The sequence below is a fragment of the Chelon labrosus genome, assembly GCF_963514085.1.
Source record: "Chelon labrosus genome assembly, chromosome: 11".
NCBI classification, from domain to species: domain Eukaryota; kingdom Metazoa; phylum Chordata; class Actinopteri; order Mugiliformes; family Mugilidae; genus Chelon; species Chelon labrosus.
Window position 1 is genome coordinate 19,824,152 of NC_140344.1, and position 72,089 is coordinate 19,896,240.

Genomic DNA, 72,089 nt, shown 5'->3' on the forward strand with positions numbered 1-72,089 from the left:
GACTCTACGTACACTGCAACTGACAAATAGAATCATTACCACTCTTTCGTTGAATTTCATTTTCCACTTCAGTGCACGTCTGTATCATGCATAGCCACTGAGATTGCCGTTGAATTGCATTGTTGTAATTGCCACAGAAAATTGTGTGCGCTGCTGTTTAACTTAGAATAGATAGAATAGGTCATAAACCTAAATTTTGCTTGTTACGTAGTTGGATCAAACTTAACTCCAACTATCCTCAGGATTCGAAAATTCTCCTCCTACTTGAACAACCTTCATTTGTCTGTCTTGCCTATCTTCTGAATGCAAGCCATATGATTGTCTCCTACTAGCAAAAAGGAAACAATGCACAGAAATGAGAAAATACAACACTTAAACAGTTCAAAAATGTAACTACGTGCCGCGGCGACACAGGCCGCAAGAGCTGTGATTTGGTCCACTTGGTAGTAGCATCCTTCCACTTTAGTATTTCCGGCTGCTTCTCCATCGCCGCAATTTTCAAACTGATTGTTTTGGATCAATAAAGATGGACCACATCGAACAAAGGTTAACTGAGAAGGTTAAGAGATACAAACGTTTGTATGACTCGTCTTTGGCGAAATTTCCGTGAAACTTTCAGTCGCCATCGTAGGTTACGGCGTCTATGTCCCGCAGTACTATAAAAGAGCCTTGAAGTTGATCAGTCTCACACCTGTTGCTTTGTCGATCCGTCCATCCTCCCCGACCTCCTCCACACATGTAACTATGGCTTGTACACATTTTGTTATTGCAGGGTTAAACTTGAAACGGACGATATAGTGATATGATTTACTGCATCAAAACCTCAAGAACTAGAGTATCATGGAGTTTTAGGCTAAAACTGGCACCGTCAACACAACACACAAATCAAGAACCTTACTTTCTCAGGCAAACAAGTAAGGCTGTTAATGGAAAAGTATGTTTACAATCACTTTTACGTTACATTTGATACGAGGGAACACAAGAGTACAAATCCAGCAAAGCCTTTCATAGCAAAATAGGATCTCACATGCTTTCAATCACAACTTGCAGAATACATTCACTTAACTTCTCATTTGCAGGGCTTATAAGTAACCTTTCAGATCGAACTGTTTGGATTATGACATACACGGCACAAATGGCAGACTTTGATTTAGAAAAAAAAATAATAATTCCAGTATGCTGAGAAAGAAGGTCCATATGTTTCCATTTTCTTTAGGAAAAATTAACAACTCTCAATTTTGTGTTGTTAGATAGACATACTGCTGAGGTTGGTTTAAAATGCCCCAAATGATTCATTTATTATTAACTTATAATAAAGAAAATGATTCAAACTTATTTGAATATGACTTTCCCCTCAGCCATTTTCTTGAGCAAGTTCTTTCTGTCTAAGTCAGTTCGTTTTACAATAAAGTCTGCAACTGAGGAGACGAAGGAACAGCTAGACGTTGGACTTTCAAGAGCGGCAAACCATTTTTTAAACATAAAAATAAAGCTGATCCCTTGCCGCCCCTGTAGAGCACTCTGTCACACATGCGGCGGGGTAGGACTGTCGCACCCCTGGTTACGGCCATGTCACTTTTGTTGTTTGTTTTGTACGCCTCACTTCTGAAGGCTGAATCCTGCCAACTGCAAAACTTCTCACATGAGTTCTCCACGTCACCTACTGTGGCAAACAAAGCAGCGAGGGAAACTACCCGTGGGGGGAATCAGGAAGATCTGTCTGCAACTCAGCATGCAACTCTATGTAACATGTTTTATAACGTACACTTTCATTTTCTTAACTCAGAAAATCACTTTGCAACATACAGCCTGTGTATTCTGTCTCCCTTCAAAGACTGTCCCTTCATAATACATAATTATATGTTATGCACATGGCTCATTGTGATTATGTGCAAACTTAATCTGAAAAATCTGAGAAATCGCACTTGTGGTAATTATCTTCAGGCTGTTATGAACATGTGGAGTCCATAATGAGATAATGATCGGCTCTAATTATATTTTTTTTCTATAGCTACATGTTGTAATTAAACTGGAACGGGATGACCTATCTGCATTTACAACTTTTGTTTCATTTGTAAATACTTTTTTCCTCTATACTGCTAGATCCCGCAGGTCAGTCACTACAGTTGCTCTCAACGCTGGCCGTGATGTTTTTCTAGACCTAACCAGGTATTTGTGTTACCTAATCCCACTTAAGAGCAGTGACTGAAATTGAGAGGAAAAGAGATTTATATCATTAGATAGATTTTGTCGCTTTTTTTTAACAGCTCAGTGACAAAATTGTTGTAATTTTATCTGGAACCTGATTCTTTATGTAATACCTGTTTGAGATGGGTGCTGTTAGGACACTGCATAACTAGAGAGAAAAGCAAAGCACAAAATCAAACAGAAAAAGGAAACAAAATTGCAGGTCAATGTGACTCAATTCCACTTACGACACGATGGTGCAGACAATCATGGATATCAGAACATGAATCCAGTTCCTGTAGAACGCTGCACAGTCACTTTGATGATTCTACTTTCCTAAAGAGAAAAATGAACCAGAAATAAATCGAACATAACAGACTTCGTTAACTCCCAAAAAGAAACACGGTGCTGATCTCATGTTTTGTGCGTTTTAGACATTCTTACACTTGAGAAAAAAAAAAAAAAAAAAAGCTGGCAAAACTAATCGATACGGGCAACAGAGGAAGATCGAGACAAATAACAGGTTAATGCTCTCTGTGTCTGGCGCTGTTTCAGTGCACAGTGCGCTCACTCTAGGTTGTACACATTAATGAGGCCGTGTTTGTTGGAGAAAATGTTCCACATTGATTGATGCTGCTGGGGACTTAGTGGCACTAGAAAGAACAAATAAAACAGATAGCATATCTTTCACTAGAAACACCAATTCCTGCGCTTATTTTCAAAGATGTATCTGGAGTAAATCACATTGTGATTCCAACCATATTGTGAATACATGTAAATGATAACTGTCTTAATTTTAGGAGACGTAGGTTAAGGAAATTAATTAAAAAAATAATTAACAAAAGATTACAACAGATTAAGGGGAACCCTATAATTTGACGGTTCATTTATTAAACATAATTTTAATGTTACATGAGAAACTTTAATAACAACATCCCACAGCTGGGCAGCAGAACACTGTAACCTGAACCTGTAAATGATGAGAGAACCAAAAATTAACTGGCAGCTGTTCTGTCCTAATACAACACAAGTTTACTTGACTATTAGTTGTATTTTTTTTATTATTATTTCTTAATTAGTCACCATCTGGTCGGTGCGAAGTTGCTGATATTGATAAATATTTGACTTTTAAACCACCTTATGAAATAAAATCTTCTGCCTTACACACAAACAGCGGCAGGCGAATGAAATCTAGCTTAGTATCATCTGGAAAGCCAGACATACACCGATCAGCCACAACATTAGAACTACTGACAGGAGATGTACATAACGTTGACCATCTTGGGACAATGTAATGAAACTTTGGACGTGGCTTTCACGTGGATGTTGTTTAGACATGTACCACACACCTAGACCAGACCAGGCACCATCACCCCACAGCAGTGACACTAAATAATGGCAGCAGCCATCCCCAGCAGGATGCAGCCTGACACAGGCACACACACAAAAACAGATTAAGAACAACTCAAAAAAACATGAAAAACAACACAAGGTGTTGACCTGGCCTCTAAATTCACTAGATCCCAAACTGATCAAGTATCTGTGGGGTGCACCGGAACAAGCCTGATCCACAGAGGCCCCTCCTCTCAACCCGCAGGACCGAAAGGCCTCCACTAACAACGTTGCCAGACACCATAGAACACCCTCAGAAGGCCCATGTCCTTTCTCTGATGAGAAAAAAACTCAGTTTAAATATGACCACTGCAGCACTGAGGGATTATCTGTGGGAAACCGTGTTTCAGCAGTGACTGCTAAGGCACTGGGAATAACATTGTATGAACGTGTACGGAAAACCACTGCACATAAAATGAAAAGATGCCTGATCAGTATTACCAGCACATTCCTTGACCATCTCAACCATGCTGACTTCCCTTGAGTAGTGTGCGCATGAAGGTCCAACCTGACATTGCCTGCTAAGTGGTATTGTAATTGTGGGAAAGTCTCTGAGGGGGTATTACATAGCACTCTGAAGTGCTTGGAGGATACTGGATCAGTAATAGCCAAAGCTCGTTCAGACAGACCAAAAGTGACCACACCGTAAGAAGATCAAGCTCTGCTCATTGACATATAGAAAAGCTTCTTTATCACAGAAGCGGAATCTGTTAAAGAACACTCCAATCAGCAACAGTACTGTCAAGACAAGGCTGCAGCTGATGAGTAGCATCTCTAAACCACTTGACAGGAGGGAAAACAAGAATAAACACTTGGGCTATGACGTACTATAGTGTATGACTGGGGAGAATGTAATGGATTTTGAGATTCATGGCAGCAACAGAAGGGAGAACGGGAAAAAGAATCATGTACGAAACCTACAGAGAAGTATGTCTATGAAAGATGTGAAGTATAGCATTTAAGGCCCCTTCATGGGCTAAACATACATAAACTAACCGTTTCCTTATCCTTTTTCGTCTGTGAAAGACATGTGCAGCAACTGCAGGAGGAGATTTAGCCAAAATCTCCACTTTGTCTCATCTGCTAAGTGCAACTGACTGAATCGATGTTAATGCAAGATTTTAAATATATATATGTATATATACATATAATGCTGTGCAGAAACAAGTGGCTTCATGAAACAAAACCATTTGTTAGGTTGTTTTTTTTTCTGCCAGAGGGCTGAGAGAGATGTGGAGAGAGAACATGAGCTCTCAGGTGACAGCCAAGAGAACCAGTGAAGCGACCAAACCCAATCGAGATGGCCCAGAGAAATGCCAAACACGACTTACAGAAATGTGGCACAAAGAGCTGCTCTCTAATAGATGGCTTCCTACAAAAAAAAAAAAAAATAAAACTTTTTTTGTGTGTGTCTTTGCTCAAAGAGGATGGTTTGCTCACTGCAGGATAAAACCTGGTCACAAGACAAAACCATGAGCAACAAAGTAAGATGACAAAACAGTTACCTTTGACGTTTGCAATGGGTTTATTTACATATGTACACAACCCGCTTTAGAAAATGACTTCTGAAGCTTTGACAGTATGACATTTGATTGAGGCTTAATTCGAAACCTGGCACAGAAGACAGCGGCGGGGAGAGAAAGCCGTGAAAAGAAGGGACGGCAGATGCCAGCGCCGGCGTGTTAAACTGGAGCATTAATTGATGTATAAACTCAAATTTTCACAAAATCGTATCCATGATGTTTACCGAGATTCACCCCCAAATTATGTGCATAATTCTGCAGAGTATGCTTAGAGCAACATCAGTGCAGGAAGCGGAATATTTTTGGGTCGGGTTGACTGAAATAACACAGACACCGGTAACGTACTGTCTGTGGAATGCTTCTCACGTCTGCCCTAAATTCAGGTCTGTAAAAAAGATAGGATAGGACACTGAGGAGGAACAACAGAAAAGAAGCTCTGTAATTATTCTGCAACAAATGTACTACAGTGGTAAAGATGTGCTGTTGTTTTTCCTCTTGCGGTACTGTAAACCTAAAGACCTGTGCAGGCCAAAATATTCAAGCTGGAGTATTGTCTCCAAATTCACCACAGGCTATAGGGCTCATGTTTATTCCTAATATCAATATAGCTGCACATCATAATAGCATCTCAGTCAGTTATGTTAAGGGCAGACTTAAGGGCAAAATTATCCTCTTCATTTAAACAGCCCTTGAAACTGCAGCGCAGCCTACACTATAGGATCAATGTCACAAAGGACCAATTGATCTTTCTCCTAATTATTACCTTAAGATGTTCTGTGTGCAGCATCATACCAGTGTCCAATCAAATCCAATTAACACTGGTGGCCCCCTCCAGAAAACTGCATTATAGAGGGATTACACAGCTATCTGTGCTGGTCTGATTAATGGCCGCAGTAATTAATGCTGAAGGGGTCTGTCCGAGTGCCTCAGCGTAGAGGAGCATACAGCAGCGAGCCAGCTGCAGAGAGCCGAGCGCACGCTCACACGTACGTGCACAAGCACATGCACCGAACACCTGGATCCTCTCATGCACGCATATGTTGCACACAATAAGGGCTTTATTTGGGGGGGTTTTGCGCCTCTGACAGGTTTGGATATAGGCAGGAGACTAAAGCGTTATGTGCAGAAATCACAGTCTCGTGCAGATTGATAGATGTGCAAAAGAATTGGTAGCGAAAGTTATTTTTATAGTCATTTTGGTGCTTAATCATTTAACATGCACAGTCCGGGAGGAAGGAGCAGAGCAGAGGTGGCACACTGAGTAAAAGATTTTCACAGATGTGGAATGACAGGTCGCAGAACACTCCTCTGTTCAAACCAGCAGCATGGTAGATGACTTTCGGTTTCATAGGATGCCTAAAATATGCAGAAACACATATCTAACAGTGACTTTAGAGCCAAATTAGCACAGTAGGCCTAATATTAAAGGTAGGTGTTTTTAAAAAAGAAAGGTATTATACCTTTCAAGCAAAAATCCAGACTGAAAACCGAAATGTGAAAAGAAAAAAAAAGAAGAAATGCAATCACATGCAATAATACAACTCGAGCTGGTATCATTAATGTATACGCTTAATCACAATGTGTCACCAGCTTTGTTGCCTTTTAAAGTCACAAGTGCGCAATTCAGGAAAACGGAAAATCTGCGACTGGAGGCTTGTCAAGCAGACATATTGTAATGTATAATTGAAGTCTACCAATACAAATAATTCATAAAGCAATCTACTGGCAGCATCCGATTCCAGAGATAACAATCTTCAGCATCTTCAGCAGAGAATTATCACAGATGGTTGAAGGCTTTAAGTCTAATCTCCGGGATACGACATGCAAATTTGACGGCTCTTCCTTTCGCTTCACTCGGTGTGCATCTATCAGTCTATTTCAACATCAAATGTTCTTTATCATGCCATGTTATCTCGTATTTCAAAGGCTGCGGTTGATACGGCATGACTCCAGTCTGATAAGAGCACAAACACCTGCTTGCTCTGCAGCTGTGCGCTGCTTGGAGAGCCCTTTATATTGGCTTTGGATTGCTCTAGTGAAATATAATGTTTAATCTCTCTCCGCTCTGTCCTCGCCACGGGTTTTCTCCTCATGCCGGTGCAGAGAATGTGTCTCTTAAATTCTAGTGCAACGGAATTTTTTAGTTTTTCATATGTCCCTTTGTCCTTTCCTTTTTATTCCAGACTAATTTTTGGTTTCTTATGCACTTTTTCGAGTCTTTCGTAGTTGTTTGTGTGCGTGGGTGACCACGCTGGCGCAAAACTCGCCCCTGAAATGATTCAAAATGATGCCGTGTTGGACTCTTTCGTTCAGTTTAACCACCACAACGGAGGAAATTCACAATTCATGAGGAGCAAATACTCAGTTCCGACTATTCTCTGAAGGCCATTTGAAGGGGGAGGAGAAATTACTCTCATGAATGATGCATGCAAAACTGTTCCCAAAATAGGTGACAATCAATGCCTTAGATGTCAGTGGAACTGATGGAATTTGTAACACACGGGATGCTTTTGCAGACTTTTATAATTTCACACACTAAGGAATGCACCCATTCATTTTGTTGTGGTTAGAGTATTGAATATCTTTTTTTCATGATCTCCAAAAAGCTACAACAATGTGTGTGGTGCAAAAAAAAAATTATCCAAAAAAAAAAAAAGTCTCCGCACAGCTCTCTGATGTGTGGACTGAAAATTAATGAAACTATTCTTCATTCTTTTTATTACTCCTGGACACTTTAGTAGATTTAGGTTGACTTTACCGACCCATGACTTGGCATCTAATACTTCTCGCTTCATTTATAATAATTTAAAACTCAGCCACACTTCACGGTGAAACGACAAGATTTGAGCATTTTGATTTTAGCTGACATTTGTGGGATATTTATGGGAGTGTGGTTGGCTGAAGTTTAAATCTACACATATTAAACATACTGTATGAATTAGGCATCCATCCATCCATCACATTTATGAAATGGCATGTCACGCAACACAACAGAATATCTTCTTACCAAGGCCGGCTTCATGCAATTGAAATCGGATGGATTAGAGACACATTAGGCCTTCATACAATCAAAGCGCTGATAGTTTTGTTGTTTGTCTGGCTGGAAATTGGCAGTAATACGGATGTTTAAAGACATGCAGTTGAGACTATTGATGTGCTGGGCCTTTGAGACCAGCCAATTTATTTATTTATTTATTCCACTCGATTACCAGCTCCAGTTGCCAATTTGCCATCATTATTAAGGGTGTCTAGTCTTTACAGGCACAATGGAATACAAATGAACAGGCAGTCATAGTCGTCGTGGACAACCCGGCTCTGTGCAACTCTTGAGCTACTTGAACTTTCTCAAATGTCAACAACTCCTATATTAAGATCCTCACGCATGTGCACGCGTTGCACAACACTTTCCCGAGCACGCCCCCGCCCACGTTCCTGCACACGCGAAAATAGGCGCACGCTTAAACAAACACTCGGTGTGCAGAAATGCTTCTTTCCCAGTCCATGCGTTAATGATGAGATAGCACAAGGCAAAAGGGAGTCCGCTCAGTTTGACACATGTTTTATTATTCTTGCATTATGCAACCATTGCTAAATGTCATGTAAATGCTTCAATGAATTTCAATTTACCATCAAGCCACTAAGCCCCAATTTGTACTTTGAGCTGATAAAGTGAAATTGAGGGATGAGGAAAAAGTGGCAGGGTGGAGAGAAGAGACTGCACGGGACACTTCCCTGAGAGGAGTATTATCCACCATGAATACAGAATGTCACTAGCGGTAAGGGGAAAAGTCATTTGTCAGCTGTATCAGGACTCTGAGAGTAATTAATGTAGAAACAGCAGTATTGTGGTTATCCTTGACGAACAAGTACAAGATAAGAAGAGTCCAGGACTGCGTGTGGGAAACAAAATCTGAATCTGTTGGACTCGGCAGTCTGATGGGTCATCAGAATTTAATATGCTTATGAAACTCATACATAATAGTTTGTAAATGAATCCAAGTTCACGGTTGGTCTCATTTTAACCTAATTATCTGTCTTCACTTATCCAGAGAGAGACAAACGTCGTGAGGGAGCAGACAACAAAGCAAATAACTGCTTCAACGTGGTACACTAAGGGCATTAGGTTTATTGCAGTATTGACTGAATCAAGTTAAGCTTTATAAGTATATTCAGATAAGAGTATGTGAGACCAGTTAAAGAGGCCCTCTGGATTTTTCTCGTAAACAAAGAAATTTACACTTATACTAAGTTCCTACCCTACCTGCAGATTTTGTTTAACAAAATGGGGATTCGCTTATTGAGATACAGCCCCACTGTGGACATATCCACAGGGGAACCGGAGCAAGGATTAGGGCGAAACAAGATCTGTCGACCTCGTGGTCCAGAATGCGTACCATATAACATCTGATTCCGGCTAGGAACCTTTTTTTTTTGTTGCGTAAAGAGTGGAGAAGCAAGATATTTAGCTCCAAAACAGACACTAACAAAGAGTCTACAGCCACACAGCCTACAGCAACCCTCTAAGGTGAAGCAACACTTGGCGCTAAGGACCAATACGTCACCTTCCTAAAATAATTGCCGACATCATTTTTTGACCCTATTATCATCTCCTCATGATGCTGGCCACCTCTGGTATGAGTAATGGGTTAAATATAATTTATTCAGTGTTTGGTTCTGCTTTTTTTTGTGTGTGTGTTTTCTGAAAAACCTGAAAAGAATGACATAGGACGTTATTTTAGGTCACCATGGTGATATTTGACTGCTTAAAATGTACCTTCAATGTAGTTGGTAAAATATAAAGTACCAGAAATTGTTCAATTCAGTTCAATTAATTTCAGCAGCTAAAATTAGACACAATCACAATCAGTAGACACAAAAAGGCACAAAAACAGCATTCCAAATATTAAAAATAATAAAAGTGCATCAAGCAAAATTAAATTAAAATCTTACAATTAAAATGTGTAAGTTTGTATCCGTGCCTACAAGTGGGTCAGTGTTCAGTGTGCATTTAAGAGCTGGGCCGCCCTGGGGATGAAGGTCATCTTCCTTCTCTGTGTCCTGCAGCCTGGACAGCGACATCTGCGTCCCAAGGGGAGACACTCAAACTCAAGAATCAGAATACATCCGAAGGAATCCGTGAGCTCATTTCACAGTCTGCTGATGGGTTATTAACAAAGGAACAAAGAGACGAATGAACAGGTAACCACGCACAAGCTGATTAATTGTGATAAGCATTTCTTTAATAACTTGAAAATACGCACTAACCAACAAAGAACAGTGAGTCTGACGCTAGGATTATTTACTCCTCTGTGCTAATCAAATCAAGCAGCCTAAGTGACTAATGAATATATTACTGCATATTGACTGAACATCAATTAAAAGGCAAAAAGGCAAGGTTAAGTTTGTAAGCCCAAGCCCCGAGGTGAAAAAAACTGAGCAAAGCAAACCCTTAGAAAAATCTGTTGAATCCGATAGTTTCCACAGGGCTTTCTGTTTAACCGTTTTAGTCAGAAAAGGTAACCTACCCATATTCTTGACTCCCGGAGAGGAACGAGGAATAGGTGTGTCACGTGCAACCTTGCAACCCAACTCAATCAATTTGACAGACGGAGAATGGAACGGATCAGTGCTACTTTTAAAAGTTTGTCTCGTTAAGTTAGACGCCACGTTCCCATTACGATCTCAAGGGCGTATCATTTTGTCAGTCTCATATTTGGAAGTCACTGTCAGGTAAATAAATAAATAAAGTCTTGGATTTGACTCATTTGACTTGTGCTTCATTAGAGCCAGCGAGCTTTGCCATAAAAGCAGTGCCAGCTGGCCGGGGCCTGCTACCTGACTGTTCATTTTACTGTCATTTCATCCTAGACACTAAACGAGCACAATGAGGTGAATTTCAGTTGCAGCAATTACAGAGGAACAATTAGTCCAATTAGGGGATGAAATATTTGGCATCACTCGATGTAAGTGGATAATGATATGACGCTCTATTGCAGACAAATTGTACACACAACAGAAAAAAAAAAGAATGTCCTCCATCAGGGCGCTTGGGTATTTAAGAAATGCAGTTTAAGTTCTTATCCACTGCAGCTGAAGAGGTTGAAGTACAAGGTCAGAGTTTTGAGCTAAGAGATGGGTGTTCACAAGTGGGTAATATAATAGTAAATCTGTACCAACTATACAGATTAAGAATTGACTATGTTGTGACAATTCAATCTTCTGCTGAGAAACCTTTGGACCTGCCATTCATGTAGATGTTACTTAGGGTGTATTCACACCTGCCTTGTTTAGTTCGATTAAAACGAACTCAAGTTCGTTTCCTTGCTTGGTTCGGACCTTTTTGACTGGTGTGAATACAATCACTCGAACTCTGGTGCGGACCAAACAAGCGGACCGAGACCCAGCTGAGGAGGTGGTCTCGGAGCGGTTCCTACCGAACCCTGGTGCGGTTCCTTTATGGTGTGAAAGCAGCCCGACCTCGATCCGACCCAAGTTGCAAAAATCTACCTTTTTGGATTTGACGAGCTCCCGTAGTTTTCGCGCATCTATCAAGAAGCGTCTGTGTGTGTGTCTGTCTGTCTGTGGCACGCATATGTCGCGAACCGTTGGCCCGATTGATTTGAAACTGGGCAGGTGTCTCGCTACGGGCACGAAGATGTGCACTGCTAAGTTTGACGTTGTTTGGATAAGAAATGTAAAATATATCGGTAAAATAGATTTTCTCCGCTCTAATATTTCCAGTTGCCTGATGACAGTTCTAAATTATTGCGCTGGCTCAAACGTTAGATGGTAACCATGGCAACGGAGACTCAACGGTATTTTACAGTTTACAGACAAAACATGAGTGATTTGATCATCTATCTATAAATCAAGAATTTCTTTTAACTTATTTGGTGAGTTTGTGTCTGTCTGTCTGTCTGTGGCACGCTGATTTGAAACTGGGCAGGTGTCTTTGTGGGGAGGAGACATGGGTCACGACAATGGTCACAACTGAAGAATCTTCTTCAGCTCCCACTATAGGAATACATACTTCCGACGGGCACTGCACTAGTTATGGGAAATGTAGGATAGCCCAGTGACACACACAACAGAGAGAGACACGTGAAGCAAACAAACGCAGGTAGGTTAGGTAGAGATGAGCCGTGGCTTAACCGAGCTCTGAGGAGACACGCTGCCTCCTAGATATCTGGGCAGATGTCCAGATATCTCAAATGCTGGAGAAAACACATAAAAATGCAGAAGTATATAAGATTTTTAGTAAACAAATGAGAGAGAGGGGATTCCAGCGCTCAGTTTATAAACCATATTGCTAGCATAATAACAAGTAGACCTACAGTACGCAAAGTCTCCATTGTAGCCTATTTACGTGGGACATTTGGCTTCCTTCTTTACCCCGCCTATACGTTTACCAGCCAATGGCTGAACGACCTTAGCACATGTGTTTTTGTTTATAAATTCTGGTCCGGTTGCAATTAATCACAGTGTGAAAGCGAACCGCACTAAAAAAAAAAAAAAGGAAAAAAAAAATTGGTCCGGACCAAAGCAAGTGAACTAACGGACCTTCCTGGTGTGAATACGCCTTTAACATGTACGACCCACGTAGATCAGACCAGGAACCCCAACCCTGTAGCAATGACACTCCTTGATGGCAGCAGCCATCCTCAGCAGGATGCAGCCTGACACAGGAACACACACAAAAACGGTTTAGGAACAACTTAAAAAAAAAACATGAAAAACATCACAAGATGTTGACCTGGCCTCCAAATTCACTAGATCCCAAACTGATCAAGTATCTGTGGGATGCACTGGAACAAGCCTGATCCACAGAGGCCCCTCCCTTCAACCCATAGGACCCAAAGGCCCCCACTAACAACATTCTGTTGCCAGACACCACAGGACACCCTCAGAAGGCCCATGTCCATTCTCTGATGAATCACAACTGTTCTGAAGGCACAAGGGAGACCTACACAGCATTAGGAAGGTGGTCATAATGTTATGCCTGATCAGTGTATATCAGCAACGCAGTCATACACATCATCTGAACACTTTGGAGTTGATTTTGTTTAGAACTAAATGGCTCTAATTGCTTGTAGGACTTTCCAATTGCATCTCTGTATCAGATGAAACAGGCTAGATAATAAAATCCAAGTGGCACGTTACCAGACTCATATTATGACAAGGATCGAGTCTTGCTATGCCAGGCTAATGCAATACTGGCGTGAAGACAGATTTTTAAATTATCTATAGCTTTTGGAAGAAAATATGTTGCAGTCGACCAGTCTATGCAAAACAAAAGCTTGGATTCATTTGTCTCCCCCTGAGTGGCTATATTTATATTTCAGTGACAGAATTTTGATTTCATGTTCATCTTTTTTTTGGATTTGCGGCTAACCTCGGGATTCAAAACACACAGCCACACGCAGTCGTGTTGAAAAGCCTCGCCTCAAAGAATTTCATGGGTCACAGTAATAGAGTATCCGTCTCAGTTAAGTGTTAGAAAGTTGTTGCTCATTCAGTTAACGGATGGTAAGGGAGCCTTATCCTTTTACAGCATTTTGTTAAACAGAGACACTTACATCACCTAAGGGAAGCATATACTTAGGAAAGGAGTAATTAATTTGCAAAATCCTTTACTGAATGATTTGCAAAACCACATGCTGGACAATGGCACCTGAAAGAGGCCTTGCGCTGCGTTTAAAGTAGTACACCTCCAAAATAACCAAGACAGAGCCCACTTTGAAAAGAGGCCCTTGTGAATTTGTATTCTTAATGCGTGATGATTACTCACAAGGCTGTAGTAATTTTAGAATTTCCAGTCCAGAGTGCTCCCACCACCAAAGGGCGCACTTATGCATAGTATCCTCCTTGAGGCTTTGATGTTTCTCCAGTTGAGAGGGCCATTTACACCATCACCTCAAAATCGGCATGGTGGGTGAGTATTTGTTGATCTGTCTGCAAGAGCACATCCCACAGGAGTCTACCTCTGCTATTAGATGCTGATTTAGAGTCTGTTTGGCATTATACACCGATCAGGCATAACATTATGACCACCTTCTTTATATTGTGTAGGTCCCCCTTGTGCCTCCAAAACAGTTGTGACTCATCAGAGAATGGGCATTGGCCTTCTGAGGGTGTCCTGTGGTGTGTGGCAACAGAATGTTGTTAGTGGGGGCCTTTGGGTCCTATGGATTGAGGGGAGGGGGCTCTGTGGCTCATCCCACAGACACTTGGTCAGTTTGGGATCTAGTGAATTTAGAGGCCAGGTCAACACCTTGTGCTGTTTTTCATGTTTTTTTGAGTTGTTCCTGTGTGTGTGCCTGTGTCAGGCTGCATCCTGCTTTAGATGGCTGCTGCCATCAAGGAGTGTCATTGCTTTGGGGTGGGGGTGCCTGGTCTGGTCTAGGGCGATGGTACACGTGTAAGTAACATCCACATGAATGCCAGGTCCAAACATTTCCCAGCAGAACACTGAATTGTCACAAGATGGTCAATGTTATTCACTTCTCCTGTAAGTGGTCATAATGTTATGGCTGATTGGTGTATATCTGGCACTACAGAAAAAGATATAGGCTCATAGGGCTGACCCAGTGAGTACATGACAAGGCTCACTGTAGAGAATGTGTGAGGGCTTTGATTTTTCTTCATAAAATTATATTTGCATAGTGCACAAGCACTTAAACTCAATAGCAACTTAAAACTACCAGACGTAAAGAGTAACATAAAGGAAATTATATCAACGTTAAAAACTAAAGCACAAAAAAACATGTAAAAAAACAGAGGAAGAGTGGGAGTTAATGCTGGTATTTTTAGAGACATTGTGCACATGAACATCCATCATGGAATCTCACTCTGGGACTGGCGGCGGCGATGGTGGTGGTGTGTGGCAGGAGACATAGTGGAAGAGACAATGGAAACAGGAGCAAAAAAAAAAAAACCTTATGTCACAGGAAGCTCTTCCCAAAATGAATTTCATCTCATATACATGCGTAAATCTCGTCAACCCCCATCTCTCTCTTGGCGGGAAAAGCCGTTCAGAAAGACAGCTGAGATAAATCAGCGTGTGGGGCCCTGATGTAGCCTGTGTGGGCTGGGACAGAGATGAAGCCACTGCAAGCAGCTTCTGGCTTTAATGATGTGCAGTGAGCCAGTGGAGGCGTGTAAATCTGCAGCTGGCATCTCATTCTCCGCAGCCTCAATTCCTCCACAACCTCTGAGATATCTCTGTCACCAAAGTCACCCCTGTGCACCTGTGTGAGGTTCAAGCGTAACAATTTCTACAGTAGGCTAAAGAGATACAGTAACATTCGACAGAATGACAAGATTTGCTGCCCCGAGTTGTGAACTTACATAAATTTGGGATGTACATAAACAACACATTTTCAAGAAAAGCTAAACTAACCCTCAGGAGGCAGATACTGTAGTTGCATCTTTAAAGAAAAAAAAAACCACATGGGCGTGGTAAATCACTAAATCATAATTAGAACCACATGAAAACATAAACAGTAGAATGCCAGTGGCGTACATCAAACTTAAATTAAGCATTTCTGTAAAAAAATAAAAAACGAAATAAAAAATAAGCCTTGAAATAAGATGTGAGGCGAGCACACTCACTTTAATTAAAACAAATGATGAAAATGATTATGTAGATGACACGGTAATGTAATCAGCATTGTCATCGCGGAGGTTCGAATCAAAATCGCCATTAATCAAGCTAAGAGGTCAAAGCTTTCCAATAAAAGCTGTGTTTTGAGATGTTTATCGACGCTTTCGCCAAAATTCCGCCGCCGCAACGGTTACACGGTCAAATGCCAATATTCAATTGCTGAAATCCACTATGAGTGATTTGCCAGCAGACTGAAAAGTAATTAAAAGCTGAGTGTTATTGATCTGTCAACACTAGAGCACTGCACAGGATGTAACACAAAAGATTACGACGGTCAAAAATATGGAAGGGGCCTAAAGGTATTGCAAACTTTTAGACTGTCAGAATGTGATCTAACGCTGCGGCTAAAACAATGCAAGTTGTACTGTCCCAGAATCAAACCCATATACATCCATATATTAAGCCATCCACTGCATTTTGTTTTTAAATTTGACACTATCATTTTTGCAGTCACCGCTGGCTGCCACTGTCAAAGGACGTAGTCCAGTTATAGCTTTCAATTTAAACAACACTGTCCTCGCATTAATGTCAGCAGATTAAAGGTGAATTACAGTTTTTTACAACTTGGACCTTATTTTTGGCATAAAATACAGTCGTTTACTCACCCATATAACTTTGGTGTCATTTGGAGTCATTCGGACGATATTTAGGTCCACGTATATCCATATAGTGGGAGTGACTGGGGCACCGAAACGCAGCCACTATATGGATACACACGGATCTAAATATCGTCCAAACGACTCCAAATGACACCAAAGTTATATGGGTGAGTAAACAATCGTATTTTATGCCACATATAAGGTCCAGGTTGTAAAAAAAAATGGTAATTCCCCTTTAAGTGATTTGTCTGATTGCACGCGCAACCATTGAGCTTCCAAATGCTGTTTTGGCATTTAGGCATTAAGACCCCTGTTTTTGCATGTGCATCTATGAGTGTGCACTTATATAGCTATGTATATAATGACCAGTTAGAGTTGTTGCATCAGAGTTTGAAGGTTAAGACCTCATTTTAGGTTTAAGGTCAGAATTTATATCAGTGAATGTACTCATAAAGGTAGTCATACAAACATGACTCCCTTAAATGTGTAAATTTAAATGTGAACATCAGCCTTACGGTGGAAAAACATATGCAGCGGCCATTTAAACATGCATTGCAACTCAAATAGCAATTCCATCATTTCATGTCCAAACTTTTTACCGCCACACATGCCACTCTTGAGCGTCTTAAACTGCAGTACAGCCGATTCTTTGCTTATCAACAAGACGAAACGTGCCGTTTTAGTTGCTGCAATACCTGATGTAATAGGTTTAACACTGAGGCAAACAGCCACAAACGCAGCGTGCATTATCTCCTGCAAACAGAAGCGTTTTATGTAACATCGGGCAATTCAGCACTCTGCAGCGCTCCTTCTACATAATTCAGATGTTGTTAAAGACCTTGTAATAATGAGATCTGAATGGTATTGTAATACCGAGAGATCATTTTTAATATTCAGAAAAGTTTTTATGCAGTGAATATCTCTAGTATTTGTCAATATGTGCTCTCCTTACTTAAGTACTCTAAATACAGTATAAAACATCCAAAAGTGGATAATAGCGGTTTAAAAAGTTGATTTAAAAAGGGCACAGTCCTATATATTAAACTGGGTAAACGTGTTGCTGTGTGATTCATGCACTTATTTCCTCCACAATCTGCTGTTAATGGGACAAATTAGTCGGACTGGTTGTTATATATCGTTTATATAAGAGTTGGTTGTCAGTTTTTTCGGGACAATTCACTAAAAAAAAAATTGTAACTTGTTTTTTGCACCTTTCCTGTGGCCTTCTAACACCCAGGTTAATAAGAATGCAAAAGCGTCACGCATTTTGCTCTCCGACATGATTTAGTGTTTGGGAAATTTCACATTGCATGCTAGAAAATATGAGTTTTTAGCTTCAAACAAATGATTAAAATCATATTATTATATTAATCTGAAACGCGTAAATTGTACTGTGACTGTGCTCACCAAATACATCCAAGTCAACCCTGAAACTGAATGTTAATGAGGTTTCAAAGAACTGTCTTACGCTAGTTGTCAAAATACAGAATCTTCCGCTGTTATTGAAAACTGTGGCCTTGGTATAAGATTCGTGACCTTGTGCTTTCAAAATAGCTTCTTCTGGGAATCCGGGTACGATTTGATCTTTCTCTCTCATCTTCTCCCCAGCTTAAGTTCTCTAAGGACCACGTGAATGTAGTTTGCAGTGCACATGAGGATGACCGGGACAGTGCTCCTACTTCTATTTCCTAGAAGAAATCAAAGCTTCAATAGGCTACAGTGCTGTAAGGAAGAAACAACTGTTTATTCACTAAAGTTTTGGGGCTTCTTTTTAAAAGAGTGCGGGCTGCACTTTTCAATACCTGTTCTCTGGAGGGTACGTACCAAAATGAGATCAACTCTCTACAGACTCCACCTCCAGACACGGGGGTAAGAGCTACATTCAGCTCCACTGGCTAAGCCTGCCTGTAATTGAATTGGCCTCAACACTGTACTGGAGGAAAAGGTTGTAATGTGTTTATTTATTTCTGGGTGTAACTTAAGAAGAGAATGTACCAGGCACTGCATTTTTCAGGCAACAAAATGCTGCCACTGCTTTTGGGAAATGACTACGGGCCCTGCACACGTGGGCCATGCATTCACACCATTTAACCAATCAGATGAAGACCTTCACCATCAAATTAACAGATGTTATTTTGGTTAGCACTGTGGTGGTGGAAGGAAGGAATAGGAAAATGTAGCCATATTTGAATATTTGTTAATTAATTGTCATCGCATTCATGAATAATACAACATTTACATGGCAGATATTTTGTCTTGTCTGGGACAGTTTTATTAAGCGTAAGATAGTACACAGTCAAGGTAAAAACAAATACCTGACAGGGAATTGATGGATGGTTGGAGTCTTATGCGGTTTATGCTTCTGCGTCAATTTGACGCTGTCGCAAAAACGACAGCCCACGCCAGAAATGTAACTACGCATTGCAGCGACACCGACCACAAGAGCTGTGACTGGTCCGCTTGGTAGTAGAGTGTTTCCGGCTGTTTCTCCATCTACGCAATATTCAAATTCATTGTTTTGGATCAATAAATATGGAACACATTGAGGAAAGGTTAACTGAGGAGGTTCGGAGACAAATATTTGTATGACTCTGGCGAAATTTCGGCCATTGTTGCAAGTGAAGGAGGACGTAGAAACAAAAATTAACCCAACTGCATTTGGGCGGCGTTTTTACAGCGCAAGCCAGACTGAAGTATAAATGGCTCACACCAGCGTAAGCTTACGTGCATACCGCACTTTAAAGATCATTGCTTGCAACAAAACATACGTCATCAACAAAAAGATTTGTTGTGCTCTGTTCATGTTTTTACTCTCTGTGTAAAGAGAATTTAAATATACAGGTGTTTTCCCGTGTATTTGTTAAATTAATAATTTCCAAAACTTGAACTTTTATGCACACTGCGCATTTTGAAAGAACCACAAAGAAAGGGATCGGAACATGCTGCACTGACTCAACTCCTGATTCATCTTCAGATTTCAATTATTGAGGCCCATGTAGAGTTGTTAGTTGTACAGTGCTCCTTTTTCCGACTGACAGAACTGTTGCTGTCTTTCTTCAAAAGTACAACATCCACGAGACAAATCCGATTTTTTTTTTTTGTTTCACTTTCTAGTAAGAGATACAAATAAAAGCAATCTGAGAACTGATGAAACTAGAACCGATTTATAGATGGTAATAATCAAAATAAAGGAGGAATTCAACATTGTGCTTTAAAATGTGGTCCTTTTAACCTTCAACAATTAATATTTGCCCTCACAGCCTAATATAGAAAAGCTGTGAATTACAGCTTCAGGAAATACTGGAAATGCGTTTCTCATCGTGTCACAAACTCTCTGAAATACATTAATTATCTCAAAGGTTAAGCTGTATTCCACAGTGGGAATCAGCTGTGGTGATAAATGGATAAATCTTTATAATGCTGCACAACACTCGTAGACGTTTATGGGTGAATTTCTTATCCCCCAGCAAAATATAAATCAAAACCCCCTCAGTGCTCCATAAAGGGGGATAAAGTGCATTCACTTAAATTCAAAGGCTTACTGCCATAAAGATTCTGTCTGCTGTGTTTGTAAATTTCACTATATCACTTCTATATAAAATGCCTCACTTAGCTGTTTGACCTTAAATGCATACTACGGTAATTGTTCAAATTTAATTTGCCATCCAATTCGGTGCGCACACAATTTCTCTGCAGTGTAGCAAATTAAATGTAATACTTCTTACCATTGCAAGGCTGGTTATAACATATTATGGTCTGAAAAAATACTTTGGAAATTATTCTTTTCTCTGAGAATCTATTGTTTATTTGTGCTATATTTTGAAACTGAACATAGTCACCCTGTCCCACCCCTTGTGGAAGGTCTTTTTCAAGATTTGGTCCTCTACCAGGGGCATGGGAGCTTCCAGTTCTCTTAGCTGTTTTTAGAACTGCACACCTCTGGACAGGTTACTCACATGTTGTTTCTGGAACCTACTGGATTTAGTACCCAAGTTTAGGGACCACTGTTGGCTTCAGCCCGTGGTATTTCTCAAGGTTCACATGTTCTTAATGATGTTGCTATTACTCAGGATTGCTAAGTCTTTCGCCGTTTGTTAACCACTACAATGTCCGGTTGGTTAGCTGGTTATCGCCAGTTTGTCGGCCTGCATCTGGAAGTCCCACAGGATCTTGGCTAGACCATGCTCCACTACTTTCCAAGGTGTCTTTCATTTTGACCTTGGGACTTCCAGTCCATACTCTGCACAGATGTTTCTGTAAATTATGCCAGCAACTTGGTGGTTATGGCGCTACATGTATGCTCTCCCTGCTAACACCCTGCTGTTTTGTGCCGGACGGTTCCAGCGGCACAGCCTGCACTTAGGGTCACTCCTCAGGTGGCAGAGTGACATATATATATACATGTATATCACAGTGAACTCCGATGTCGGCATGGCGTAACAACTCTTTTCAGTGACATTCACAGTCAATGGTGAAACATCCCAGCTCGTCGATTTATATGCTTATTAAAAAAAAAAAGGAAAAAAGACTGTAGTGGAGATCTTCTCAAGGACAAATGGTATAGTGCTACAAGTTTTGTGTGGTTTATGTAATATTTCACACAGGAAATGGCTATCTGCCTTCTTTTTTGTTTGCCAATGTTTCAAACACAAAAACGCCTTAACAAACAAGCACAGAAACAGGTGAGAAGCCTGGTATCCATGCGGAAGGGAGACACATCTAATCCTGCTGCTTTTAGCTATGTGCGCTTATCGCAATCCACAGAGCAGGGTTGGCAAACAAAGCCGCAGTCGTATGTCAATGCAAATGAAAGTCATTGCATTGCATGGCTCCCACTGCTGTGCTGCGCCTCACAGAGGTATTGTGTGCAGTCTGCCTCCGGCGAATCTCCCGAGGCCCAGTGTAGGTGAAATGCACAAGCTGGACGTTCTTGAATGCGACGTGATCTGTGGAGGACGTGCTCAGAATAAGACGGCTGGGATGTTGGACTCGGTCGAGGTGATAAGTCACTTCATTCCCAGGTCTTTCCAAAGAGATTACATTTATGTAAACTAGACATTTACTCATTTCACTTCCAAAATAAAAAAACTAATAAAAATATGCTATTAAACCCTCACTTTTGGCATGAACCGTTTCACAAACAACTTCGTAGCAGTTGTTTTAGAGGAAAGTAGTTAGCAGCGAGCTCACTTTGCCAATTCCTTTGACACTTGTAATTAAATATCGGCATTTTAATTAAAATATTGAATGACTTCCCAATTTGAAATCGTATGGAAATTAAAACATCCCACAAAGCATTAATTCCCACTGAATGTTCAATCATTTTGTGTACCAAAAAAATAAAATAAGAACAAACAGATCTGCAAATAAATTGTAGAAGCCTTGATTTATGCAGTGATTAAGCTTAAAATGTAGTTCTGTCTTTATGCAATATTAAGCAAAAGCCAGGGGGAAAGGTCAGAAACACAAGAGTGGTGTTAAAAGTAAGCAATCCAAAAAACTATAATCAGTAAGAATTAATTATAGCCATTGGGAGAAGGAGGGAAGAACAAGAGGAGTGAGCGCGTGATGATGCGTTTTTGGCAGCCACAAAGATAGTGAGCAACACCTCATCTAAGACTGCTGGTATTTTATACCGGTGTCAGTCACCGTTACTATGAGTACACGAGATCTAAGCTGACAGACCAGAATGAGGAAGGAAAATAAGGAAGCGGAAAAAAATAACAACATCAACAAAAAAAAAAACTTAACCTGACAGTAATAATGACAACATCAGCTCGTCTGTCTGAGTCAGTAACAGTGAGAAATACGCCGAGTTAAAGAGAACTGATGTTTAACGTATTCACATAGCAGATGTGAATACATTAAGCTGTCTCACTTGAGTGAAACAGTAGTTGAACCGTCGCTGCAATGCCTTTTGACCAGTCTGTTTGAATGAACTGTAACGTGGCATCCAATAGAAACAGGATTTGTGAACTTGATATCACAGTTCATACAGTATGCATTTTCATGAAAGGCATAATAAATAATTACTTTTTTTAGTTATTAATATTTTTTTGTGCTAGATCAGAAATGTCGCCTTTTAATCCAACATGCAACATGAGCTGCGTTGACATACAGCACGTACTCCCTTGGAAGCTACATTTGACCATACAGTCCAGTGTCATGAAATAGTCTGTTTAACCGAAACCCTGATCTTTTTCATTGCTTTCAAACGTAACTGTCCTCAGTGTGTCTAGAGAGCCACAAAATACTACAAAAGAACATTCCCATGTTTTTGTCCCTTTCCCCATCAACCAGAAGTGTGTCTGAATTAGCCATTAATGTTCGTAGCCCCTTTGGACGTCCTAATGAAATAAGCACCGCCCCTGGCTGGTGAAAACAGATGCGCCAGAAAAGGAGAATACTAAAGTTAGCAGAAGCCACCAAGCCATGCATTACCCATCAAACCATTATCAAACCTTATCAACTTACTGTAAAAAATGTTATTCCAAACATCCAATGAAATTTAGTTTAGTCTTTTGCAACAGACTCGCTTGTTCTGGGTCAGACTCAAGTCCAAATGTGGCCTGCTGGAATACATTTCTGCTACCTTAATTTGCATTTATAGCTTTTTACAGACAAATATCTAGGAGCATACAAGCGAGGAACAAATAAACGATCTGTGTGGTAATTAAAGCTGAAACTTGACAAATTCTGAGGACATGCCATACCTCATTCATTTTCTGCAACCGCTTGTCCTCTGAAGGCTCGCAGGGGGTCTGGAGCCTATCCCAGCTGTCACTGGGCGAGAGGCAGGGTACACCCCGGACAGGTTGCCAGTTTATTGCAGGGCTAACACGGAGAGACAGACAACCGTTCACACTCACGCTACAGCTAATTTAGAATCCCCAATTAACCTAACAAGCATGTCTTTGCATGCCACACTTATATGAACTTAATAAAAATGGTTAGCATGGAAGCCAGGCCAAACTGTCCCCTCCCACAAGGTTCTGTGGGGAAAGGTTGGTCTGGAGTCACTCCGTTGGGAACTGATTATGCCCCGGCAGATCTTGCCAGGCCAGGGAAATCATTTGGTGCAGTGCTTATTCCTTTACAACATCCAAAGGGGCTGCAAATGTTAATTAAGTCGGTGGATCATATTGTGTCAATACTTTCAAAACTAATAAGAGCAATAAAGCACTAGTGGCACTGCACACTACAATCTAGCATGCATCTCATGCATGCCTTGTCCATATCTAAGTAAGATAATCAGTGCATCCTCTAGGAAATACCAATGCATTTTTTTTGCTGGTATCTTTTCACAATAACTTCATCTGTGTCCTCGTGTTACCCTCTTTTCCATTTTCACACTAGTGGGGAAGCACACTTCCGCCAGTGTGGTGTACGCCTAAACACACACAGCCGGGTAGAAATGACAGAAGGCCCCAGGAGTCAGGCGGCAGCCTCAGAGAACGTGCTCTTTGCTGTGGAGGAACTTGAGTGGCAGGAACTAACATTAGTGCCGGTGGATGATAAGATGTTACTGCACAGCTCTGGCCACAGAGAGAAGGACGGTGCTGTAACAATTGTAACAACGGAGTAAAGGATTTGTGAAATCTCTGACACTGACAAATGGGTATTATTATATATTATTTATCAAGCAACAAAGCGTTGCTGCACTCATGTCTCCAGCCAGAGCAAAGAAAAAAAGATTCCAGGCTGGAAGAACAAATGACTAGTAACAACTGTAAGCCCATACACCTTGTCTATTCTCAAAATGTGCTCATTTAAACACTTTTTTAAATACATTTTTTTAAGACTTAATAATCTAAATTCAAAGTCTCAGTCTGCATCGCTTTAGCCTGAAAGCATTTTTTTTTTTTCCTAGAACAAGACTCGTGTAGTGTTGAACACACCGTTCACTAACGGCTCACAGTGTTCTACATCATAAAGATTCATACCTGTGGTTTAATTGTTGTCAGCTACAATGTGCTCCGGTGAGAAATGTATGTTTTAATGCTTTCCAAAGCCTTACAATGTCCATAGAAATAGGTGAAACCGTTGCTGCACTATAATCTCCTTCTCCACTGGCCATTCATGTCCTCAGTAAGGTTTGCCAATATTGGAAAATTTAGTACGCCTGTGTTCATGTGTTGTGCTTTTATCCCTCGATCATTTGTGGTTTCCGAACTTCTCTCGCTCAAACATCTCCCGAGTCCTTCACAGCTCCCCAAAGCCAAAAGTGAAAGGAGTCCTTTGGCCGTGTCTCTTTCCTCTCACTGCTTGGAGTTTTGGAACAGAGACTGTATGATGTAGAAGTAGTCAGTGTGTTACATGTCCATATTTCTTTAATGAAAACACCAGCTGCTGGAATACTTTCGGACCTGGCATTCGTTTGGATGTTACTTGGACATGTGCCACCCACCTTGACCAGACCAGGAACAACTCAAAAAACACGAAAAACAGCACAAGGTGTTGACCTTGCCTCCAAATTCACCAGATCCCAAACTGATCAAGTATCTGTGTGGGATGCACTAGAAGTTAGGAAACCCATAGTTTTAAACTAAGTGGCTTTGTTGCATAAAACCACAATTGGGAGTCTGGATTCAAACAACAGCCTCTGGTGTGAGAATCAAGTTCTATCTACTCCTGCCATTGATCCAGTCCATCACCATCTGATGCACTTCACACACACACACATCTCTAAACTTCATCCCACCTGGGATTATGCTGCACCAACATGCATACTGAAAAACAATTTAGCTGTATGGAAACATCATTCCTAGAAACCTCAAGACTCCATCATTCCTAGAGGCCCCGATCCTTATCTAAGTGGAAGCAACAAATTGGTTTTTGAGACCTCTGGGGTGGAGCAGAACTACGTCAGTGGAAAGGATTGCAACCTAAAGGTCCAGACATTTTTCTTTACACTGTCCTGCACATTGTTGTAGATTTGCCTTCGCTGGCCTGCGGAGGAAGTCCTTGTGTATCCCAGCATGATAAATCTAAGAGCAATAGCATGGAGTTGAACAAGTCATTAATTGCAATGGCCCAAGGTTACAAATCACACAGAAAAATACTCAATATAATACAATATACTAAATATTTTTCCATTTTTCTGCATGATTACAGTGAATGAAGGAGGTTTATATTGTGGATTTCAGCGCTTGTCCTTAATCAAGCTTTTAACTACCAGTGTTTGCAAGGCTGTCTGTAGTCTGTAGGCAGCAATGCACAGCTCTCTCTTAATGCCATGCTCTCTTGGCCACTCCAGGGAGCAGCAAGGGGGGGATATAGTCTGCCATTCACTGCCTCCATCAAAAGCCATTTGTCAACTTCTTTTTTTTTTTTAGTGCACATCAGTACACAGAGCTGAGAGGTCTAACCCACTGCCCTCATACCAGCTGCAGACATACTGCATCAAGTGGAAAATGGGCCTGAAATGTGCAGTGATGTGACAGACACTGTTAAGATGTGTGTGGGAAAATTTGTTTTCCAAAAGTTTGTTCCTGCACTGAATTTTGAAAGTATGTCACAGCTATATGGATTTATAGATATATATCTATATATATATATAGATATATATAGTATATAGACATACAGCTTCTCTCTTAACTGAAATTCAAGGCTGCACCATCAGAAGAATAGCAATAACAATAAAATATATACATTTAGTTAACAGCCTAACACTAATGTATGTATTTATGATTGCGATATCAAAGAGATTATCAACGTGCTGCCCGTACTGAAAGTGAATGCCAAGAAACAGCCTCTCTACAGCGTTCTGTATATGCTGACTAATAGACACCATCAGTATTTATGGATTTATCCGTTAGCTTTTCACTGGTTATATGCAAAGCTACACTGCACTGCCGACATCTTCCCCCCATCAAAGCAACGCGCGCACACTTCATCCTGGCGACAGGTGCTGCATCAGCCCCACAGGGTGTCTTGGGGATTGTGTGGGAATATCTTAAGCCTTTCCTGATGCAGCTTGTAGTGGTAGTGAGCAATAAATATGCGACGCACCGTTGTACCAAGGAGCGTAATCCAAAAAAAATGAAAGATTCCAAGGTGCTTCGGAATTTTCTGATGTATGTATAAAAACAACAGGAGTGCAGGAGTGAATGTTATATGAATGAAGGAAGGAAGGTGAAGAAATTCACTTAGTGTGACATGGGAAATAATATGACATGCCAGAAAACCCTGACTTTCTGCCTAAACTACTTCCTCCAATGTCGTCTACTATGTTGACTACGATAATATTTTTAATACACTAATTTAAGCATGTAGAATCAGGCATTTATCATTAAGGAATGCATCTTAACCTGCAAAATGCAGAATAGATCTTTTATTTTTTTCTCTTTAGGTAGATTTTAGAGCATTGCTTCAAATAATATAATGTAATAAAGGCAAGATGTTGATTCAATCACAGCGTGTAGTCGACCTAAGCAAAACTACATTAAAAACATAATTTAAAGGCAAATTTTGGCAGGAAAACATGAGAATATTGCCACTTTATTTTTCACACTCATAAGGACAACAAAGTGTGAGTTTGGGAAAAAAAAAAAAAAAACATGAACAAAAAGTTCCCTTATATCCAGAGCTAGGGATCTAAATCACGCAGCCAGCCTGTGATGTTATCCTCTGATTCCACGCTGTTTATTTAAAGAGCACAGAACAAGATGTCTCCAAATGGAAGCCTAACTTCTCACTGAGGTTGTGTGATGCACAGCGTGTGCCGCTGAAGATGAAAGAACGCAGCAAATCTGTTGTAATGTTAAGATCAATAACTCAATAACTCTACTCTGTGTTTTAGGTCAGGACTCAGATATATTAGTCAATTTTGCTGTATATTGATCTCATTGAGACCAAAAAACACGTCAATTAATCAATTAATGTCAACAAATGAGTGAAAGCATGTGCTGTCCTACCTGCCCCATGCTGTATGAAAGTTTAATGTTAAAAAGAGGCCTTTAAAATCAATGAAAACAACAAAGCAGGAAGGTCTGTGGTCACTACAGTGGGCTTCCAGTGTAATCTAAAGTGTTGCAAACTACACTGAACAACTAATCTTTTTTTTTTAATAATTATTATTTTTTTTTTTTCAACCAGCTAAAGTGTTGACAAATGCCTGCAAAGCCAGGAGGCGTTACATAAGAATAATATGGGAACATTTTGTCTCCTGCTCCAGTTCCTTCATCGTAAATTAAATGCAGTGTGCCTGGCAAAAATAAATAAATAAATTAACAGCTTTAATACGCAAAATGCAAGAGACAGGCATCTGCAGGAGTGACAGCAACCATGATAGCCATGCAGAATGAGGACTTGGGCAGATTGTTGCTTGCAGGCTTTGAAATGGGGAGTGGGGACTCAGAGAGCGTATTCACTGTCAAAATACCACCTGCGGAAAAATATTTGGAGCAGCTTCATCTCTGTTCTTTGCAATCACAACCAAAAAAAAAATAAAAAATCTTCAAACAAAAGAAAACAGGTGTTTCTTAAACGTTCACATCCACGCACGTACACAGTGTGTTTTATCACTGCCAACACTACAGGAATTATACGTCTCACCTGATGCAATGCTAACTAAGGTACATTTGTTCTTTTGTGTTCAAATAACGTAATTACAGCTTCACGTTTTAGTATGTGTCAGTGAGCACGCGAGTTGTGCGGCAGAGAGGGGTAAACTGAAGCGAGTGTCGGTGCAGGAAAGCCACTGTAAAGTAGAATACACATGTTCAGACACTGTCTATGTATCACTTTATTTATTTTTCCATTTCAGTGTTAAAACTAGAAACCAGAAGCAGCAAATACACCAACAGGTAACAATTTCCTTTCAAGCTACTTTGGCGTTTCCACGTATATTCGCTCTACTTTCATCCAACTTGCATATGTCTTGACTGACGCCTGAACAAACTACGTAGGAAACGTCTGTAAACAACAATCTTACAGAGATGTCTAAGAAGAAAAAAATAATTAGGATCTATTTATGGACCACTAACAGATGGTTACACCTTCGGTAACACTTTTTTGCCCGCAGTTTTAAGTCTTGTATGTAACATACTAACCAGTAATTAAAACCTACCCTATTACAAACAATGAGTTAGTAGTTAGTTTTAGTTTACGACAGCTGCAAGTTATACAGTATATAATTGTGTGAACATCATAAGTGAGCACGTATCTATGCTCTCAACTACAATGTAGTTTGATATATTTCATTTCAGATAGTTCAAACGAATTCTATGAGACACAGACACACGGTGTGGATTACAAATCGAGGATAACACATGAAAAAAAATATGTATAAAAAATGCTGAACACTGGAATAGTTAAGAAGCACTTATAGCTTTTTGACAAATATGGTGTCAGCACTGTTAATGCATCTTTTCTTCTCTGAAATATTAGCGCCGCTTCCCTCGCTGCCCTCCCTTTCAGAAAGCAACTACTTCTCTACATGCATCTTCTGTGGCAAGTACTTGGCAACGGCCCCTGCATGACTGCCAGCTAGCATGAGTTAACATGAATAAATATACATGAGCAATTTGGTAGACTTTGTTGACGTTAAAATATTTATTTCGCCGTCTTTTATCTTTAATACGTGTAGATACAGAAGTGCGAGTGTGTACAGCACTGTCTGTTTTATGGATTTTGAATCCATAAATGATGTTAAAGCCTATAAATGAATAAAAACACAGAACTGCTTTGCTATTATTTAGCTGCAAAGCAGGGAAGGTTCACAAAGAATCTATTACCAGGTGTAATTTTTTGATATCTTGCAGGAAACCCAACATCTTCATTGCTGGTTACTTCAATTGTACTAATTCATACATGATAGCTGTGGGCTGGTGGTTAAATAAATATTCATGAAGACACTGGTAAGAAATGCGTAACTTAACCACACACAGTTCCTCATACATAAACACAACCGCATCAGTACTTTCATTTGTAAATTCTTACTTTAGATTTATTTATTTTTTACACCTACAAAGATAGAACAGACATCCCCTACGGTGCTTTTTTCCTTTTCACGTGTTACTTATAATAGTGTCATTATTTTTTTCCCCGAATGAATGAGGCAACACTCCGCTGACACAGGTGCACCCCTGTTGAGTTTGGCGGTCTCTAATGCGACTCAAGGCGCATTGTGTTCGCACTGACTATCAAAGGAGTACAGACACATGTGAGCCAGACCACCTCCAAATTTGGTCAGAGATTGGATCTCTAATGCAGTCTCAATGCGTTCTGGGGGTGTTCACACTTGTCTTTCATGTGATCGGATCGCCCAGATCGGATCTCAATGCAAGGTCTGAACAGGCCTTTAGTAAACAATAACAGTTGTGTTTAAGGAAAATGCGCACATAGTCGATCCAGCTACAACCAGTTCCTCACACAACATTGATCGGCCTGCACCTCAGTCAGCTAAAAGCACGTAGATTGAAGGCTGGCAAGATGGACTCATGTGGAATCGCAAATCTAACCTGGTTCAAAAGGTAAGAAGTATTAGAGAGAGGGGCTACGTGACTGTCGCTAAAAAAAGAGCCGTAACATACGTCTACTGACATCAACTGGGAATAGTTACAAAAATTAATAATCACTTCCTCGTCAGGTGACCAATTGCTCTGAAGATGATATTCATTGTGTTCTGCATGCAGTATATTGAACAATGTGATATTTTTATGCAAAAATAAACAAGTATTACATCAGCATCAGTATATGCATCTATACTTGGTTGTACAGTATGTCTGCTGACCTTTTGAAACACAGTGTGTGCTTTACTTCTCCACCCCCACACCATTTTCCTGCATATCTACTCTGACCTCATATAGTCTACAGCCTCTCTGGCATCCAACCAAAGGAAATCCACTGTAGTGACAGTAATCTCTAATCCCTGGGTATCAGTGTGTGCCACTAAACCATTTTTTTTTCTGAACACCTGGAGACATGGATGAAGCCATTCTTGGGGGCTTACCTCTACTTCCTTTTAAATTAGCTATTTAACATGTGCCACTGCACACTTTCTTTCTATTTTTAAAGTTTCATTGCATCCATCATGGTGTGAGTGCACTGATCATTATCGTTGTTCCTCCCACCACGTGTTAACCCTCTAACCCTCACGGTGTTGGTGCTTATTTCCATGGACACACCACATAGACACCCACACAAAAAACACACATCAATAACAAGTAATAATAACGGGGTGTACATGCATGACCTTATGCATCTTTCAAAATATGTTGCTCCAGTATTCTCACAGCTTGTACACTTTAAATATTCAAGCAAGACGTTAGACCAGGGGTCAAGGAAGTATGGATCTGTAAATGCTGGATAACATATTTTAAACATTACACATTTGAAAACTATTCATAAACTCCATCAAGTATGAAGGAATTGAAAAAAAAAAACTATCAAGGATGTATGTAAACACTTTGATTGTACCATTTAGTTTTGTGGGACTATGCGTTGCATAACCATTCAGACGCTGTCAAATCATGTTGTGTACATTCAACATTGACTTTTAAATGGGATTCATGACTCAGGTGTAGTTTGCTCCACGTTTCACAGGGTACAATCCGTCAACAGTAAAAAAAAAAAAAAAAAAAAAAAAACGGACAAGAGAAGACCAGTTACCTCTCAGAGAAGCAATTACAGGAAGCAATAAAGGCGTAGAAGTGCATTCAACAGAAGCAATTTTTGGTACCTCTCTCCCTTTGGCAGTCCACTTGTTCTCACTTGCACACAGAAATAGACAGAGAGAGAGGGAGCAAGGGGGTTACAGTCTCTGAGGTCTCATCCCTTCCCTTTCTCACTGCTTGCCATTTCTCATTACAATACTGCATTGTTTACTTTCTACAGATGTGGGCTGAAAATGGTGAAACAAAGAGAAGCAATTTGGACTAACTAGATATTGCTGAGGAAGCACAACGGGGTCAGAGTAAGGCTGATGAGCGGTGGCCCACTTTTAAACGGAGCTGAGGCCATCTCCCTTAGAAGAGTTCCAGTGCATCTGGTAATGGTACAGATAGATCATAAGTGAATGATTATGGCAACGCACGGCATCTACAAGTTCAGGGAAAAGTGTGTACTCTGTTAGCGCTATCGTAAAGGAAGACAGCAATGAGGCCAACATACATTTATGTGCGCTCGTGGGCTAATTACGTAATGTCCTGGTGTCCTCTGTAAAGAGGCCAGCTTAACCCTACGTGTTGATCAACTTGATTAAATTTTTCAGCACCTTGAGGAAAGGATGGATAGTCGTGCACATAATGTGTAAAATCCAGATGCACACTAGACCAACAGGTTAAATTATTGTAAACACTTCAGTTCGTAATTTATGGGTATTGTGTCTTGTAGAGAAATAGTTTGCATTCATTGTGTCTCACCGGCAACACCATCCCTAAGGCCAAACAAATACGTTCAATGCATACCCCCGCCACCACTACACACACATCAATTATTCAAAGCTTATGAAATTGAAATATACAACACTTGTTGACTTACTCCTTTTATATATACACATATATATACACAATGCTGCCATTCTCTCTGGATTCACCCAAAGCTCGAAGCCCACTATAAACACGGTAGATTTTGACAGTGATTCCTTGTGGAAGGTTTCGTCAATCAGCAATGTCAGTGCCTCACATTGTCCATTTTTCTTCTCAAAGCTGATTTAACTTTTTTAAGCAAGTTTGAAAGATTTGAATATTTATGTTCACATTGTTTAAATATTTTAAAACAAAGTTATGTGTGCTGACCATAGACTCCTCAAAAGTGAAGCCAAAGCAAGTAGAGCTCCCCCTGGTGACCGGCTGCAGTATAAGCTCCACTCCCTCCATGTTAGTAGATGGGACTCGGGCCAAACTGAAACACTGAAGTAAACATCAAATAATTTCTTTTTTTAAGGATGGTTTCTGTCAGTTTTGTTTGCTAATATAATGTTGATGTATGTTCAATTGTTCAAATCATTCAAAAATTAAATTTTTTGGATACATTTAGTTTGAGTTAGTTATTTGACACGAGAAACAGGATGTGACATAATGGCGACTACCAGTTGCGATGCCAACCACTCAGTAAAGCGGTCCAATGGGACCTTGAGAGTTGTAAAAAACTGTTTTAAAAATAAGTACAGTGTATAATCCAACATTTCCTTATAACTGGTGGAGTTGCAGCAGAGCGCACTATTAATTAAACGTAAATGCACGTGTGGGCGGGTCAATGATATTGTGGCTCCGTATCCACTCCTGGACCATACTACGCAGACTCTGGCTCCAAATCGCAAGATGCCGCTGCCCATATGCCTGGGAAAATAGCATCAGTTTGGGCAATGCAAGGAAGTGGCGTCACGTTGTCCATATTTATAAACAGTCTATGGTGCTGACAGGCAACAGAAAGCCAGTCAGCACGGTCAGAGGACGTCTTCACGGTCCAGTACGGTCTCAGACAGTTCAGCCAAAAAAGAACTGTTGTGTCCATTTATTAGAGCACAGTGACTTTTTAGGTACAGTAACGTATGGATGGGGTTCAAATCTTAGTTGTCTCCAGTTCCTAAAAAAAAGCATTTATTGTTGCACAACAAGGTGCACTTCTGTCCTAACAACGTGTATATTATTTGTATGTATACACATAGTATATACACTATATTACCAAAAGTATTCGCTCACCCATTCAAATGATCAGAATCAGGTGTTCTAATCACTTGGCCTGGCCCCAGGTGTATAAATTCAAGCACTCAGGCATGCAGACTCTGAAACAAGACATTTGTGAAAGAATGGGCCGCTCTCAGGAGCTCAGTGAATTCCAGCGTGGAACTGTCATAGGATGCCACTTGTGCAACAAATCCAGTCGTGAAATTTCCTCGCTCCTAAATATTCCACAGTCAACTGTCAGCTCTATTATAACAAAATGGAAGCGTTTGGGAAAAACAGCAACTCAGCCACGAAGTGGTAGGCCACGTAAAGTGACGGAGAGGGGTCAGCGGATGCTGAAGCGCATAGTGCAAAGAGGTCGCCGACTTTCTGCACAGTCAATTGCTACAGAGCTACAAACTTCATGTGACCTTCAGATTAGCCCAAGTACAGTACGCAGAGAGCTTCATGGAATGGGTTTCCATGGCCGAGCAGCTGCAGCCAAGCCACACATCACCAAGTGCAATGCAAGGCGTCGGATGCAATGGTGTAAAGCACGCCGCCACTGGCCTCTAGAGCAGTGGAGACGCGTTCTCTGGAGTGATGAATCACGCTTTTCCATCTGGCAATCTGATGGACGAGTCTGGGTTTGGAGGTTGCCAGGAGAACGGTACATTTCAGATTGCATTGTGCCAACTGTGAAATTTGGTGGAGGAGGAATTATGGTATGGGGTTGTTTTTCAGGAGCTGGGCTTGGCCCCTTAGTTCCAGTGAAAGGAACATTGAATGCTTCAGGATACCAAAACATTTTGGACAATTCCATGCTCCCAACCTTGTGGGAACAGTTTGGAGCGGGCCCCTTCCTCTTCCAACATGACTGTGCACCAGTGCACAAAGCAAGGTCCATAAAGACGTGGATGACAGAGTCTGGTGTGGATGAACTTGACTGGCCTGCACAGAGTCCTGACCTGAACCCGATAGAACACCTTTGGGATGAATTAGAGCGGAGACTGAGAGCCAGGCCTTCTCGACCAACATCAGTGTGTGACCTCACCAATGCGCTTTTGGAAGAATGGTCAAAAATTCCTATAAACACTCTCCTCAACCTTGTGGACAGTCTTCCCAGAAGAGTTGAAGCTGTAATAGCTGCAAAAGGTGGACCGACATCATATTGAATTCTATGAGTTAGGAATGGGATGGCACTTCAGTTCATAGAATGAGTAAAGGCAGGTGAGCGAATACTTTTGGTAATATAGTGTATATGTATATATATATATGTAATTATTTTTTTTCTTTAAGTGAGAATTTTAGGAGTTTTATATAAAAAAAGAGAAACCTGTCCAAGGACTGACAAAAATTGACAGATTAATTACTGACTAGTTGTTTTTGCACTACAACAGATATAATTGGGTGCCAGAAAGATGAATTCAGAGGGAAGATGGTTGTGGCATTTGAGTTCTTGTTGAGCACACTGTTTGTTTCCGCATTGTTTTCTTCTCATGTGTAAGACAATAGTTGTAGCATCAGTGAATAAAAACAGAAAAAAAAATATGAAGTATGAATACAGCAGTATCCCACCCACACCCCTCAGGCTTGTTTTTGTGAGAGATGGATGTTTGTACCTCTACTTGCACTTTCCCTTTGGAAATATTCATCAGAAGTGAGGCTGCTTTCACTCTATAACCTCTTCCCCTACGTATCTCGCTTTCTGCATCTTTCTCTCTTCTCTCTCCCTCCCGCTCGTCTAATGGCTCAAGTCTCCCCCCGGGGGGAACGATAGCTAGAGATGATGCTTCTGTGGATGGGTTTAGAGTTGCTGAAGGTCTTTCTTGTCATGGGAACAATATAAAAATGATAAAGCAGATTTTTTTTTTTTTCCAGGGCTTTCTTGATGTATTTCATTTTGTCAAATCCAGATGACTACGTTCCGCCAGGATGTGGCCCTGGTTTAGTATTGAATCATATTCACAAGCTGTCTTTCCTAGTTATCTTGTTCTTTATTGCCACCACTGCATTACCTCATGCCTTATCTTTATGCTCAGGAGAGAATTACAACTAAAGTCTCCAAAAGCCTATTGATAATATCTCTCATAAAGTTGCAGATATTTTTCATAAAGAATGAATGTGAGTCTTGAAAATTACAGATTATCCTTATTCCAACTTCTTCATCCTGGAAATGTCAGTCCGTATGTACTCTGCAAGGGATGCACTTTGTGTCACATTCAAACTTAGTAAATTTCTTCAGCTTGTGCCTCTAGATGAGATCCTCTCTGCAATTAATTACTGTATATACTGTACATACTCTCAGCAAAAGAAAAAAGAAAAAAGATATAATGAGCAGCTTTATGAAATGAAGGTGGATATTGATTGTATTTTAAGTTTCATATAGCAAAAGAGCAGTGAATGGGTGCCAGCCGTGTGCATGTGGTGATTCACGCCACAAACACGGAGTGACACTGTCATATTAGTAATTAACGAAAGGGGTGCTAATGATTGCATTGCATTGCATTTCCCTGGCCATTGCTGAGTTAAACTTTACATAGATCTACAGATGCATCTGGGTTTTCTGAGTTAAGCACAATCCTACCTTGACATTCTGAAAACAGCTAAGTTAGCTAGCTAATTAATTTAGCATTCATCATAAAGTTTTAGGGATATGCAAATTACTGGAGTTTCGGTGGTTTTAAAAAACACGAGAACCCAGAAATGTGTTGTTCTGTGTATGTACTGTAGGTCAGATGACAAGTATGTGTTTATTTGCACACAGCGCGGAACTGAGACCACGGTCACTTGAGATGCATGTGGAGGTGCACTTTAATGTCAGGTGTAAACACATGCACAGTTCATGCTGTCCCCTTGTGACTGTATTACACAAGACACACTTTAATGTCAGACGTGAACAGGGCCTATAAATACTAAACGAGAAACTCAAGTGTCGAACTCCGGAGAAGTCCTCATAGGGCCCTCCCACTGCAGCATATGTCACACGCATTGAGAGAGATGCGGGAGATGGACATATAGACTGCATATAAAAGAACGACGAGAGGCACATTTCTTATTATTTTGATGTCGGCCAGTTGTTTCGATGACCGTGTCCGTCGAATCACAGTAAGCCGATCTCCACCCAGGAGAGATTAGCGGTCACACTACGAATTTTAGCATTTGGGAGCTCGCAGAGTGGCCACTAGCATTTCCACTTTTCTATATTAACCACGCCCATTTCCAATTTCTGACCAATCACAGAATAGTTGCCAGAAACCACGCGAGATAAAAGTTCTGCCCGGTTGATGTGTCGAGATCAAGCTGCGAGAACATCCCAAACGAGGGCTTCGAGAACAAAACAAGCAGGCATATTTGGATGTGTAACTTACATTACAACTTGGTAGTGCTTAAGCACTTGTGGCGCTGTCACACTAAACACATTGACCGCTTTTCGAAAAAACAAGCTAATGAAAGTCAGCCTACTATATCTTTTGACATTTGTACCGGCTTGTGTATCTTTGGACGACACAATGTTTCACACACTAGCACCCATCAGTTCATGGTGTCTGTGTGTTTATTTTGAGCGTTGCTAACATGGCAGCAGCTTGGTCGTGGCCATCTCTGCTGATTTGTCAGCTGTCGCGCGATGGTCAGTAGTAGCAGAGAAAATGAGATGTCACACTCCAAATATGACTGGGACAGGCACTCACAAGATGCAATAATGAACACGGGTCACTGTGAAAAACACAGGAGTCCACAAATGTTAAGAGACTGCCTTTCTCCTGGGCGCTGGGCATTTTATGGACGGCTGAATCTCCTTGACATATAGGATTTTACTTATTTATTCATTTATTTTTTTTGGTCAAAGCACTAACAAGCTGCTTCATTCACTCTTGTTCCTTCTATTGAGATTTACACACTCACCGTTTACTCAAAGGAACAACTTCAACCTTGACGCCACTCTGATAAGACTGAATTAATAGTATGATCGTAACAGTCACATGCACATTTTAAAAGATGAAATAAAATTGCATGCTTTGCAACAAAAATAAATATTTCCCTTTTAATATAGCTCTCATCCACTTCTTTCCTCCGCAAGATTCAGAAAAAGCAATTGTCAAATTGCTCCACATATGGATTCTGACAAACACGTCCGTGACACAAGGACACGATGTTTCAGCGTCACCTCGTGTCTTATGTAATCAAGGACTAAAAATAGTGCAGCAGATGGAAATGACATAAAAAAAAAAAAGAGAAGAAACTTTAGAGTACTACATTTGCAGTAATGCAACACGCTGTAGGTACTTTTCAGCGTGACTCATTGTGCCTGAGGAAAAAAAAAAATAATCACAGAACGCTGTCTTACCAGTTCTGCAATACGCGACAAGTGGAACACTCAGAGTCACAGTGCTGAGTATCATTAGTCGTTACGTTTCCAGAGCGTTGTGGCGCTTCATTTTAAATATGTGCATCAAGGGGCTGAATTCCATATATTTGCATATGAGATACAAAACAGTTAACATAATGTGTACGCACTATATAACATGCTATAATGTTATCATCACGTCGTAAACCTGTCAACTAATAAAATTTTCAATAAAAAATGATTCACAAAGAAGGAATATGCTGCCAAACTGCCGTGGGAGTGAGTGTGATCATTCAAATAACCATGATGTGACATAAACAGGGAACAGATAATGCTACATGAACCACTTCTGATGTTGTAAAATAAAATTAAAATAAGGAAAACCTTAGCTAAAGCCCTACGAGTGCTGCTGATTGTGGCTAAAAACTTGTTTTTCCACAGGGCAATACAATTCTGATTATAATCCAAATTAAATTTCACTAAACTATCCCGATTACTTTGCTAAGAATTTCCTTTGTTCTAACGTGAAGAAAAAAAATCGTGGCCCGACAGTGGCACTAGATTAACGGTCAGGAGGTAGCCTTGTATATTTTTGTGTACGTAAGTTCCGTAGCAGTCTGGAGAGTAATGCTGTATCTTTCCCTTAGTGAATGTACTGGTCAAACAGAACTACTAGGTGACACAGCTTTAGGACCAGCTCTAAAAAGTCAAAAATAATGCATACTTAAATTGAAGCAGGAAAAGCAATGTGTGGATAAGCTATTTAAATTTGCACCCTGAATCAGGAAAATAAATAAAATGAGGAGAAAGGTAAAACTCTGATGTTTTCCTCTTTTTCATTTAAACATAAGCACATTGCTGAATGATGTTTTCTTTGCCTTGGAATTTTTTATAAGCGTCCGATTATAACGGTGTTTAATACACTTGACTTTCTCAAATGTCTTTTTACCTGCAATGAACGGGGTTTATTACAGCTTGAAGCTCTACGAGCGTGCCATTCACTTACTACACCATAAATTATATAGACACATACACACACTAGATTCACCAGACAATGTGAGAAAGGTGTCAAGGTCCATACTGTACACGGTGCCCTGGTTGCTCATTATTCAGCAGTTCATTTTTACCCTCAAGGCCGTTATGGTATTGCCTCGGTGTGTTTATAACATTTCAAATGGTTGGACATGCCGTTTTGGTTTTGACCTTTAAATACTTCATGTTTTGAAAGAACTTTCTTGCTTTCTTACGTCTAAACATGCTTAAAAGAGGCTGGATTGTGCTTCACATTTAATCCAGTTTAAACCCACAAATACACTGATCAGGCACAACATTATGACCACTGTCAGGTGAAGTAAATAACATTGATCATCTTGTGACAATTCAGTGTTCTGGTGGGAAACTCTTGGACCTGGCATTCGTGTGGATGTTACTTAGACATGCAGCACCCACCTAGTCCAGACCAGGCACCCCCACCCCATAGCAATGACACTCCTTTAGTGGCAGCAGCCATCCCCAGCAGGATGCAGCCTGACACAGCCACACACAAAAAGCGTTTAGGGACAACTTAAAAAAAACAAACAAAAAAAAACAACAGCACAAGGTGTTGACCTGGCCTCCAAAGTCACAAGATCCCAAACTGATCAAGTGTTTGCAGGATGCACTAGAAGAAGCCACACAATATTAGGAAGGTGGTCATAATATTATGCCTGATCGGTGTATCTTTGGTTGACGCTGAACTGTCTCCTCTTGTAATTTCCCCCTTTGTTTATTCATTTCTGTTATGTCAGCTGATGCTCAGTATCATTTGACATCTTTAATAATGATACTGTACCCTTGTACATTAGATTTTCTCAACCATGTGGCTCATTCGGGTCCCATCTGCATTCCGTCCCAAGTTAATGTTTTACTTACGGCGCTTAATTCACACAATTTGACGTTATCACATTAAGATAACCATTTATTGATGCAAAAACCAACTACCGTACAGGTGTTCTTTATCTTTAGTGATATCACTACACATGACTGGAGGACAGAGACACTTTTGAGCACCACAGAGCACATTTTTTGCTGTATGCAACTTCTTCACTACTGCTTCTGTTTGAATAATGGCCAAATAGAAGTGTTAATTCTAGCAACATAAGGCTGATATCACTAATGGCAATTGCTACTAAGATACAAATGAAGATATAAGCAAAACTGGATGCAGAATGACTATTTCTAGTGAGTTCAGTCTAGTCATTATGCACCGCTCCAGCCTATTTAGAGCATACTGTGCTGCCTAAGTGAATTGCAAGGATGCTAATGAAACTCTTAAGTGTAAAGCAAGATGATTACTCTGTGCATTTGACATTTTTTTGGTGCATTTTTAAAGAGAAAGTAACAAACCTGATTTGATGGGTTTATACCTATGATGGAAATTAAAAAAAAAAAAGAAAATTTGGATTGACTCGTCTACATTTGAGTGCTTGGGATCGTAAAGGAATCCTACTTGCTCCCAAAAAGACTTCAGAAACTAGAACAGGACATCACTGTGACAATGACAAATCTAGGGCATCTGACTCAATATGAAACATGTGAGAGCTTCAAGAGAAAAGGACACTGGTAGCAGCACAGTTAAAGGGCAGAGCCTCCCTCAATATGTCCAGCTCATGTCACCACTGGGCAGCTGCTCCACGACCAAACCCGTTTCCCCCACATCAGGAAGGTAGCCTCCTAACCTTGCCCACACAGCCTTAATCTCCCAAATGCTGCTCGAGCATTTGAATTTCCGCACATCAATCTCGCGGCTCCGTCCTGCCTTGATTAATGGTCCCCATCTATCATGGCACCATGTGGTGCGCAGGCCTTGCCCCGCCAGACAGCTTTGCTTTAGAATAATGGGCGCACTCCATCCCAGCCCCTACCATGCAATGATTGTGCATCTTTGTGATCTATCTGTCAAACACCTCTGTCAAAAGGGACAACAGGGGACAGTGCGGCGGGAAGCAATCAGGACGAGGGAGGCACTGCGGCATGCCATTTATGTACAGTATGCAACAGAATGCCTTTCACTGTGGCTAGCTGGGCTGACTGATAAACAGAAATACTTTCTCGCAGACAACACCGTCTCTCTTCATTCTGTCACACATGGGAGCGCGAAGCCTTGGAGACATTCTGTCTGCCATAAATAACGTTGGCAGGGAAAGCAAAGCAATTCACAGTGACTGCAGGTTCTATTCTTGTATGGACGCTGTCTTGCTTCTCTAATATTCCAAGCAAATTTAGGCATTAAGCTCAACTGTAAATATAAACTCACGGTGGTATGACAATTCAGGACGGTTAGAGAGTTTCTTTCCGACCACAAGTGCGTTGCAAGGACCACCACTGCAGTGGTTTAAAGAGTCTTCTCTCCCTCCTGTTTAGGAAACACTTGTTTTCATCAAGGTTCTGAAAACAATTAGCTGCAATTATGTCCGTCTCTTTGAAAGCAACTGCGCACCACGTGATCAAGCCCTTTGTGCGGAGACGCCGGCATTCTGTAGAGTCAAGAGCTATGCATGCTTTTAAACAAGTCATTCATCACTGTCATACGAGTATTCTTCACTCTTTGTGTTTCTTATTACGGGCGGATGGAGGAACAAAAACTACCAGTCCCTGTGGAAAACACTCAAACCAGGCAGAAATGTCTTTTTTTTTTTTTTAATTAAGAACTTGTGCACAACACAAAATAATTAAAGCGCCGTCATGGCGAAGGAACCACAGTGTGACCGGAGTTACACGTCAGATCTCACCAGTAAATCTCGGTTGTTCGATATTCTCTCGCATTGTTATTTTTTTTTTTTATTATTTTAAATGTCGCAGCCCTATTACATTGTCCGCTGGGATCAGCGGCGATATGTGGGACTATTGTGATGCTGCTTGTTGCTGACATTTCGACTGGCTGGATATTGCAGCTGCATTCCCCAAGCATTACCCACTGGTCCACTGCTCATGTCAGTCTGCCCCACCACCCCACACACCTCTCACTTCACTTCTGTTACAACAAACCAGGAATTGAATGTAAATAGAAGATAGTTCATATCTAAAAAAAAAACATAATAATAATTTAAGGGGTGATGAACAGGGGAAACAAGTTTTAAAATGAGTAATTTGCATTTTCGGGGCTTAATACATATCTCATAGACAGATAACATTCGCTGCATGTAAAGGAGTGAAGCTCGAATTATTTTGGCATTCAACGCTCAAGATCTGTGTCACCTCTCAATAGACACAGCGGTTGGTGGTGGTCCTTTGTTGCACATTATCCCACTTTCTTCCGTTTGTGTCAGCCGTCAAATATTAACAAAGGGAAAGCCTCCATTAAAGATCTCCCACTGATTTATGCTTTAACTAATTTGCCCTTACCAAGCCGTTGCGCGCAGCAGTTGCTAAGACGACATTTGAATCAAAAGCAAAGAGAGGCGCGTCGAATTACGAGTCGTGTGAACTGTTTGTCGGGGGATGAGGAGGGAAGCGGTTTGACTGAGCGAAGTCAGGCTGACGCAACACCTTCATAAGCCGTCAACCTTGTTTCACCTTCCGAATGCGTTAAACTCGTCGGCGAGAGCAGGCAGACTGTTTTGATAGGGTTATGAGCAGAGAGACGGAACGCTTGAAATATGTTTTTCATGCATAAAAAGGCAGGCGCCACTTGCTGACGCAATGTTACTCAATGTGGGTTGTAAATATTGTATAAGATTAAATACTGAGTAACTTGAAGCGATGACACTAATTGGAGGCATATATTAATGTTTATCCAAAAAATGCACGTCGACTGATTAACAAGTATTTACTTATTTAAAAGCAAAGCTCACTCACAGAACACATGGATTGTGGTGTGATTCTGATTCTGATATGCTGTATACCCCTGTACATGTCTAGCTACTGGACAGACAGAGCCAGCTTATATTTCCTCAGCAATATCGTCTTGGTTTTGATGAATGGATTTGGAATTATCAGTGATTTACTTCCTATAAGACCGTTTTACTGTCCCTACAAAGGGCCGAATAAGACGAGTCATTCCCTTCTCCCGTCTGTAACTTCAGACGGTAAACCCAGTCAGAGGAACCGTGAAGCAGGTTAAAATATATGAGCAGGTCAGCAGCTGCATAACTTTATACAACAGCTTTAAAAATGAATATCTGTATCAATATTCATCCTCATTTATATACACCAGTCTGCTGTCTCAAAGTTTTCACTGCCTGCTTTAGTGCTGCCTTCTTGAACACTAAATATGCATCTAAAATGTCTTAATCCGCACTAGGCTTTCAATAATTTTACATTTTTTAATATAATAATAAAGAAACCCTGAGGTGTACAATTAAAATAGACAGTATGCAGTGCACATTACAAGCATGCCACATGTAAGTATGTCTCTGCTATCGAAAGAGAGGGAGGAAAAAAGCCAAAATCCATCCGCATTTTCTGTTGACCTTGTCTGTGTGCTCGAGTGCACGGGCTGACACATATATCATAAATTCTGCTCCGCTTCGGCAAATGGAAAGTCGCTGAAATACTTTATAGTGCACAGGTTAAGAAGAAGAAAAAAAAAAAACTCTCCCCCGCTCATCTGGAAAGCATATTTCCCAGCCAGGCCTTAATGTCTTATTGTGCAAAATTAGGGCCGCAAGAGTCAAGAGAGAATATGGTGACCCACATACAGGTAGACTCACTTATACAGTCATATTCTTTTCTTGGTATAAGAACTGATTTTGTGTGTCACAAAGAAGATAGAAATTACCTTGTAAAATGCATAAAATCTGGAAGAGACTGTTTCGCTGTTTTGCGTGCACACCTCTGTCGTGTTGTCCAACTTATTTTTGTAAGGCTTGGTTTAAAACTGTTTTTGGAAAAAAGCACAGTCCTAATGTGCACAGACTTCAGCTTGCCAAAGCTTAAAACAACACGTAAGGCCATTCCTTTGCCAGTGCGAACGCTATTTTTGTTTTCATTCAGAATTCTTTAGGCTCCGGGCCATGCGTGTTTTTATGTGATCCAGGCAACATTAAATGGTGAATTCCACAGTAAATAAGCCAGCGAGAAAATAATTAACAGGGCTAATACTAGGAGAGACTGAATGAGCAACGGCACACTATATGAGCGGCCGGTGTGGTTTCCAACAAGTTTTCGTGTCACGTGGGGATAGAGGATATCCACGAGAGTTAAGCCCTATTCGCACGGGGCTAGTTTTAAGCGGGGAACTGTAGTAATTTCAGACAATTGCGGATGTCGTCTGTGATCTTAATCCCATGTGAATCGGCCAGTGTCTGTATGCTAATCCAGTGCCTGCTACCTACACTTTCTGGACGGCTTTAGTTGCTTTGCAAATTCTAACCGATAATAAAACAATATATTTAAAAAAAAAAAAAAAAAAAAAAAAAAACATGATGTGGTGAGACTGTATTGATCCCGGGGAAGAAATTACAAACGACCTGTCAGTATTTGAATCAGCCCAACATTTGCTGATGGACACATTAATGCTTGATTTAATGCTTTCATCCGTCTGAACGGGTGAAGGGGTCAGCGACGTCTCGACTTCGCACCCCAACATGTGTCCAAACTTTGATTTACAGCACATCCTTCATAGTTCTTAAGTGACAAGATGCAGAAAAAAGCCACAAATGACTATGGATAGTAAATTTGATCACATGATGTCCCCAAGTAAAATGAATCTTGTGCGAATAGGGCTTTAGTGGATGTATGGAAACCTACATTTGTTACCATGGAGGGATTCTGGCCTTCTCAATATAGCACACTACACTACATTTTCGAAGCTGAAACATGCTTTTCAGTAATAAACTCTGCAAACACATAACAGAAAGTGAATTAGCTGAGGTACTAATGCCTCAGTAACCTTTACTCCCTCAATACCGTAATATTTATCTTTGCTGTGCCAATATGCACTGTGGTATTACTGCAAAACAAAAGCAGCTGATTAAGTGAATAATTCTAATGACTGTCTAATTAAACGAACAATCCCGCTGATATCGCGCCAGATTACAGATGAGTTTTAAAGGCAAGTAGGCGCGCCACTGTCCTGAAAGGGGCTGTCAGTAGCGAACAAACGATCTGTGATGCTTGTCACAATTCAATTAGACAGTTCAGAGCCGGGACTGTGACAGAGCATGTGTGATTACCGGACCGTTGTTGAGCCTCGTTTTCCGATGAGTAGAAAACTCTGAGCACTTATTGGTGAGTTACATAATGCATTTTAAGACTTCCTTAAGATTAAGCAGTTTAACCAGACATGTTCTACGGTTTGCATTTTTCATCTTTACCATGCAATGGTTTATTCACGTGATCATCACTGCACTTCTGCCATCGCTCTGCACCTGGGTCAGTATCACAACACCTGCCGTCAGCCTTTGTCTTTAGCACCGTGGCGGCTGCTGTGTTCACAGGAAGGGACAGACGAGGAAGCAGGCAGGCACGGCAGAGTGTTTCATCCACACGTTACTCTATTTGGGAATGTCAGAGCATTAGATGAAAAATAGGTACGGGTCATCGTGTCACATAGTTCTATCTCAACTGAAAGAAATGGACTTGGCATCACGGACGGGGAGAAAGCTTGTCAGCCAAACTTTACGCAACCCTTCATCACTCGGCCTCGAGGTCTTTTCTGCAGGCGGTGGCATATACAGCAGGATGTCAGACTCATTCTCACTCTGTCTGGAGTAGTAAAGACAACAGTGCAAGGACCACAAGCGGGAGATGATCTCCGTTACACCCAAGCTGATTTACTCTCAGAACTTCCAAATGTCAAATCACAGTTCAGTTGTGATTTACCGCAAGGACTGAGGAGGTGGAAGGATGTGGGTTATGTAAGAAACTTTACTGCATTATTCCACATTTATAGATAAGGCAGATCCCTCCAGCCTTTTCAAGTAAACAGGGGTGCTATGAGTTCAGCACAACAACCTTCTGCTGCTGCAGTTAATGGTTTCAACGAGAACTGCTGAATTTTTTATAAAAATAGAATTAAGGGCGTTTTCTCCCACCCACTTATTTCCGTTTTTAGAATGTTTGCAAGTGCAAATGCGTAAGAACGTGTCTGAGGTTGAAATCAAAATCTTGATTGTGCTTGTAATTTACTGGTCTTGCCAGCACAAATGAAAATTAGATGGTGGAGTGCAAAGGCAAACAGGCAGACGTTTTAAGGCTTAATATTATGACGATGGCATATATTGACACAAATGACATTGCACCAACATGTTCACATTTGGTTTAATGCATTTTATACTATACGCACTGATCAGTCATAACATTATGACCACCTTCCTAATATTGTGTAGGTCTCCCTTGTGACTCCAAAACAGTTCTGACTCATCAGAGAATGGACAGTGGCCTTCTGAGGGTGTCCTGTGGTGTCTGGCAACAGGATGCTGTTAGTGGGGAAGGGCCTCTTTTGATCAGGCTTGTTCCAGTGCATCCCACAGATACTTGATCAGTTTGGGATCTAGGGAATTTGGAGGCCAGGTCAACACCTTGTGCTGTTTTTCCTGTTTTCTTTTAGTTGTTCCTAAAGTGTTTTTGTGTGTGTGTGCCTGTGTCGAGCTGCATCCTGCTGGGGATGGCTGCTGCCATCAAGGAGTGTCATTGCTATGGGGTGGGGGTGCCTGGTCTGGTCTAGTTTGGTGGTACATGTCTAAGTAACATCCACACGAATGTCAGGTCCAAACGTTTCCCAGCAGAACACTGAATTGTCACAAGATGATCAATGTTATTCACTTCTCCTGTCAATGGTTTTAATGTTGTGGCTGGTATATAGTATTATATTCTATGTGTACAGGTACTGTTGCAATTGAAGCCAAGAAATCTGAGCAGTTATTTGTAATCTGCAATTCATTTCAAACCGCAACGACAAAACAAAAAGAAACAAAACTAAAACTGCACAAATGAGTAGTTGTTTCTATTTCTATGCTTCATTTGTGCATTTGTAATGATGCAAGAGGGCCATCGTTGGCTGAGTACAGTGAAACCCCTCGGATTCCCTGGAGTATCCTTGGCTCTAAATCCAGTGTGAAAATGGGTGCAGCTTAAAGCTTAATTAGTCAAGGCTTTAGAAGCGACGCACTGTACATTCTCCTCCCCTCATCTGCCTCTTTGTTTCCCTCTTCCCTCAACGAGATGTGTGTATATTCAAGCAAAGAAAACAAAACATGCGCTGAGGACGCACATTAACGTGGGCACACTGTGCGTCACCGTTCTGAAAAGGGGTTTACCGAGAGACGGCCGTCTATATTTCGAACAAGCCTTCATCTCGTCCTGGCTGGCGTGCTCGATTTAAATATCACACACTGTTTACCTGATATAAAACTTATAATCAATTCCACATTTTGCAAATTAAAAGCCTCCAGTGGTTTTAGAAAAAATGCCAAATGTGGATTTTAACTACCTAGTAGTATTGACCCTGTTGCTGCCTGCTGCTTTATGAAATAACTCATGCCATTTATTTTCATCACAGTTAAAATCTACAGTGACAGAAATAAGTAGGAGGAGTGCTCACTTCGTATTTGTCATATTCTCAGCATTAAAAACCACTCCGGTGACCTGTAACCTATAGTTAACGAAACAATCCACACATCATCTTAGAAACGAACAACAATAAATCCATTTTCTTCTTTTCCGCGGCGGCATAAACTGTGAAATTTCTTCCAAAGTCCACCAGAGCCGTATGTTTGGAGCATTCGTTTTGAGTTTCCTGAGGCCATTTTTGCTTAACATCATACACTCCTCTGCCGGTGACAGAAAATACCCTGTAGCGCCCTTTGCAATTTGCCATGTATTTATTCCTCACCCACACAGAAGCTGGAGACATTTAGCTTCCTGTTCTTTGGGATACTTTTGCAAACTCTTGCAGTTGACAGGGGAGGGCTGGGAGAGGAGGCAGAGGCCATTTTTAAATCTGAGTTTGACTCCCACGGCCTGACAGCAACTCCTTTACACGGGAAACAAGTACACACACAAATATATACACACACACACACACACACACACACACAAGAGTATGAGTCAGAAAACAAAGGCGGACAGAGAGCTTCCTCCATGCTTGTCATTAAGTGTGCTCTTCATTGGTCATACAGTATCTAAGACAAGTATTTGGAAGATCATTTTTGACTTATAGAAGAGAAATGCTTGTTTTTGCCTTATCAAAGGTTTCTTATTAACAAGCTTTCGCACAGCAGCAACATGATCAGGTTATCGTTTGGGTGCACAAAAGTCAATTTAAAATCATTGTTTACCAGCCTTTGGAAACAAATATCAGAACCTGCAAATAGATCAGCCCTGTCGGATTATCCCCCGGGTGAAAAGGTCCCTTCTCAATTTTGTGTTCCATTAGTAATGTTAATAATTATTGATGTTCTCGCTGAGGCTCGTTCATTTAAACTGTTGTGTTTACACAGTTAAGTGTACGTGTGTGTGCCTCCTATCTCCAGGACAATGATATGCTTGCATCGGGAGACGGAAATGGGGAAGGGGACATCAAAGGGAAAGATGTCTGGCTTCACGCAGCCCTGCATGTTTTAAGTGCATGCATAACATAATACCAACAGCCAGTTTAAAAGAAAAAGAAAAAAAAGAAAGATTGTTGCAGAATGTTCGGCCAGGGTTTGCTGCGTGTGTGTGTTTCATATCTAAGTGGATGTAATCATCTGTTTCATTCACATTTAGCTGATCCTTGATTTTGCTACAGTGGATCATCATCAGGAAGTGTTGGCAGTGTGTTACACACCAATCAGACATAACATTATGACCACCTTCCTAATATTGTGTAGTTCTCCCTTGTGCCTCCAAAACAGTTCATCAGAGAATGGACATGGGCCTTCTGAGGGTGTCCTGTGGTGTCTGGCAACAGAATGCTGTTAGTGGGGGGCCTTTGGGTCCTATGGGTTGAGGGGAGGGGCCTCTGTGGATCAACCCACAGACACTTGATCAGTTTGGGATCTGGACCTTGTGCTGTTCTTCATGTTTTCTTTCAGTTGTTCCTAAACTGTTTCAGTGTGTGTGTCCGTGTCAGGCTGCATCCTGCTGAGGATGGCTGCTGCCATCAGAGAGTGTCATTGCTATGGGGTGGGGGTGCCTGGTCTGGTCAAGGTGGGCTACATGTCTAAGTAACATCCACCTGAATGCCAGGTCCAAAAGTTTCCCATCAGAACACTAAATTATCACAAGGTGATCAATTTTTTTTACTTCTATAACAGTGGTTTCAGTGTTGTGGCGGATCAATGTACCTGCTACAGTTCATTCAATGGAAACAGAACAACAAGTGGATGTTGTACCAGAGGGTGAGGTGCAAAAAAAAAATCCCAGATATGACCCGGGGAACTTGGAAGTTATGTGTGCATATAGTTAAACTCAAAAGTTGAAATGTACGTATTTTACAATGGCGGACAAATGTCTGTATAACCAGAAAAATAAAAGGAAATTCAGTCATGAGGCTTCTAATGTTGATATTAAACTCAGAAGATAATCTAACAATAACAAAATTACCCAGTGTAGACGTAATTATTCATTGTGACATAATAGTGTCTACTCGAACTTCTGATTTTAAGGAAGAAACATGAAAAGCATTCAAAGAAAAATTAAATTAAGGCAATTGAAAGAGAGAGGCAGCCTACTCTAAATTGATATCCTGTGGAGAATTCATGGTCTGTTTTGTCTTCTGTAACAATCGGTTACAGAATCTGTTTTTTAAACTGTGGCTCAGGAGATTGCTAATCGCAAGGTTGGTTGTTCAATCCATGCCATGGCTATGCATGGGCAAGACGCCAGTAATGTATGCACGACTCACTCAATCCGTGCGTAATTAAAGTACTGCACGCAACTTATTTAATATTTCCCACCATATAGTGCAGGTAATTTTCCTTTTTTTCCCCCACTTTGTCTGTTACTTCATTATGTTTACTTTCAATGCAGCGTTAAGTTCCCTGCAGTATCATAACACGCATGATATGATCTAATTTTTTACAGCTAAGCAGCTAATTTAATAATCATGAGAGGGGGGAAAAAATAGGATGTGCTGAATGCGAGCTTAATGATGGGAAATGATGGTTCCCAGTTAATGCATGCAACACCTCTGTGGTCTCAGGGCCATGATTAGTGGAGTGGTTGCGTGTTCATCTGTAGTGCAGCAACGTGTGATACTAGTGGAGGTTTCCTGATGAATCAGTGGGCAATTGGCCTTCGTCCAAGCGCAGATTGTGCATACATTATAATATTCAAGCTTCTTTTTTCTTTTTTCTTTTTTAATACTGTCGGCCATGATGGTTGCCTCAACTTAACCTTTTTCTTTATCACCTAATGTTCCTTGGCTTAGTTTGTATGCTCTATGCAAAAAGTGATAATATATTAAATATAATATATTATAGGTTTCTTCCTGTTAAAAGGGAGTTTTTCCTTGCCACTGTTGCCTTCAGGCTTACTCTGGGGGTTTCAGGCCGTGTTTTGTAAAGCGTCTTGAGACGATTTGTATCGTTATTGACGCTATATAAATAAAATTGAACTGAACTGAATTGAAATTGAATTAAAAAAAATAAGGAAATTCATCCGACGTCTCAAAACAATATTTCAATATCCTTCTTGTCAGGCTTGCCGTGAAACTTGAAGACTTGTGAAAGTTATCGACCCCCTCCCCTCCCCTCCCCTCCCTTCCCTTTGTCAAAAAGGGGTTGACCTGGAAAACACTGGCAGCCAAACTCATTTGAACCTCATCAATGAAGGTGACCCCCGAACAGCAGGGCACGCACTGCGGCGGCAATGCTTCAAACACTGTTTAACCAGAAAATCAGACGATCCCGCTTTGTTCTCATCGAGTTCTTCTGTCAAGCAGTCATTCGCAGATATCGTCGGGGGTAATGTCGCAATTAGCGATGTGTTCTGCATTTAATTTTCCCTAGAATGAGCTTCTGTCAGCGCAAAAAAAAAAAGAAAAAAAAAAAAGGCACGATACGAGGGCTGGGGGGCCGTGCGGGCAAACGCGTGAAGAAATAACTTTGGCCATGATTTGAATTGCAGATTAGGGAGACCTTTACTAGGCCTTGGCTGCAATCTAAAAGCTGCTGCTCACCTTTATAATCAGATGCGTTTTTTTCTTAGAATGGTACTTTAACATATCTTAACAACAAAGATGTTTATCAGAGATTATTCATCTCCCTCGCACTATGCACGTGTCCTCTCACCAAAGTTTAATTTTACAGTTTACCGTTAATGACTCTTTTGTAATTGCTAATGTTGGCAATTACACGAGTGCCTCCTCTGCTCTATTCACAACCCACAACAACAAACCCCTAATAGCTCATTCACTGAATGTATGGCAAAAAAAAAAAAAAAATAATGGATGAGAGAGGCGCCGCACTCCATCCCTCTCTCCGTCACTATTTATAGCCCAAACAATTAAGCTGAGAAGACCTTCATTAGCCTGCTGCTATTCAGCGGGACCCCGAGTCGCCTTGCCTGCCAGCCAAACAGGTGTTCCTTAATAATCACTGCTGAATTGCCAGCAACACTGGTTTGCGATTTTCCCCCCATATGTTTCAAGCTGTTAGCAGTCCTCTGCTGAGAAATGAATGACTTTCTAAGGCTCATTACAATATCTTACAGTAGTTACATGTGGCCGTTCGCCGGCTGGTTTGACCCTAATGTAACACTGACTGGTCGTGTTTTTGACACGCTGCCACAGTACCCAAATAAGACATATCACAGCTGTCATTAAAAGTTATTACCGTGTCAACAATACTTTGATCGAAATGTTAACATTATTGTCGTGCCCGTGCAAACCCCTTACTTACCTCTAGGAAATTGCCTGTGTTGGCTCTTATGCAGATCTCACCGCAGCACTAATACAGAGTGGGAAGGGATACATGTGGTATTTATTTATTTTTATTTTTGCAATTTAAGGACAAATACTATAAGGCATTTCGATCGCAGCTACACATACGTGGCCATTTTTAACACTGCGGATGAGAGGAGCTGGCTGCATATCTCCACTGTAGCTGTGCCAAAAGCCAGGAGATGACAGGCTGCCAGAGGTTTTTATAAATACTGCAGTGGCATGACACTGCTTCATCCAGTTAGGAAATCTCATCAGGCAGATATAGAATATAATCACTATTTGTTGAATTTGGGGGAGAGAGAGATGCACGGTTGGCTTTTTTATTTTTTTATTTTTTGCAAAATTACCAAAATGAATTATGCAAAAACACATTTAAGCACTCAAATAAATGCTCATATCCTCAATCTTAACCACACCGATATACATCGTCTTTTTTTAATCTGCAAAAAAACCTTTTAAGATTTGCAATGTTCTGTCAAGAAATTTGAACAACAAGATATTCTATTACCTTCCATCCGTTGTACCTTTCAGCACACTATGAATATCGCTCCATGTGGCAAACACTGCCAGCTTAAATTTTGGATGTCGAGCGGCTGTGCAGGTGTACGAACATGTATGCCTGTGCTTTGCACCTCTAGGAATATAGAACATCTTTCTTCTTGATGCTTGCCTGAGCGCTGCGCCTCGCCCATTAAGGAACTGTCGGCTGCTTTTAAGGGGGATGAGGAGAGTTAATGTGATTGGACAGTATGAAAGCCTGCCCCAACTTCATCCGCCGAGAACATATTCCTCCCACTAACAATGCACTCATCCTGCCTCATTCCCCTTTTCCAGACGACACTGCGCACTGCCAGAATTGCACCTGGGTTACCGCAATTAGATTGCTTCATGCACATATCCTTTAAACGCTGCTCCTACTGTACAACTATCTAATTTGGCATTACTTGAGCTTGCTTAGATTCATTAGATACTGAGCAATACTGTCCTGTATTTCTTATTGAGAGTCAGTAGTCTCTATCCTTAGTAGGAATTAGTTGTTTTTATTTTTTGTCTGTTTTGCCAACAAGGGACTTTGCGCCATGGGGAATTCTGATGGCCTAGCTCCTACTAAGCACAACTCCTTTTGCTTACACTGGCTGTCTTAACACACTTGTCAGGTAAGCTTGTTGTACCGCGTTGCCACAGTGAGCTGTGTATTTGTGTGCACTTTGTTGTTCACTTTGTTTTTCTCATTATCCTCAAAGCTTCTGCCATAAGGTATATACTATATATATATATATACACAGTATATATAAAAAAAATAGGATAACTATTAACGTAGTGCAAATTTGAGGTTAAAAATAAATAAGAAAAAAAACATTATGGCCTGACAATTTCAATATCACTGACACACACTTTCCCTATAATTTATTAATTCTCCACATTATGTTATTGCAGCTGGCATTAAAAATGCCCTCGCACAGTGCCTCCGCATTTCTTTCTTTAAGTATTAAGTGATGTCTCCCGCTACGATGGGGTGATATTTCCATTCACTCAGTGGCTATCTGCCTGCAGCATTACACCATTTAAATAGAGCTGTCAGTCTGCAGTCTGAACTGTAATTATGATGAAATACTAATTAGGGCAGACCTGACCCATGCAGACATGTCCACACTCTCAAACGTCTACTCCAGATGGCAGCAGGTACAACGGATGCTTGGGGAAGAGACCTTTACGCATTAGCATAGGGGCGACCTGTCCTGTTGGATTGTTGAGATTCAAAACACGCCTCGTTTGATTTGGATTTTGAATGTGGCCGAAAAATGCGCGACCCTCGCGGGCCTTTTAGGAATTAAAATGTGGCGGTTGCTAGATATATTTACCACAGAAGGACGGTTGTCAGTGTCATCATCGTGGGATGAAATTTCAGAGGCTGCTAAACCTTGAAAGTTCATCATTGTTTGAATATTTGTCTTTCCTTTTAGTTTGATTAAAGCACACACACAAAGAATGACAGCATGTCCAGTTGCCACTGCAACACCAGGCCGATGCTATCACCATATATAAGAACATCTACTCTGGACGATTCTGCCGAACCTCAGAAGACCTTTAGAGACTCCATTCCCACTTTGCACACATGACCGCCTAAGTGACTGACCTTGTTCCCTCCCTTGAGAAGAGGCGGCAGAAAGACGCTACCCATCCATGAGACGCTACCAGACAACCGTTTCAGACAAGACCTTTAACTGATTATAGTGCATTCTTTTTTTCTCTCCGTCTTTTCTTTAGGAAGATTCTGCATCTGCCATGAAGCTGCATTTCTACCTCTCAGGGACCAGAGCTTGATATATTGATCTTCTGATAGCTTGGCGACTTTTGGCCTGAGTGACTGAACTACGGATTAAACCGATTCTGCAAAGTGTTTTAGACTGCTTAAACTTTAAGTCTGGCTATGTTTCATTCTTAAAAAAGAGCTTATAATAACATTTCGAACTTCTGACACTTTCACTTGGTTCTGATGTTTCCTGAGGTTTCCCATTAATCGGCGCTGCCTCTGCAAGAAATGTTCCACTGGAAACTTGAAGGACTGTTGCATCGTTAACAGCCGAAAGGATGACCTCAAGCAGGTTTAACTGAACGAGACTGTGATGACTAGATCAAATCATCTGAGCCGAACTGAACATGTGTTCAAATGGAAGACAAGTCGAGGAAGTCAGATTTTTTTCTGAAGAGAGAAATTAACAGTTAGCCATATTCTTGAACTTTACCAATGATTACATACCAAACTTAGCTTAATGAGATGGTATTAGAGTATCTTGCCTATTGGTTGCAGTAAGCCTTTTATATCAGGTTCTGCTTCTTACATAAAAGCGTATCAGCGCATTGAGGGTTACGTTTTAACCACCCTTTGGAGAGACCGCAGCACTCCTCAACTCCAAACTCCTCAAGCTTCTCTGATCCACAACACAACTGCCAAGCTGTTCAGGGCGACATCATCAGCAAGACGTAAATGAGTGAAGAGGTCACTCTCCCTTTCGCTCTTCCTGTCTCCAGCTCCCTGACAGCCCGTGACTTCACTGTTCTGCCAGGGAATGTAAGTCATAGATAAGCACCAAGATGTGCGCACATAAAAATCTGCAAGTCTAGTCTAGACTTACTTTCTGAATTCCACAGCTTACGAAGGATAAGGTTAAAAGCTTGCCGTGACTTTATTACACTTCCTAACCACACCTAAAGCTCAAAGTGTCAGGAAATAGGCAGCAAGAAGTCATACTATAACAGAAATACATCAAATATTATAGATTCCAACATAACTGTTTACACCGATGCAAAATAAAATGAACAAATTATCCAAGATATTTGGGTTCGCTTGTCCAAAAGCATCAAAGAGAATACAAATTGTCTAATATTCAATCTGGTTCTGTTGATGTAGAGTGTTGACTCTGCTGGAAATATCACAAAAGCAGTTTTTGGCTCAACCTTAGGACGCTGATTGAGACAGGCCGAGAGGACCCCCCCCCCGATTTCAGTGGCGCTGCCTACATCGATCCCTCCTCTGCTCATCTTCTCAAACATTTGCTTGAACAGCTTGTCCTGCGCAGAAGGAATCCGTTCGTTCCACCCAGAGAGCAACGATTGGATCAAGCGGTTATGTTTAGTAGACGCTGATATTTTCCCACTGGATGGATAATCAAAAGGTTCACACCACCCATCTCCAGCCGATTAAAAATTCCCTCCGATCGAGCTAGACGTGGAATAAAAGCAACGCCGAACAACGACAGATCTGTAGCTTCAGCTAAAGTATTCAAGGCACTTTGTTTGTAGTCGTTAGTGTTCTAACACGAGTACACATCAGTAGATTTAGGTAAAAGCCAGCTGTAGATGACTCTAGAGGTCCACCAGTGTGCCTTCTGTTCCTCACTTGTTTTTGATGCTGCTCCTATTGTTTTTCCCGTTCAATAATATATGGCACATATGCTTGCCGCTGAGACTAATGTTTTTGGTGTGGGGATTTGTGCTGGATTAAGCTTCAAAAGAATGGCTGACAGTCTATTGTTCGGCGCTGGCACGCTCAGTTCCCCATAGGGCTGCTGGTTTAGAGCAGTTTGGGTTCCTAAGAAGAAAATGGAACCAACATTACGCAATCTTGTGTTATTTTGAAATGGTGTGTAGAGTGTATGCAGTTGGAAGCACAGCGGCTGACGGCTAAACAATACAAACTGCGAACAGCAAGCCATGTGTGACGACTGGAATACTGTGCTACGCCGCCACAGCTTTTCATTAATTCAGTTCAGACGTAGGGTTGTTTACCACAATGAGAAGCGGCACACATCCTTTTCTAATGAACAGTGAGTGAATGAATCAAATTCCGTTCACTTTTTCAAGTGATCCCCGTCTTGATGGAAGGACTCCATCAGTTGAACTGGATGAAGTATGTTTGCTCTGATTTTGATGACGCATATAATTTCATTATGCACGGGTGAATGCTTTTTCTAATATCTTAATCAGCAGCAATTACCAGCCTTTCATCATCACCTCACTGCTTCGAGAAGCACAAGTGGCATCAAGGGTTGTGCACACTGGCTCATCACCGCATGCTCTCTCAGGGGTATGGCACTTGTCCGGCATCTCAGAGGCCGTGATTGCATACAAACAGACGACGGCGTAATCTAAACGTATGTGCAATGCTCCCTCTTATCTCAACAGGCCTGCGGGTAACAGAGGAGTGTGTGATTGCAGTAAATAGAAACCTCCCACCACCGGCAGCACTCGAGTCCGCTAGGACACAGGCCACCAGTGTATGGTATACTTGATTCTCGGTCTGTTTAGTGCTGCACAATTACCGTAATGTGTAATTATAGTTGATACAGTTAGAGGTTAGGCGAGACTGAGCAAGCGGCGGGGACCTGTGATTGACATCCCTGCCATCAGGCCGCCTGGATGTGATTCACATGGCTTCTTCATGAAGCTAATAAGACAGAAACTGAGGCGTGTTTTTCCTGCAGAGACATTGCTCATCTCTCTGAGGGCACAGCAGTAAATTATTTTGTAACTCGAACATTAAATCTCTCACAGAGCGGCCCTTGGAGTCACACAGTCAGTGACAATTCACATCACATTGCCACAGATACACTGCTGCATGTAGTGGCGATGCTTAAAGTGGTGAATAACCTAGATGTGCTTTAATAATGAACTGTGACGTCTGCCTTAACGACACAGCGTAGTGATACAATTCTGCAAGCTGTGTGCAGTCATAAACCAAACAGAACTTCAAAGGACAACTAAACCGGATAACTCTAGGACATAACTGTTGAACAGTAGCTACCAGACCAGAGAGTATTGAATTATGCTCATGTCCAAACAGGGTAAATCACGTCACTGTTGACAGGTTGCATGATTAGTCTCACAGGAGGGAACTGTAGCTTAGCAACGAAACTACGAGAAGTTGATTTAGGTGGAGGACCCGGGCCATGCAAGAGTAAGCCTGTAGGTTTTATGTTAGTATAATGTAATTCATGTAATGCATGAATCCCTGCAAGATGGGCTACAAGGATGACCAAACATTTGGAATAAAGAAAATGATGCAGAATGACGGAAAGTCTGAAATATTTTACAAGGTTTTACACTGATGTCTGAGGTGGACATTCAACAGATGTCTGCCAAAAGCCAGAAAACGTTTATTGAAAGTTAGAAACTTGCATTACTCACCCGTGTGTTTCACATCTTAGACTCGGTGATCCCTCAGTGCACACGATTCACCAACAATGAAAATGGAGAAGCCGTTTTCACTTCTTCTTATAAAACAAATTTAATTTTGCTCTTTTGTTCCTTGTCTTTGTTGGCACCCCACTTTGACCAAACAAAATTCAGCCACACAGGAGGAGGGAGAAAAAAAAAGACCAAGGCCTATTTGGAGCAAAACTTCTCATGTGTACATGTTTGATAATTCCCCCCCGACTCTTCTCGAGACACAGAGCTGCTGTGATAAAACCTGGGGGAGATCACAGAAGAGTACTCAGGAGATTCACATAATGTGCAGGATGCATCTTGGGTCCTCTGCCGGTACTAATGTCTGACCTGTAAGGAGATGGGCACTGCTTCTCATTCAAGCCATGCTTTCCGTTGGCATGAATATTCCCTCAAATCAAGCCAGATGAAAGGATAATAGACGGGCTGAAGAGTATCAGGAGGATGTGGCGCAAGGCGAAACTGCAAAAGCCAACAGAGTATTCCAGAAATAACATTGGTGGCGACATTGGAGAGGTGCTCCCAACGCGCATCCACTCCTGCCTCCGCCTCTCCGCGTCCACCTCGTCTCCAGCTGTGGTGGAGGCACTCAGTGATAGAGCAGTGCCCGGTGCTGCTCCTGCTGCCGCCGCCACTGCCGCCGTCCTCCCCGCTACAGCAGCAGTCTCTGCTCAGATAAATGCCTGGTCTGTCACAGTTCTCTGCTGCAATGCATTAGATTCATCGTTCCCCTCTCTCATGCACTCCCTCACTCTTTCTGCCCTCCTCCTCCTCCTCCTCCTCCTTCCCTGCTCACTCTTGTTCGTTCACTTGCGCACAGTCACACGTGAGGAGACGCGGTGGGAGTCTAGAATACCAATAAGCCGTCTTCCTTAAAGACGTGTCTGTGCTTGTTGAAATTGATGTTTGTTTGTTTTTTTTAAAAAAAAAGTCAGAGTGAATGAAGATGTGGATGGAATAGACGTCGATCTCTAGAGTCCTGACTTGATGTCTGTGATCAGCCTTACCTCCAGTGGACTGAGCTGAAACTGAGTGATGCTGAAACTCTCAACCGCAAGCTACAAAAAAGAAATAAAGGAAAGTTTGTTTCAGAGCAGAATCCAGTTTTTACATCTCTGTCCCCGATGAGCAGCAAAGAGATGGTTTGATCGTTTTTAATCAATGATTGAAATGACTGAAAATAAAACATTAGCAAATGTGTTGCAGCGGGCCGGAAATCACTGCAGTTGCTAAAATTGAAAACGAAAAAATTAATTAAACCTACCCATCACTCATTTTTGTTAGATGCGGCTGTAATTACCCTACTGTGACTTATGATACACCGTCTGCTGGATGAGTGGAAATATCACCACATTTCGTCAACGAGCCAAGCAAACATGGTTGTATACTTTTTTTTAACCATACGTACTTACTGAATGTACATACAGAGCTGCTCTGAAAGATGATTTGAGGCTGAATTGAAGCCACTGTCTTCAGTTTCGCTCAACAGACACTTGAAATACAATAGAGTTTCTGGCAATGTGAAAGAAAAATCTAAATTATTACCACCTGCAGCGTTGCCAGATATACAATACTTATCGTATTTGTTCTATAGTTTCGGGGCCTATACAATACAAAAGGGCAAATATACGATAGTTTGCCATTTGACTGACAATTAATAAAGCAGTTTCATTCAAATGGCCGAGCCTCTGTTTATTCCTTAGGTTTTTGCAGTTACATGCACATATAAATGCTTTGATTTGAAATGCACTGTCCTAGTGTGTGATTTTTTTCAAGTTGTTTTAGTAAATACAATAGTTTGGGTGAAAAAAACAATAATTTTAAAGGGGAACTACTGTTTTTTTTTTTTTTTTTACAACCTGGTCCTTATTTCTAGCATATAATTGTTTACTCACCAGTATCACTTTTGTTTCATTTGCACTTGTTCAGGAGATAATTACATCAGTGTATATCCATATAACGGGAGTGATCAGGGCACTGCAGCGCAGCCTCTAAATAACGCGTTATCTGCTGCGAAACTTGTTCATTTCGCCAATATTTTGTTATGACACACTAGTGCTAGTCCCCGTTGTGTACGGAGTTACGCGTTATCAACATCTGGGGTCTGTAGATTGACCTTCAGACCCCGGATGATGTCTTCTGAGCTGGACGATGTCGCCTCTGTGCGGCGCACGCACCCGTGACGGTCGGCTTGTTTACCTGTAATTTGCTACTGCTAGTTTTTTTGCAACATGGCTGAATATTTTTCCGATTCTGAGGTTGTGGACGAACCATAGCAGTAGCAGATTACAGGTAAACAAGCCGACCGCAGCGGGTGCGCGCCCCGCTCGGAGATGACATCGTCCAGGTCAGAAGACATCATCCGGGGTCTGTAGGTCAATCTACAGCCTCCTATTTAGAGGCTGTGTTTCGGTGCCCTGATCACTCCCGCTGTATATGGATATACGCTGATCTAATTATGTCCTGAACAAGTGCAAATGAAACAAAAGTGATACTGGTGAGTAAACGATGGTATTTTATGCTAGAAATAAGGTCCAGGTTGTAAAAAAACAAAAACCGTAGTTCCACTTTAAAGCAACAGTGCGATATTTCTTCCACCCTGATTACCAGATCTTGACTTGCCACCTGTACAAATACAGACGTATTAATATTAAATGGTGGATGTTTTAAGTTATACCAGTGAGCCAGCACCCACGGTGTCTGGACTCTTGTATTGGCAGACTCGAAGGAAAAGCAGGCATTAAGGTTATTAGACACACCTGAGCTTGACAAGGGAAAACGCCTGCAAGAAAGGAAAGGAAATAGGCTCCCTGGGTAGTTCACTACTTACAGTATTCTACTAAACACCACTTTAACACACACTATTAGCGCTGGTATTGTTAGTGGATTGCAGACCTGTTGCCCATGCGGCGCCTTCCAGCTGATTCTACTAAGCTCTGTTTGCAACATCCTGTCAACCAACTGCTGCTGCAGAGCTGACTGACTATCAAGTAACGCGCTTGATAACTTTACCTGCTTTGCCTGATAGATCAACATTAGTACCTGTAGGTAATAAAGTACAAAGCTTCTGGTATTCAACTGACCAAGTCTCCAAACTTTTCAGACAGTAATGAATATTTGTATCCATTTTCTTTGTGAATCATAATGTGTAACAATCCCAACAGCTCGGTCCTTCGACTAGCCAAGGCTGCAAATGCGAAACCATACCAGCGGAGCCCCTGGACTCAAACATTAACATTCATTAGAGTATCTTGGAAGGCAGCCCCTGTGTAATAGCGGTAACAAGCTTAAAGGACTATTTCAGATCGAAGGAAGAGGTCGAAAGTGTTTTAGAGGCACTGCAGAAATTACAGATGACAGAGGTCAAGAATCCAGAGTGAGGTTAAGAATAGGTTAAGGTTATGAATTTGATCTTGTGTATTAGTTTATTTTTTTTTCCTCCAGAGAGCTCATATGATTATATCAATTTTGACCACGTTTGCCTTATATGATCTTTTGTTCAATGACATTTCACCGTGTATGTTTTCCACTTGAAGCGCGCCCTGCTGCATTCTGTCTGCTTCATCATCAGCCTTCAATGATACGCGGTACGCTTGTAGTGCGCTTTTAAATATCTTGCATGTATTATGCATTCTTTCTGCTTTCACAATCGTGACACGTGTCATAACACCGGAGCCAAGTGGCAGCCCTTCTTTTGCTAAGCTAATCATCTAGAAAAAAAACAACAAGCCGATGTAGCCGAGCTCAAACAACCCCCTCGACTCTGCGTTTTGATGAATGATGGATGTGAGGCTTGTTTCAGTTCCACTGCTGCCGTTTATCGTCTTCTTATCGTCTGGATGGTTGACAGTGTGTACCGGACAGTCACACAGCTGACAGCTGACTAATAGCTTTAGTTAGTGCACGACTTGACAACAACTTAGTGCTTGAAAAGTACACAACACCCACCGGTAAACACGCTTCAGTGGGACCTCATTAAGTCACACAGCAATGTAATATATGTATATCAAGGACATTAGTGATGGGAAGTTCATCTCTTTTCTAAGAGCCGGCTCTTTTGCCATGGCTCTCGAAGAAGTGCCTGCTCTTTCGGCTCCCGAACAGCTCTTTATTTAGTATCATTTATAGCCTAATATTTTAGCCCAACACAGCAAATACATATTGCATTCAAGGTTTTTATGAGAAGCCTAATAATCGTCTCATTTTGTGCAGTTATTCTGTTAAAAAAGCATTCTTAATTTTGTTTAATACTTCAATAAAACTTTAATTGTGCAAACAAATGAACAAAACACTAATCTACACAAGCAAAAACAGAACCAAACTCAGTAAACAAACGGTATAAATGTCCTTGTGCAGGTTTGTGGTGGAACCATTTTGCAGTGAAGACACTCTGCTCTGCCAGTCCCAGTGTCTTTAAATTTTGGCCAGATGCTGCTTCCTTTACGGGTATCACTTATAACTCTGTACGCTCGTACTCCCTTCCGCATTGCTGTTTGCTGTCTTAGTCAGCCACAGCGTCTATCCCCTTCTCTCTGATTTAGCATACAGTAATGGTATGATCCTAATTCCTACCATTATCACGTTATTGGCCACATGGCGTGCCCATCAAAACAAAGTTCCACCCCTGTCCTCACCCGAGCAGAGATGAACGAGCAAAAGGCAAAAAAAACTGTGGGGACCCGGCTCTCACTCGAATCAGCTCTTCTGATCGACTACCAAGCATCAGCTCTTAGAGCCAGCTCTTTTGCACATGACACATCACTAAAGGACATATTAATTCAAGGTATGTGAACACAGGACCTGTTGAATATGACAGGGCACATTTAATCCAATAAATCTCTACATCAACACAGTTATATTATAGCAGTTATGGCGCTTTTTTTTTTTTTTAGCAGGTTGCAAAAATGGTGTTCAGGAGTTTTGCTAGTAGAATGGCAATTAGGGAAAATTTTAAAATGTAATATTTCATCCTTATGAATGCAAAAGCATTCGTATTTCCATTAAGTGTATTTTTAAGAAATTCTAATAAATTCTGGAACCCTGGTTTCTCGCTGTGGCCTTTTCCAGGTGCTCTGGGTGTAATGCGGGTTATAGTTCAAATCTTCGTTTAATCCACATTAACACGGCAGGACAGTACACACATAACAGAAACGATAAACATGTAAATAAAGTGCAGGAGTGGAAAAAGAAATAATTATGAAATTATGATAAAATCATAATCCTTAACAGAATACCAAAACTAATGTGCAATAACTAAGGTTACACTTCCATCACTTTGTCTTGAATGAGACTTGAATGAAATGTTTCCGTTTTGTTTGAATACTGAGCCTGACCCTGGACTGTTTTCTCTCATGAATGTGAAACACTTGAATCTTCCAATTACCTCCAATCAGCTCTTCTTTTTCATTTCTGTAATGCAATTTGAATGGCATTACATCTTAGCAATATTAGTAATCCATTTTATATTTCAGTATGCATGCACTGCTTAATAGTAACTAGTCAGATTTCCTGATCTGTGCACACCACAGTCCTGCTGTTGACTGACTTTTTTTTTTTTCTCTCTCTCTTAACTGCAGAATTTTAGAAACACTTTTAAGGGATTAGTGTAATAGACACCATAACATCAGATATGGAGCATCGTGATTTGAGCAAACTCATGCACCAAACTGAATATAAAGATTATTTAATATCCATGCAGTCTGAGCCTCCAGATTCCAATTGAACGAGATGCGATGGTGTTGCCTAAGATATGGCGTGTGACTTTGCATCACAATTAACCCAAACAGGCTTCTTGAGGCCAAGTCACAGCCCCAGGCATGTTAACCAGGTGCGTTTTGCAGCAGCAGCAGCAGCTAAAGACTCGAAGGGAAAATTTTCCTCCAGATAGCAAAAGCCAAACAAAACACAAGTTAATCATTTTAGGAAATAGTTAAAAATCACTGCTATTGACGCAGGAGAGAGGGACACAGCTGCGTATGGCGTTTACGCTCTTGCTGCATTACGGTCAAACTCTCGCTTCTGTATCAAGGGCACATCTGGTTTGGTGTTTTTACAGCTGCAGCGGTCTAAATTAATGTTTTGGCCGCAGTTTTTTTTGGGGGGGGGGAATAAAGTGCAAGTTCAGATCAGTTTAAGGACCGAAAGAAACGCATGTGAACAGGTGATGAGATTAGACAAAAATGACCTCCTTGCATGCAAAACACACTCGCGCACTTAAAAAGCATCTTTTCAATTGAACCATTTGATCATGTTTTCATATAATAAATATCACAAGGGAAGGCAGGACTAAAATAAACTATGGAATAAGAAGGAAATAAATGAAAGACGCCCTCCTTTCAAGAAAATCTAATCCCCCAGGTTGTCAAACTCGCATTATTTTTAGGCTTGCCCACAGCATAAGCAATACTCAAATGTTTTGGTTTTTTCCCCATATTCTGTCAAGTCTAAATCAATACACACAAATACACGCACAGTCACCTGTCACTCACTACTTTGTCTTGAAGAGACAACTATATTTTTAAATTTTCAGTCGTCTGAAGGAATCTACAAAGAGCATGAGAGGCATTCTGCGGCAAATGGAACTCTTCAATCTGCCATCATCTGACAAACCATTGTTAAAACCCCTTTGTTGGCAAAATAAATGTTTTTTTTTTATTATTTATTTTTCTTCCTGTGCTAATTACTTATTAGTAGGACACATACGTTTTCCCTTAAGTGGTTTATACATCATTCCCCCACATTTTCTAAATTAATTACATCAGAAGTTCAAAGGAATGGCGGAGATGCAAATGTGGCCCAGTAACACCACTGCTGCAGGAGCAGAAGAATTCAGGTCAGAGGAGAGCAGTTCTTTTAGGTGCCGTGCAGGATCCGGACCCTTTCTGCCCGCGGAGGAGGAGTGCAGCTCAAGATACGTGCTTTCTGCAGAGCCAGATGTTTTAAGTTCGTTAACATTAAAACGCTGCTGCCTTTGACAAGATCTTGCAATCTAGACAAATTACCCTCATTAGCTCGCATTTTTAATGGTCAGTACTGGGGATTATGTCCGAAGCAGGATTTTGGTGCTTTGTGAGGCTTTACTACAGTAAAAGCTAAATGCTTTACTGTGCAACAGTCAGAAATAAATAAATAAATAGTACTAATACAAATTAAAGCAACATTTCAGTGGTTTTGCAGTCCAGTAAGTCGTGTATGTTTACAACTTTAACAGCCATTCCACAATGCATGCGGCACCATTTTTAAATGAGGTTTTCTTTTCTTCTATGGGCCCATTGGTTTCAGTTCATTTGTTTAAGCTTTCGAAAATCAACCCACAGAGACATGCACAACATAGTGAAAAACAATAGAATAAAACAGTAGCTGTGGTATTATAGCCAGGCGGAGCCAGGATCAACTTTTTATCAGAATATAAGTCTGGTAAGACGGCACGTGGATTTCATTTAGGGGCGTGTATTAAATGATAGCGAGAAAATCAAACTAAAATAAACCCTACACTATACTGGATAGTCCTACAACCAATGAGAGCCGTGTTTCATGTGTGAAAATGTCTCCGTTAGTCTTTAGTGCATCAACAGCATAAAGGCCACCTAAACGGTTAGGTTGGCCCAAAAGATCTTGTTAGGGCATAATCATTTCCAACCAGAGTGACTCCAGACCATCTTTGGGGGAAGTTAGGGTTGACCTCGGAAACCTATCGGGCATTTTGCAATGAAAATTTGCATTGAGTGTTGTATAAAAGTTATTTTGCCATCTTCAGCAAAATAACTTTTATAAAATAACTGAAACTACAGGTTTAGCTACAAAATTGCAAACTCATTCATTTTCTGTAACCGCTTGTCCTCTGGAGGGCCGTGGGGGGGGAGTTGGAGCCTATCCCAGCTGTCGTTGGGTGACAGGCGGGGTACACCCTGGTCTGGTTGCCAGTCTATCACAGGGCTAACACAGAGACAGACAACCATTCACACAGGGAGAACATGCAAACTCCACACAGAAAGGCCCAGTCGGCCTAGATTCGAACACAGAACACTTCTTGCTGTGAGGCACCACTGTGCCGCTCGAACTCGTCGCCAAAATGGATTTGAACATTTTTCAAGATTGACGCAATCTTGGCCTCCAGAACACTCAAGGCTTTCCTCTGCATCAGTCTGTGCCAGGGGCTAAAACACTGAAATATCAGTCCCTCTCCAGATTCCAACTGAACTGGGTGCGATGGTGTTGCCCAAGATATGGCGTGTGACTTTGCATCACAATTAACCCAAACAGGCTTCTTGAGGCCGAGTCACATCCCCAGGCATGTTAACCAGGTGCGTTTTGCAGCAGCAGCAGCAGCAGCAGCTAAAGACTCGAAAAGAACACATTCCTCTAGATAGCAGAAGCCAAACAAAACACAAGTTAACCATTTTAGGGAAATAGTTAAAAATCACTGCTTATTGACGCAGGAGAGAGGGACACAGCTGCGTATGGCGTTTGCGCTCATGCTGCATTACAGTCAAACTCTGCTCATGGGCACAGCTGGTTTGGTGTTTTACAGCTCCAGCGGTTCACATTAACGCTTTTGCACCATGACCATTTCAATTTAAAAGACTTTTGCAAAAATATTACAAAAAATAGATTACTGCATGTTTCTGGAAATGAAATGAAGAAACGAAAGTGTAAAAAAAAAAAATCGTAGTTATATCACTTCAGCGTGGTCTGAAGATCCTGCGATACCCTTTTCCACACATGCTGGGAAATACATGGAACTTCCTTTTTGATATTGTTCCGACCTAGCAAGTATCATGCAATATCACACTGCCAGACCGTGACCATATATTAATCACACAGTGTACGGGAAGTGACAGGGAGAGAGTTCACCGAGTGAGACAACGCCTTTGCTGGGGATTTGCCAGTGGGCCAATCCCTTGAAATGGCATGCGATGATAACTTCCTTGTCTTCCGCGCGGAGATTAACAAGCAGGCGGGCTGCATGGATGGATATGCTCCGGTGGTGTGTTTGGACTTGGACGGGGATAGAGGTCAGAGTCTATCTAAACAGCAGATGGTTTGCTGGGCCTCTTTGGGAGTACACTAAAATGGATTGAATACACAAATCAAAGTGTGCGTATGAGCACTCTCTTTAGCTGTAATGGAGAACAGTCGTAGGGAACTACGGCGGAATCTGGTTTAATCAGATCGAATCCACAGGATGCAAATGAATGAACATAAACTAGAAAAAGAAAATCACTGTAATCACTATAATACATGTGAACAAGGGGGCTGTGGTGAGGCTGTGCTGGTAAACAGTCACAATGCCAATTATGGAGAATAAAGCCATAAACGAAAAAAAAAAAAAAAAAAAAAAAAAAGGAAAAATACGCCGAACGCAGCCTTCCCTGACACCGCAGAGCTTCCAATAACAGCTGACATTGAACCGCCAGCAATTTGGCCTTCTCGTCAACCAACACGGCGTATAAAGATCGTTTACCATTTTAATAAACAGATTATAAGCATGGCCTGCCTATCAAAATAAAAATGGAAATGTTAGGTGGCACCTGTCACCTCAACGCACTGTGTGTTGTGGCAGCTGTTGTTTTGTAAAGCAGCCGAACTACACTATTAGCCGAAAGATCAAAAATACGGCTGAGTTTTTAAATGAAATGCTCCCCTGAGCTGCGTATTTGCAACATCTGGAGTGTACACAATCACATCAGACGAGGCAATCATTACAATGGGGGGATCACGCATGAGTTGAAACAATCGTGTTCATACTTCATTAACACAGAACGGAGGAAAGTTGTGGCCTTGAGTGCAAAATAATTCACACATGCTCCCAAAGAGATAAGGCATGCAGATCACATTTTACACTTTTTAAATAAAAAAAGAAAAGAAAACATAATTCCCAGTATGAAACGCTCGGCAACCAGGGCTTTCAATATACAAAGCAGCAGATGACTGAAAGAAACCAGGGATTTCCACACATTTTGTTTAAGGAAGAATAACACAACTTAATACAATGCAACCAAATACAGAAACCCTGCAAGTAGCAGAGTCTGGGGACTAAGAGTTCCCAGGAGATACTTAAAAGTGATGAACATGCCTAGGATATGCTTGTTGTTGCCAGGGTTTGTCGATGATGTGGTTACTGAAGTCAACTACTTATTGTCTTGTGGGGAAAAAGGTCTACAATTAACAGTTTCCGTATTCAGCTGTAGATATTTGCAATGTTTCTATAATTGCAGAAGCTACGACAGAAGTGCAAACATGTGCAAACGCAAAGGAGTACAAAATAACTCTGATCAAAGTTTTCAGTGCTTCTAATGAGATGCCCAAAAAGCTGGTAGCACAACACCATACGGGAACTACAGGTTTCCTAGAGGACCAAACAGACCGTCAGTATATAAAAGTCAGCTCACACAACTATGCTCAAGACTAGAAACTCTGAAAGTGGGGCTCCAGTATTCATAGAGCGTATGTGCACCAAGGAGTCATTATGCGAACAAATCATAGTGACGCTCCCTCGCACAAACTCTGAGCCAATGAAAATGCTGATATGCTGATACACATCATATAGCCCATAGTATCTCAGCGCTGCTACAACTGCTGTCAATTAAATTATGATGCAGATGACTCAGCCGTCTATTGGCTAGATATCCAGGATGTTGCCCATGATGGAAAAGACGGAGTTATTACAGCAAATGGATTTCCATCATACAAATGGATCATACAAATACATACTTCCGTTTCAAGTGGTCCTACTGATAGAAGAGCAGCCTTCCAGATGAAATTCTAGCTGGTGACTCACAGAGTAAGGTTCTTCTTAAGTAAAGTAGAGACTAAGCACAGGGTACATTTGAAAAAAATCACATAAACCATAACCCCATTACCTGGTTGACGGACAGGCACACACATCTCGGTGATTTCAGGAAGCCTAAAGCGATAGCAAATGATGCAAATGGGGCTAAAACTGTGCAGTGCAATGGTTATTTAGATGTTGTGACAAAGAGATTTTGTCACTCATGATGTCTTCTATCATACTGCATTAGATTTATGATGCGTTTGATGGAATAGTTAAATGAACAATTTCTCCCCTCTGAGGAGTTACTGGCCTGAAAAGCGTTGAGAACTCCATGTGTTGTTCCTCAGTGACCTTTTCAATCACATGGATACATCTGCAGCCTTAATGGGGATTGTGGTATTTTATTCGCAGAGCAACAGGCATCTGCCCAAAGCACAATACCTCTGAATCCTGATCAACCAATCACCGTGCACTGACAACAGATGAATTACAAGGATTGCATAATTTAGAGAGAAAGACAGAGGATGCCAAATGTGTATATATATATATATATATATATATATACATACATATTTGGTAATTGTATTTATAAAAAAAAAAAAAAAAAAACATCTACAATTACACTTTACAGAGCTTTCAAAAGGACAATTTCTTTGTACAAAACATATCCCTGCAGCCTTTTATAGGTTGCCCAAAATCCATAAATCCCTTCAAAATCCTCCTTTAAGACCGACTCAAAGTACCAAGCTCCAGCAGACTAGTGTAACCTTCATCTCAATCTGTTCACCACTTTATGAGAAAATGTTACAAGAGACACTGATGATAGCCTGATAATCTGGAGATTTAGAGTTCAAGGGCTGTTTCCTAATAGTTGAATGCCTCAAGTGATTATTTGTGCTCAACTATTACAACTTGAAATTTTTATAGTAATATTTATTCCCCCCCCCCCCCCCAAGCGTGAGCTAAAAACCTCCATCTTCTGAAAAGTCACAAGCAAAAACATGCTCCTCAGAGACTGCAACTATTCAAGAAAGCTCAATCAAAAAAAAGTACTTCTATTTAACAATTTCCCAGGATTCACCAGAACTGTTGTGGAAAAAGTTTCCAGCCAAAAGCTTCAGAAATAGGGAAAAGCTTCAAAGTGCAGACAGACTTGTATAGTACTCAAAGCGAAACAACAATACTACCCCAAGAGTTTGTTTTCAAATCATTATAATATAGACCAGCATTTGTTCAGATTTAAAAATAAAAAAAAGAGAGATTGAACACTGGCTTGTCCTCCACTGTGACTTTGGGCATGTTCAGACCTTGCATTAAGATCCGATTAGGGCAATCCTATTTTGGTACCTGGCATTAACAGATCCAATCTCAACTACACACTCTGTATGCAAAAAGTCTGAACAGGCCCTTTGGCTTTTCTGAACCTGCGCTAATTTCATTCAGACAAGAATGAAATTAGAAGTTTGTTTTTGGGTGCGAAGGACACAAGCAAGACAGCAACGCCTTAATCAAATCACCACTACGTTTCTTAACTTTGATTCAGCAAGTCAAGAAACCAAAGATATACGGGTTTATACAACAATTATCAAAAGCATACCTCAAAATCCACCATGAACATCTTCAGGATTGTCTGATTAGGAGTAGGCCGCAGGCTAACCGGTGGAGGAACAGCAGGCTGGAGGTTGGGTATCCGAGCTGCTTGGTTTTAAGCTAGCAGGTCCGTGGCTGGCTGATTGGGAGTTATCCTAGTGGCTAGCAGGCCAGAGACTGTCCAACTGTGATGCGAACACATGGCTGGCAGGCCTAAGGGACACATGGGGCATGGCTAAAAAGGTGGCTGCGCAGGCTAGGATTACTACCTCACAGGGAACAGGGAACAGCAGGGCTGGCATGACACTTCCACCTGTAAAACGTCACTTCTCAGGCAAACTAAGAGTCCTGCTTGCTTTCATGGAAAGCCCTTTCTCATCTTTTAAGAAGATGCTTTTCGTGACAGCAGCATCCACCCATGAGAGTGGCATGCTGAAGGCAGGATTTTCTGCTGAGACGATACCGGCCAGATTGTACTGTCACAATTAAGATTTGGAAAAACAGGAGATAGGATCCAAACGCAGGACAACCAGGGAGGCAGGAACAGTTGAGTGACTTTATTCAAATTCTTTCTGGCAGGCAGATACAGGCAGCAAGAACTGAACCGATAACAGGACAGCAAGACTGCTCCACGGAGAACATAGACAGCCTGACACTCTGGCAAATGACTGGGGTGAAGAGGCCTAGTTTATATATACTATGGAGATAATGAGGGAATTGGAAGCAGGTGTGTGAGTAGGCGTGGTAAAGCTGGAGATCAGGGGTTAGTGCAAAGCAGTTGGGTGTGACAGGAAGGTGGCTGGATGGGTAAGAAAATCTGAGGGCATCTGGTGGACAGATGGATAATGGCAGGGTGGAGTTAACAGGACCGACTGACTCATTCATTCATCTCCTGTAACCGCTTGTCCTGTGAAGGGTCGCCGAGAGGCTGCAGGCCAGCCCAGCTGTCATTGGGCGAGAGGCGGGGTACACCCTGGACAGGTTGCCAGTCTATCGCAGGGCTAACACAGAGAGACAGACAACCATTCACACTCACATGCACACCTAGGGCCAATTTAGAATCACCAGTTAACCTAACGAGCATGTCTTTGGACAGTGGGAGGAAGCCGGAGTACCCACAGGGAGAATATGCAAACTCCACACAGAAAGGCCCCAGTTCCAACCCGGAGCCTTCTTTCTGCGAGGCATCACTGCTAACCACCACGCCACTGTGCCGCCCTCCGACTGACTCATCAATCTGTACAAAACGCAATGAGAAGGATAAGGTTGGGTCTGCTTTATGTGGGAATATTTAAATTGCACTCCACCTGAGATAGCTCCCTTGCAATAAACAGTAATGTAATGAGAAGCTTATATGAAACAGAGACAATCAGACTTCTGTCGGCAATATCAAGCCATGTAAATTAGATTTAGCACAGTGCGGCTCTAATGTATGTATCATGATGTCCTAAAAGCCCCATGGCAACGTTTCCACGAGTCGCCCAACTTCTAAACTCAGGAAGTAAGCAAAGGGCATCTGCAGAAAACTATCCATAGAGTTACCTAAAGCTTACTTAATCAAAACAACTTCTAATCCTTGTGTAAGACGCAGAAAATCTGTTGAGTATTACGGCACACCTGCAGTACATAAGCTGACTTCTGATGTATAATACCATCAGTGACAGGGAAAAAAAAAACACCCTCTGCAGAGACGCGGGAAACTGCATACGTGAGGATTCTGCCACGCGAACGTTCCCATATGTCACTTTTCTCCATTACGGAGCGACTGTTCCCATGGGGAGGCTCCCGTGAAGACTGACAAACAGCCCTGTACTTTAAAATGAATCATCTGATATCTTTTTTTTTTTTTTTTTTTTTAACAATAAAATCGGTCTCCGATGGCTTTAATTCATTGAGATGTGACCCAGGCTTCTGTTTATGCATCTTCAGAGGCAGATGGCTGTGCTATTTTCTCTCTTATTTTAAGGAAGCCGCAACTTAAACACACACTGAATATGGATGAGGGGGTCCTACTCCCACAACTATTTAAAGAAGCAGTTTCGCTCCAAATTAAATATTTAATTAAATAAAACAAAGATTCAGGGCGAGGTGTGAATTGATGAATCACTGCCCGCAATGTGCATATATGTTTGTTTAATTAAAATTAAATTCTTTCAGCTTGGGTTAGTTTAATGCTACGAATACTTTTACTTTTTGCAAATTGACTTTGAATTAGATTAACAGTTTATGTCTTTGTTACAGTAATCAATCTAGTGCAAGCAAAAACCTTTGGGACATACTTGGATTTGCAGTGAAGACACCCCTTGTACAAACAAAAACACAGTTAATATTCAGTTAGTGTTTTGCACTAAAGAGTTTTCACCATATGTAAACTTTTAACTAGCGATACACCAATGACTTAAACGTGGACCATCGGACCAGCATTACTCAGGGGAGGTCAGATCTGTAATATACAATGGTTTGTGGCTCTTTTTAGCTTCCTTGCCTCCGAGCTAATAGCCTAGTAGCTCATCTGCTTTCCGCTTTTGCAGTGGTGGGCCTTCTCTGCTGGCCTAAACTTCATCAAAATCACTGACTAACATTTTAATATTTTCCCATTAATCTTATTAAAATATCCCAATAGCCTATACTTATCATTTTATGGCTTGCCTGTTTCTCTGCTGCGGTTCTTCTGGCAGTGCAACTTTGCATTAGAGCTTTTTATCCAATCATATCTCCGCCGTCATGTGTTGCCGGAGTCAAAGAAATCTGCCTGGGCCTTCACAATTAAAACTTAAGGCGGCTGAAGCTTGAAACACACTGTAATGAGGTTGTTCCTTTAACCAAT